Source organism: Triturus cristatus, chromosome 12, assembly GCF_964204655.1.
Source record: "Triturus cristatus chromosome 12, aTriCri1.1, whole genome shotgun sequence".
Lineage (NCBI taxonomy): Eukaryota > Metazoa > Chordata > Amphibia > Caudata > Salamandridae > Triturus > Triturus cristatus.
Genome location: NC_140595.1, coordinates 758,778,403 through 758,850,491, shown reverse-complemented (window position 1 = coordinate 758,850,491; position 72,089 = coordinate 758,778,403). Strand labels below are relative to the sequence as shown.

Genomic DNA, 72,089 nt, shown 5'->3' with positions numbered 1-72,089 from the left:
TTCTCCGTTATGTTGACCGAAGTTCGGACTCCATTTTGTATTGTTATGCTTCCACGTGTTCCCCACGAGAAGAGTCCAACCTCTGTGTTAGTTGCTCTTGTAATCTGCCTAGTAACAGTCTATAAATAGCTCCTTTGTCCATCTGGCACATGCCCAGACTTGACCACATCTGTTATCAGTTAGCCTTGCTTGACCATGTTTTCGCGGGCTCAAGGAGTGTGTTAGCTCCGCCCACATATTGATTCAGTATCGAAAGTGACCATAAATGGTAATGTTCTTCGGCCTCATGTTGTATCCACCCACTTATGAGCCCCTCTATTGTGTATAAAAGGGGACCATGTACGTAAGTTCTTTGTGCTACTCTATGCAATACTGAAGAGTGTTGTGTGGATTGTAGGACCACCCTTAAGGGTTAATAAATGCTGTCTTTGTACTTTGCAGTTTCCGTGCCAACTTCCTTATAGATTCCATTACAGGAGAGCGAACCCTTGTGTCCTGCGGGCCTAGCTGGGGCCTGTATTTATCAATTGGCGCCCGTCACGTGGGGCTCATCGGCGACTCGGATGCTCGAAGGAGTGGTCGCGACGAAGGTGAGGAATTTGGCCGGGGACGTGATCACTGCCAGCGGCGTCTTAGCCCTGGCATCCCGAGGTTTTTCTTCCTTCCCTTCCGAGCTGACCGTCTGGGTGGCGCCGGTCCTCGACTGAGACCTCTTCTGTCGGTCCTGCCGTGAAAGCCGTTTGGGCGATTGTGGAGCTTGGCAGTTGGAATCTGGACTCTTGATTGGTAAGAACCGGTGTACGGTACTTGCTCCGAGTTTTTGAAGCCTGGTCCGGCTATTTGAGTTTGATTTGTGATGACTAGTCATATTTTGTATTTGTCTTTGTGAAAATATATGCGTTGCAACACATATAGGCAGGTAGTGTGGAGAGATTTCTCCGGAGCTGTGTAACTTTGAACGGCGCAACGATTAAGTGCCATTTTCTCTATAATATTGCATATTTAGCATTATTCCTGAGCATGCCTGCTTTTAGCGCACTCCGTAAGTGGTGTTGCTGTTTTGGAAACCGGTTGAACCTCGAGGAATCTGCTCCAGCTCCCCCAGAGGGGACTCCTAATAGGGATATGTATGTGAAGCATGGTCTTTCTTCCATAATGTACAGCACAGTATGGAGGAAATATACTAAAAAAGATCCTGAGTTGCGATGGCCTTTGTATGGATCGTTTGATATACGTAAGATTGAGTATGTGGAACAGTGTATGTGTAAGCGGCGTGCTCGTCAGGATATGTTTGAGTGTGTGCGGTTGTGGGTGAAGGAGGTGCGTGAGCGAGAGAAGCGTGAGAAAGCGCTGTTCGATAAAGAACAACGGAAGAATGATCATGTGTGGGCACAGGAAGCGAGGCGTCGGGAGGACAAAGAGCAAACGGAGAGACAAGAGAAAGAGCGTAGGCTGCAAGTCTCGGGTCAATATGCTGTTCGGCAGCCACTTTATCCTGTCCTTAATAATCTTGATGATGATTTTTATTTACTAGATCGCTCTCCGCCCCCTTATGTTGGCGCATCTGCTCCGAGGCCACAAGATTCTGTCCCGGGTCCGGGTAAGGTAGATACGCGGTCCATGTTATCGGCTGAGCATATGGCTGAGCTTCGGCAAATTTCCTTCCGTGCACTTAAGGGCAAGGTGTCCGTGGATGAATTGTTCCATACTTGGGGGTCGTGGCAGGATAGAGAGAGATTGTATTTTTTGAGTCATTTCGCTGAGGAAGTGATTGCTGCTTTTCGGAAATATTCTAGTGTCTTTGAGCCTGAAGAAGTGACATCGGATGCTAAAGCATTGCATGATGGTGTTTTTTCTCCCTCTAAGGCTCCTGATACGGCTCGGCGGCTATTCGCCTTGCGGGACGCGGTGCTGGCCCATAAAGAAAAAACGCGCCAACGAGCAGGGGAGGAGACGCAGTCGGATTCGTGTACCGCAGAAGGCCACTCATCCACCTCTCAATCAGATAAGAGCGATCTAGTGCATGCTAAGCCAATGCGCGAGGCGGCGCCTTTGTATGTTCCTCCTAAAGGAGCGGGGACTAGCTCGGACATTACCTCCGCCGATGCTAAGGGATATTTTGTGTATAATTGGGTTTATACTCCGTGGCATAGAGCTGATGTTATGGCATTAAAGAATGTGCTGCCTGACCCCCGCAAGAATCCAGCGGCCTTCTACGAAGAAGTCGAGGGGGCCTTGAATTCTTGCGTTATGACTTTAGCAGATATAGACCTGTTCTTTGGCCTTATTCTACCACCGGATATGTGGCGATCTGTCCGAAAGGTAGATGATATAGTTGCCTTTAAGGCCCGGTGGTCTGACCTTGAGGATGAGGATAGGGAGTGGAAGCCCGCGCAGAAACCGCCCCAGAGTATTTTAGATCTCCCTGCTGCTATTGTGGCTAAGTTGAAGACAATTATTCCCCCTAAAAAGATTGACTGGAATATGTTAGCTGCATGTAAACAGAAAGTTGACGAGTCAGTTGCGGACTTCTTTACGCGCTTTGAGGAGACGTTTCATGATTTTAGTGGCCAGTCGCTTACTGACGATACGGGACGCCACCTTTTTGCGGATAAATATGTGGCTAATCTGCTGCCGGCAGTTGCGGCCCGTTTAAAAGCGAGTGAAAGTTCTTGGTCTTCCGCTACACCGACAGCCCTCCTGACTATCGCCCAGTATTATGAGCGTCAGGAGCAAGAAGCAAAGGGCCAGGAGGAAAAGAAATCGAAAGATTTGAAAACAAAGGTGATGTTGGCACAAGTCTATGGCCCGCCCCGACGGGGTAGTAATAGAGGTAGGGGAGGATCTTATGGTCCTCCCTCGGGCCGATCTGATTTGAATAGGAACCAATGTGCGTATTGTAAGCAATCGGGTCATTGGGCTAGGGACTGCCCGGTGTTGCATGCATCGCGTCAGGGGCATACCCACGGTGGCCCACGAGGTAGAGGGAGTTTCTCGAACTTTCGAGGGAATTCTAACGAACAGGCTCGTTTTGACTCTGCTGGGCAGCACCGAGACAGATCAAATGTTTTCGATCGCCAGCATCAGTATCAAGTGTCGGGGATTGACCGGTCGGGGTACCATGACTCTCAGCATGCATAGGGATGCGTTGGATGGGGGTTAGAATCAGTTGAGGTGCCGGTCGATCAGAAGGGCCCTTATGTATCGGCTGAGGTTTTGGGCTCTACTGATCAGTTCCTAGTGGATACAGGAGCGACACGTAGTGCACTGTCTAAGCAATTGGTTCCGGGGGCTCCCCCATCCGGCTTAATGGTCACATCGGTAGGATTTGACGGTACACTCTCCCAAAGCCCTCTTTCGCAGCCCCTCATTTTTAAGGTTGATTCTTTTTCTGCACCCTGTCCGTTTCTGCTTGCCCCGTACACACCGGACAACATTATGGGTCTTGATATGTTAAAGCATTTTAGGGCTACGATCCGCTGCTCCCCTGCTGGTGTGCGGGTAATATTGAATGACAATTACCCCCGATCTGAACGGATGTGTGCGATGTCAGAGGATGCGCTGTTAGCTACCCTCCCTTGTGCTTTGTGGGCAACTTCGGATACTGATGTGGGACAAATGGTGATTCCACCGGTCCACATTAGCGTCCAGGAGGGGGCGGTGTTACCACGCCTCCCACAGTACCGTATTTCCCAGGAGGGTGAGGAGGCTCTCATACAGATAGTGCAGGATTTGATGGCGGTAGGGGTAGTGGAGGAAGTCCCCTACAACATTTGTAACAGTCCGATTCTTCCCATATTGAAAAAGGATACGGATGCCAGAGTTTATCGGTTTATAATTGATTTGAGAGAAGTGAACAAGATCGTGATACCTCAATACCCAGTGGTTTCCGATATCACGACGTTGCTTACTTTGGTACCACCTACGGCGACTATGTTCTCCGTGATCGATTTGAAGAATGCCTTCTTTTCCATTCCCATTCACCCTGATAGCCGATATCTCTTTGGGTTTACATTAAATAATAGATCTTATCGTTTTTGTAGGATCCCCCAGGGCTACACAGAAAGCCCTAGCATTTACAGTCAGGCTTTGAAAAGACAATTGGATTCCTTTGTTCTGCTCGAGGGGGTCGCCCTCATTCAATATGTCGATGACATCTTGCTGGCGGCTGACACCTTGGAGTTGTGTGAAAAAAGTACGTTATCCTTACTTTCCTTTTTAGCATCCCACAATCATAAGGTATCTAGGAAGAAATTGCAATTCTGTAGACCAAAGGTGACTTATTTGGGTCACCTTTTGTCTAAGGAGGGACGTGCACTCACACCGGATCGTATCCAAGTAATTTTGGACACACCGAGACCGTCCTACACAGAAGGATGTGCGTGCATTTCTGGGCCTTGTTTCTTTTTGTAGACAGTGGATATTGGGGTTTTCGCACATAGCTAAGCCATTGTTAGCCCTCTTGACAAAGGACACGCCTATCCCAATCCCTTGGTCAGATGAGTGTGATATTGCTTTTCAGCAACTACGACAGGCCCTTTGTTCAGCACCAGTGTTAGGGACCCCTGATTATGCAAAACCCTTTTCGTTGTATGTGCATGAGAAAGATGGATGTGCATTGTCAGTTTTAGTGCAGATGCACAGCGATAAGCAGCGCCCTTGTGCATATTTTTCGGCTGTACTTGATCCTGTCGCCCGAGCATTACCAGGGTGTTTTCGCTCGGTTGCGGCGACAGCGGTGTCAATACGCCAAAGTGAGGGAATTGTGTTATCTCATAAGCTGTTGGTATTAGTCCCCCATGCTGTCGATGCCCTGCTTAATCAAACAAAGACGCAGCATTTGACCAGCGCCCGTTTAACGGGATATGAGTTGACGCTTTTGGCTCCTCATATTACGTTAAAAAGGTGCGTAACGTTAAACCCGGCAACATTGTTGTCATACCCCGAAACCCAGCCTGAGGCGCGGAAAGCGCATGATTGTATTCTCGTGACTGAGGAACAAACAAAGGGTCGTATTGATCTCCAGGATACGCCCTTTTCAGATGTAGATGGAGAACTGTGGGTGGATGGATCCTGCCTGAAGCTACCAGATGGTACGACTTCAGCAGCGTATGCGATTACCACATTGCAAACGATAGTGGAGACAGCACGCATACCACAGAAATCAGCTCAAGCAGCGGAACTGATAGCATTAACACGAGCATGTGAGCTCAGTACAGGACTATGTGTGAATGTTTATACAGATAGCCGCTATGCCTTCGGAGTAGCACATGACTTCGGCCTACTCTGGAAGGAGAGAGGGTTTTTAACGTCACATGGAGTACAGATAATGCATGGAGAGTTAGTTCATAATCTTTTAACTGCACTGACATACCCAAAGAAAATTGCCATCGTTAAGTGTAGCGCCCATAGGAAAGTAGTTGATAAAGTCGGAGAAGGGAATGCGTTAGCGGATCGAGTAGCACGGGAGACTGCGATGCAGCCCGGTACTACTGCCATGTATGTAGTAAAGTCACAGGTGGAAAGATGGCATGATGCGAAGGAGGAAGTGCGAGAAATGCAAAGGACCGCTTCTGACAAAGAGCGGGAACAATGGGCTAGCGAGGGAGAACTGGATGACGAGGGCTGCTGGAGAAATAAGCAGATGGATAGATGGAAATTACCCACGGCTTTTGTACAACCTATGGTTCAGATGGCACATGGGCTAGCACATGTTGGAGCTTCCGCAATTGTGAAATTGCTTACCCAAGTTTGGGAGCATCCAGAGATTGCTAGCACAGCGAAGAGGGTGGTGCAGACCTGTATGATCTGCCTGAGGTATAACCCAGGAAAGGGTACTCGAACTCCGGCAGGAGGATTTGTGACACCTACTGCACCCTTCGAGGTTTTGCAGATGGATTACATCCAGCTTGAGCGCTGTAATAATCTGAAGTATGTTCTAGTAGTGGTCTGCGCTTTCAGCAAATGGGTTGAAGCGTACCCTACGAAAGACAATACTGCAATGACTACTGCGAAGTTGCTGCTGAAAGAGTTCTTCCCTCGATATGGTGTCTGTAGACTTCTGTGGAGTGATAATGGGCCTCACTTTGTAGCGGATGTTATAAAGTACGTCTTGAAGGGCCTGGGCATCACCCAGAAGTTTCACGCGGTATTCCACCCTCAGTCTGCAGGACTAGTCGAGAAGTATAATGGTACACTGAAGCTCAAGATCGCCAAAATTCAAGCTTCGACGTCCTTGACTTGGCCAGACGCTCTGCCACTGGCGTTATTGTCAATTAGATCGGTACCGCACTCTCGAACTGGCCTTACACCGTACGAGATTGTCTTCGGACGCCCAATGAATATTTGGGGTCCACCAAAACCTAAGGCTGTGTATGATGTACCTTGTGTAATGATGAACGATTATCTGGCACAGTTAACGGATAACTTGGTTTCTATTCATCAACAGGTCCGAGAGGCGCTCCCTGATCGGTCTACCGGTGAAGGACATGGTCTCCGACCTGGTGACCACGTGATGGTGAAAATATTTGATAGAACAAACAGCTTGGAACCGAGATGGGTGGGTCCTGAGCAGGTCCTCCTCGCAACGAGGACGGCTGTGCGAGTCTCCAACAGAAAGAATTGGATCCATTCCCTGCACTGTAGGAAGGTGCCGCCCGGATTGGTGGAACCTGCCGTGCTGACCGATCAACGAGAAATCTTGGCTGCAGAGACAGGCCGTGCTGCGGAGCCAAACGCCACTGAGGAGCTCTTTCCGGACCACGCGACTCCTGGAGGAAGGCGATATCATCTTCGACCAAGGAAGTGAGTTTTCCAGTACCGGGACATACTGTCAGAACGGCCCTTGGGTTAGTGAAACGGAGAGCCGATGAGGCAAGGGGGGGGATCAGCCCTGCATTAGTGTAGCGACACCCGTCTTGGCCCGCTGGTGAAGAAATCAACCGCTGCCCAAGGGGAAGAGTTCTGACAGACTTTTAGTTTCAGGAAGATATTGGGTTTTATTTTTTTACTTTGACATGGAGAAAAAGAAAATCCTTTGTGCATTAGGGTTCATGTTGACAGTAGCCATTGTTGGGATAACCACATGGTTCGTGGAGGATGTAATTCCCGCTCGGAAGATTCTTGTGTTGACAACTCCGGTGCCTGAGGAGCACTACTTTTATACATTACCGTATCAAGAGTTGAAGCATCGACAGTCTTACTTGAACAACACTTTCATCCAGATGCTGCATCATACCCACGTTGCTACGAATGCTACGAACTGTTGGATATGTGGGATGATGCCAGCTCATCAGAAGAAAGGAGGAACGCCATTTATACCACTTCCTTTCTCTCATAATGGCTCTTATAGAGCATGGTATACTTTGCTTTTTGCCACTCGGAAACCGACAGTGGGACGATTGCTCTTCAGACTCAATAAAGAATGCCATCAAGACAAAAATGGGTATCCACAAGCGAATGGGACAATTTGGGAGTGGGAAGAGTACCGACCAGACAATGAATCCATTCCCTACATCTTCACGAACACAAGAGACACTGTGGGAAAGGACAAATTTGTGATTCAAGTAGCACAAGCTCAAGCGGACCTGTGTGTCCAGAGTGTGGGTTTTATCCCTGTTGGTGTTAGTGATTGTATTACTGTTCTGAACATTGATGGGTTGAACAATAGTACCTTTTTAGCCTCCCATAATACGTACTTTTTGTGTGGAAATAAAGGTTATTACCGTCTGCCGGCTGGGTGGTCTGGGGTATGCTATGTATCATTTCTATTACCTCCTGTATTCCTAGCTCCCGCATCTTATCATAAGGATCTGAAATTATTGAATAATGTGACTGTAAATAGGTATAAACGTACTTTATCAATTGACGATGTAGATCAGACTGATACCAGTCTGCAGCAGTATATTGATTTTAACTTAGGACTGTTTTTCTTTGTTGGAGCTGCCCTGAACAGTAGGAAGATCCGAAGATTAACAAGAGTGGTAGAAGCTGTGACAAATCAGACTGCTGCTGCTCTTGGGAATCTTACGGAGGAATTGCAAATTACTAGAATTGTTGCATTACAGAATCGTATGGTATTAGACGTTATGCTAGCTGACAGAGGAGGAGCATGTAAAATTATTGGAAGTAGCTGTTGTGTGTTTATCCCTGATCATACGCCATCAGTTTATAATGCCATCAATAAACTGCATAAAATTGCAGCTGAGATCCATACAGAAAACGGCACTTGGTCCTTTTCTGGATGGTTTTGGGCGTTAATTACTGCCTGGGGATGGAAGGTTCTAACTGGTCTCTGCATTATTGTAGCGGTTCTGTTTTCGTGCTGTATCTGTGTTCAATGTGGTCCCTTGCTCTGCTCATTATGTGTATCATTCTGTATCCCTGATAAGAAAGCTATTGCCGATGTTGCTCACCAGAAACGTTTAGCTAAAGAAGTTGAAGAAATGATGACAATTGACATATATGATGATTATCCTAACAAACCGGATGTCTTCAGTAAATGCTGAAAGGGTCGTCTGTTGTAAATTGAAACAACGATGTGATTAAGCATTTACTAAAGACATTAATTCCCTTCTCTAGATCATGTTTTCTCCGTTATGTTGACCGAAGTTCGGACTCCATTTTGTATTGTTATGCTTCCACGTGTTCCCCACGAGAAGAGTCCAACCTCTGTGTTAGTTGCTCTTGTAATCTGCCTAGTAACAGTCTATAAATAGCTCCTTTGTCCATCTGGCACATGCCCAGACTTGACCACATCTGTTATCAGTTAGCCTTGCTTGACCATGTTTTCGCGGGCTCAAGGAGTGTGTTAGCTCCGCCCACATATTGATTCAGTATCGAAAGTGACCATAAATGGTAATGTTCTTCGGCCTCATGTTGTATCCACCCACTTATGAGCCCCTCTATTGTGTATAAAAGGGGACCATGTACGTAAGTTCTTTGTGCTACTCTATGCAATACTGAAGAGTGTTGTGTGGATTGTAGGACCACCCTTAAGGGTTAATAAATGCTGTCTTTGTACTTTGCAGTTTCCGTGCCAACTTCCTTATAGATTCCATTACAGGAGAGCGAACCCTTGTGTCCTGCGGGCCTAGCTGGGGCCTGTATTTATCAGTGGTGTTTGTGTAGTGAAGGGGGTCATGCTGGGGGTAGTGTTTTAGGATATAGGGTATTGCAGTTGTGTTTGTGTAGCCTGGGGTGTTGTTCTGGGGTAGATTTAGGGTTTAGGGTAGTGCAGTTGTGGTTGGGTAGTGTAGGGGGTTGTGCTGGGGGCAGTGTTTTAGGGTGTAGGGTAGTGCAGTGGTGTTTGGGTAGTGTTGGTGGTCGTGCTGGAGGTAGGGTTTTAGGGTTTAGGGGGGCGCAGTATTGTTTGTGTAATGTACGGGGTTGTGCCGTGGGTATTTTTTTAGGGTTTAGGGCAGTGCAGTGGTGTTTGGGTATTGAATGGGGTTGTGATGGGGGTAGTGTTTTAATGTTTAGAGTAGTGCAGAAGGGTAGTGCAGTAGTGTTTGTGTAGTGTATTGGGTCATGCTGGGGGTAGTGTATTAGGGTTTAGGGTAGTGCAGTTGTGTTTGGGTAGTGAAGGGTTCGTGCTGGGGGTAGTGATTTAGGGTGTAGGGTAGTGCAGTGCTGTTTGGTAGTGTAGGGGGTCGTGCTGGGGTACTGTTATGGGTTTAGAGCAGCGCAGTGTTGTTTATGTAGCGTAGGGGGTCGTGCTGGGGGTAGTATTTTTGGGTTTTGGGCAGTGCAGTGGTATTTTGGTATTGTAGGGGGTTGTTCTGGGGGTAGTGTTTTAAGGTTTAGGGTAATGCAGTAGGGTAGTGCAGTCGTCTTTGTGTAGTGTAGGGGGTCATGCTGGGGGTAGTGTTTTAGGGTTTAGGGTAGTGCTGTTGTGTTTGTGCAGTGTAGAGGGTCGTGCTGGGGGTAGTGTTTTAGTGTTTAGGGTGGTGCAGTGGTAATTAGGTAGTGTAGGGGATAGTACTGGGGTAGTGTTTTAGTGTTTAGGGTAGTGCAGTTGTGTTGGTGTAGTGTAGGGGGTCGTGCTGGGGGTAGTATTTTAGGATTTAGGGTAGTGCTGTTGTGTTTCTGTAGTGTAGGGGGTCGTGTTTTAGGGTTTAGGGTAGTGCAGTGTTCTTTGGGTAGTGTAGGGGCCGTGCTGGGGGTAGTGTTTTAGGGTTTAGGGAAGTGCAGTGGTGTTTGGGTATTATAGGGGGTAGTGCTGGGGTAGTGTTTTAGGATTTAGGGTAGTGCAGTGATGTTTGGGTAGTGTAGGTGGTTTTGCTGGGGTAGTGTTTAAGGGTTTAAGGTAGTGCAGTGGTGTTTGTGTAGTGTAGGGGGTAGTGTTTTAGGGTTTAGGGTACTGCCGTGGTGTTTATGTAGTGTAGTCGGTCATGCTGGGGTAGTGTTTTAGGGTTTAGGGTAGTGCAGTGGTGTTTGAGTAGTGTCAGGGGTCGTGTTTTATGGTTTAGGGTAGTGCAGTGGTGTTAGGGTAGTGTAGGGGGTCATGCTGGGGGTAGTGTTTTTGGGTTTAGGGTAGTACAGTTGTGTTTGGGTAGTGAAGGGGATTGTGCTTGGGTAGTGTTTTCGGGTTTAGGGTAGTACAGTGGTGTTTGTGTAGTGGAGGGTGTCGTTCTTGGGATAGTGTTTTAGGGTTTAGGGTAGTGCAGTGGTGTTTGTGTAGTGAAGGGGTTCATGCTGAGGGTTATGTTTTAGGGTTTAGGGTAGTGCCCTGGTGTTTGTGTAGTGTAGGGGGTCGTGCTGGGGGTAGTGTTTTAGAGTTTAGGGTAGTGCAGTGGTGTTTGTGTAATGTAGGGTTTGTGTTTTAGGGTTTAGGGTAGTGCAGTGGTGTTTGGGTAGTGTAGGGGTCATGCTAGGGGTAGTGTTTTAGAGTTTAGGGTAGTGCAGTGGTGTTTGTGTAGTTTAGGGGGTCGTGCTGGGGGTAGTGTTTTAGGGTTTAGGGTAGTGCAGTTGTGTTTGTATAGTGTAGGGGTCGTACTGGGGGTAGTGTTGTAAGATTTAGGGTAGTGCATTGGTGTTTGGGTAGGGTAGGGGGTTGTGTAGTGGGTAGTGTTTAAGGCTTTAGGGTAGTGCAGTGGTGTTTGTGTAGTGTAGGTGGTCGTGCTGGGGTAGTGTTTTAGGGTTTAGGGTAGTACAGTGGTATTTGTGTAGTGTAGGGGGTCGTGCTGGGGGTTCTGGTTTTTGGTTTAGGGTAGTGCAGTGATGTTTGTGTAATGTAGGGGGTCGTGTTTTAGAGTTTAGAATAGTGCAGTGGTGTTTTGGTAGTGTAGGGGGTCGTGCTGGGGGTAGTGGTTTTGGGTTTAGGGTAGTGCAGTTATGTTTGGGTAGTGAAGTGGGTCGTGCTGGGGGTAGTGTTTTAGGGTAGAACAGTGGTGTTTGTGTAGTGTAGGGGGTCATGCTTGGGATAGTGTTTTAGGTTTTAGGGTAGTGCGGTGGTGTTTGTATAGTGCAGGGGTTCATGCTGGGGGTAGCGTTTTAGGGTTTTGGGTAGTGCAGTGGTGTTTGTGTAATATAGGGGTTCATGCTGGTGTAGTGTTTTAGAGTTTAGGGTAGTGCAGTGGTGTATGGGTAGTGAAGGGGGTCATGCTAGGGTAGTGTGTTAGGGTTTAGAGTAGTGCAGTGGTGTTTGTGTAGTGTAGGGGGTCATGCGGGGGTAGGTTTTTATGGTTTAGGGTAGTACAGTAGTGTTTGTGCAGTGTAGGATGATGCGCTGGGGTAGATGTTGGGATTAGGGTAGTGCAGGGTGTTTGGGTAGAGTAGGGGGTCATGCTAGGGGTAATGTTTTAGGGTTTAGGGTAGTGCAGTGGTGTTTGTGTAGTGTAGGGGTTGTGCTGGGGTAGTGTTTTAGGGTTTAGGGTAGTGCATTGGTGTTTGGGTATTGTAGGGGGTTGTGCAGGGGGTAGTGGTTTTGGGTTTAGGGTAGTACAGTGGTGTTTGTGTAGTGTGGGGGTCGTGCAGGGGTAGTGGTTTTGGGTTTAGGGTAGTGCAGTTGTGTTTGGGTAGTGAAGTGGGTCGTGCTGGGGGTAGTGTTTTAGAGTTTAGGGTAGTGCAGTGGTGTTTGTGTAGTGTAGGGGGTCGTGTTTTAGGGTTTAGGGTAGTGCAGTGTTGTTTGGGTAGTGTAGGGGGTCGTGCTGGGGGTAGTGGTTTTGGGTTTAGGGTAGTGCAGTTGGGTTTGGGTCATGTAGGGGGTCATGCTGGAGGTAGTGTTTTAGGGTTTAGGATAGTGCAGTGGTGTTTGGGTAGTGTTGGGGTAGTGTTTTAGGGTTTAGGGTAGTGCAGTGGTGTTTGTGTAGTGTAGGGAGTCGTGCTGGGGGTAGTGTTTTGGGGTTTTGGGTAGTGCAGTGATGTTTGTGTAGCATAGGGGGTCATGCTGGGGGTAGTGTTTTAGGGTTTAGGGCAGTGCAGTGGTGTTTGTGTAGTGTAGGGGTCATAATGGGGTAGTGTTTTAAGATTTAGGGTAGTGCATTTGTGTTTGGGTAGTGTTGGGGTAGTGTTTTAGGGTTTAGGGTAGTGCAGTGGTGTTTGTGTAGTGTAGGGAGTCATGCTGGGGGTAGTGTTTTGGGGTTTTGGGTAGTGCAGTGATGTTTCTGTAGTGTAGGGGGTATTGTTTTAGGATATAGGGTAGTGCAGTGGCGTTTGTGTAGCATAGGGGGTCGTGCTGGGGGTAGTGTTTTAGGATATAGGGTAGTACAGTGGTGTTTGTGTAGACTAGGGGGTTGTGCCGGGGGTAGATTTCGGGTTTAGTGTAGTGCAGTGGTGTTTGTGTAGTGTAGGGTTTGTGTTTTAGGGTTTAGGGTTGTGCAGTGGTGTTTGGGTCGTGTAGGGGGTTATGCTAGGGGTAGTGTTTTCTGGTTTAGGGTAGTGCAGTGGTGTTTGTGTAGTGTAGGGGGTCATGCTGAGGGTAGTGTTTTAGGGTTTAGGGTAGTGCAGTGGTGTTTGTGTAGTGTAGGGGGTAGTGTTTTAGTTTTTAGGGTAGTACAGTGGTGTTTGTGTAGTTTAGGGGTCGTGTTTTAGGGTTTAGGGTAGTGCAGTGGTGTTTGGGTATATTCTGCCAGAATGGCCTTATTATTGTCTCTTTCATGAGAATCATAGCATTTCCTGGAAATTACTTACAGTCATAAATCAGCAGACATATCGAAATAGGCTAAATAGCCTCTTGTGTAGAGAAGTCTTGAAGATCAGAGATGACCTTCAGACCAGAATGCCGATGAAAGAATCCACCCTGCTCTTGAAATACAAACTAATATAAACACACAAATTCTATGTTGCAACATTATTTTCGCTCATTTTCTTTATTCATCAATAGAAAATTAGCAACACCTGGGAATAAACAAACTCCCTGTTTTCTAATCACAACATAATAGTTATAACATTGTTTTCTTTTGGTCCTTAATTTCTTCTCATGTATCATTCTTCCTGTCTTTTCGTTTCTTTCCAGTGAGAACCTCACTATCAGTTGTCTAATACAAAATAAGTGTCAATTCAATAACTAACAGTAGTATTCCAAAGTTGCAACATCTACAGCAAAGAGAAGAAAAACATCTTGCATAAGCAACTATTCAATGAGAATAACAGGCTTTTCATTGCTATTGGGTTATTCTCCTTTTAACATGGTATAGACAGGTTAAGTTAATTAAGCACTTTAATTATGTGCTGGACTAAAACATTTAAGAATGGTTATCTACTGTAAATTTTGCATTTTATATATTTATTTATTTTTAAATATAAGCTTATGCACATTAATAAGTATTTCAACAGCAAGTAAAATTTGCTACATACATTCTCTCCCTCTGATGGTTGAAAAGCCATCACAATTTCATTACAAATGAATCTTCAAAGTGCAGTCATTTTCATTTGAGTCATTTCTTATATTTTTTACGTTTTTAATTTTATTAATCATATACTTCTATCCTTTCTCTCTTCCATTCTTAATCAATCTCTGATTTTTCGCTTCTTTTTTTTTTTTGAATACCATCTGAAACCTTCTAATAAAGCATACAAGGGTATTAAGGAAATACAATGATTAGTAAAGGTCTCAATATGACCCTAAGTATTCAAATTCACTAGTGGTTTCTAAAGATTCTAATTCGGATTTCATATCACAAATGTTCTTTTCATATTATTCTATCTTTTTATTCTCGTCTGATATATAAGAGCAGCAATGTTGAGCTTTCAGCATCTTGCAAGCTCTGGCTTTCTCTGTTAACAAAATATCTAAAGGTAATCCATCTTGTGAGACCAGTGATCCAATAGACTCTAATTCTGTGTTAACAGCTAATAAGGTATCAAATGTGCTAGTAGCTAGTGTATCCACTACTGTTGATAGGTTTCTATTTTTCTCATAGTTTAACACCACTCCTCAAGGTGGCATTATTGATAAAAAAAATATCTCCAACTAATTGTGTCCCATAATTTGCACTGCATGGATGTCTATGGGGTAGTGTCATTGTTAAAACATCCATGGTGTTTACATGATACATCCTGAAACAGTGAAGCTAAATAGCAAACACCATCCCAATCATCTTGCATCTTTCTAAATAAGCATCTTGTCCACAGCGAAATGAGCTCCAGGAATAACTGCCTGTTTCCCTTTTAATATTTGAACAGGTCCTCCTAAAACTTCAAAAGTGTGTTCACAATTACTAATCTCAATATGTCTTTTTTGGAAAAAGTTTCTTCTTTTGTAAACACACAATTTTCCTTTTTGTCTTATATGAAATTTAAATTTTTGATCAACTATTTTCTTTTTATATTCACCCTCTTCTTACTTTTAAACATTCTTTAAAACATCTTCTATAGTTTTGCCACAGAAAATGTCGGTTCTCCTCGCCTCTAATGTTAATATGGATGTCTTTTTCAATGGTCTGATTAGATAGTTTAAGTTCTTTTTGTATGCCTTAACAGTGTCTATGACTGTGGGTAATCTAAAGAAATATCATGCTGTTTCCATATCTTTTGCACGTGGATACGGGCTCATTCCTTTCTCAAGGAGAACCTTGGTAAGAATTTTAAGTGGAAAAATAATATTCAAAAGGCTCCTGTTTATAAAATAAACTGAGGGAAATTCTACATGTAATTGCATAGGATAATAGAATATGTTGTTATATCACTTGTTCTGCAAGAATGTAAGTGTGCTTAAAAATAGCAGTCCTTTGTATCTAAAGCTAAAGTGTATTCCTGAACTAATCTAGAGTAGATATTAGTTGAAAATTCTTCTTTTGAATAATCTACAAATGAAGCCCTTTAGTTTTGTCTCATATATTGTGTGTGCTGGCACTGTAGGTGCTGGTGTTGACCTAAGTGTTTCTATTTCTTTTTTAAAATTCAAGGCAAAAAAAGGAGGAACACAGCTAATAAAAAATCATTAGTTTGACAGTAAGGACTATTCTACTCTTAGCTTTGGTAAGGATACACATGTTTGTTTACAGTCCGACCCTAAGTAGAACAATAGCAACTGGCAGGTTAATATTCTGCGTTGACTTCTACTTGTGCAATCATGCAAAAAAGTCTTCATTTATTAATTGCAATTACTTCATTCAGGCTATATATAAGAATCTTCGCAAGACATCCCTATCCCTACTCCATCTTCTTCTAAGAGGTTATCCCTACTCTCCTGCTGCAAATAAGGCCCAAGCGAATTTGTCATAATTATTCTATTTATTTTTCAAGAATTGTTTATTTACTGTTTCATTCATTTCAGTCTTTCATGTCCTTGGTTTAAGCAAAGTTCATCAGGTGTCTTCTCAATTTGAATCAGTTTTTGTATTCACTAAATAATGTGTTACATGGTTCCGGCAAATTTAGTTGGACTGTGGATTGGATCAACAAAACCTCATAATACAAAGACTGAGTCTTCTATATCATCAATAAATATTGGTTTGGCTAGCTCACAGTATCACATCTAAATTCCCAAACCTCCAGAGTTTAAAATTCTGTATGCAACCTTAAACATAATCACTCTTATTCCCAAGGAATTAGTGGAGACAGATTTTGTTTATCATTTTTGTGTGTCCCAGGTTTGACAAAGAGAAGAGACAATAATACATTCTCAACTGTTTATTATAAAGATCTCATCCTTGCAAGTAAAACATGAACTGCGATTATTAGACAGATGAGGCACATTATTGTTATAAGCATTAATATAATGCTGAAAAACAAACAATTTAACCACGTTAATGGTTCCTAATATTAACCCTATCTATCACTAATATCCCTACATTAGTGAGAGAGTGGTGAGTGTACCCTTCTACCAGACCCAATTGGAAAGATCTAGCCACATACCTTGGTGTAATGTCTCAGGAAGCCAGCCTCAGTGCATTAACAAATGCCCTGCAGTTTAGTGTGCAAGCCTACACACATATGCTTGCACAGCTATCTTCTGTCATATGATGAATGTCGGGCATGCTGAGCTGCATCTCATTCAGAGCTCTACGCAGCTTTCATGATAACTCTGGTGTGAAGAGCCTCTTGCCTGAATTCAAAATGGACGCTGTTTAAATAATAAAACATCAACCTTATCTCCTTCTGCAGAAGATGCAGAATAACATCTTTACTTAGGCTGGATAAAAAAGTTGTCTCCTACGAGCACAAGACAAAGCAAGGACATTACGTTCTAGCACATGTCCCTGAAACAGTGTAGACTACAAAACAACCATGTCTAACAATAATAAATGCATTCATGGCATGTTGTCGATTTAGTGAAAAACATGTTCAAACCACCATCTTAAAAAGATGCTAAGTTAGAAGGGAAAACTAAAATGGAGAAAAATGTAATCCATATAACAGGTGCTTGTCAAATTTTTCAATTGTAATTTTTTGGTTTTGTTTCAGCAACCTTATTTAATCTATGCTGTTTCTCATTGTGGCATATCATGAAGGTTTTAATAACTCTGAGATCAGTTCATTAAGATTTTGACCTGATGCATTTGACACATTCCCTACATAGTTGGTCCATTCAGGGGCAGAATATCTTCAACAAGGCACTCTTGCTCTCTTTGATCTCCTTGTTTCCTGTTTCTCTTATATCACTAGACTCTGTTTCTTCAACTATGGTTTGTGGCATTCGTTCAACTGACACACTTGATCTCAATTGCCCCTTACCAATCAGCCATTCAGATCTACATGGGGTCTTTCTCTTCTCACATTCAATCCTTCATCTAGATAATTTGATTGCTCTTTTGGTGCTTATTAGATTCTTTTTTTTTCAATTCTTGTTTCTTCCCCTCATTGTGTGTTACAACACCACTTAAAGATATTTCAGGAACTTTCCCCCGGTGAAATATTAGACTGTACTTCAACTTCTCTGGTCCTTCTGGATGCACAGGTACAGTAGATCTCGGATTTGGCTCAAATAACACTACTTCTTTGTACTGGCACCTTACTCTTTGAGTGTGTGCACCCAATCTGCTATCCTGGCACATTTGGCAGCACTGTTTGTATTTATGATGACCAGATACGGTCCTTTCTATCTTGACTTCATGCAAGATTTTCACACATGCTTCGACACCAAAACCCAGTCACCTGGTTTAAGGTTGTGGCACTGCTCCTGAAGTGGACTGGCAGTGACAGCTCCAACCTGGTGAGAAACAAAATGCACCACATCAGCAAATCCTCTGCAGTAATCAAGCATCATGTCATATGTTATGTGTACATGTGCATTTACACGTACAGCAGGTAATCTCATGGCACGACCCATGAGAATTTCATGAGGTGATAATCCTGTTCTCCTGTCAGGAGTATTTGAGTACTCATCAAGATCAATGGTAAAACATCAGGCCATTTCAAATGAGTCAATGCACAGACTTAGGCCCATTTAGACTTCAAAGATTTGTTTACTTGCTTCACTATCCTTGAAGCCTCAGAATGATAACTAACGTGTAACCTGTTCCCCCTGAGGAGTCACACACAGCATTCTAAGGAGCTCATTATTTAAATGGGTCTTCCAGTCTTACTCCAAGAAACTGGAAATATAAACCGCGGTATGAGTTCTCTTAATGGAAGCTTAGCTACATTGATGCTGTTATTCCTCTGTGTTGGGTAGGCTTGCACCCATCAAGAAAAAATGCACACTGTAACAAGGATATATCTCAGCCCGTTAAAAATAGCCATCTTGATAAAATCCAACTGCATCCTGTTAAATGATCCTCCAATGTGGCTAAGTGTTACAGGGGTTCTCTTTCCTAAATTAATCTGCTGACATGTAACACACCTTTAACATAGCTCTTAAGCTCAAACTCTGAGTCTGGGATTGAGTCAATCATGCCTAACAGCCTAGCTATTGCCTCCCTTCCAATGTGTGCAGGATCATGGGAATGTCGTGTCAATGTAAGCAATAAACTCTCTGGCAACACTGTTCTTCCATCTGCTGACACCGAAAGGTCATTTACATTTTTAACGTAACCCTTCTCTGATCCATTCTTGTTGTTCTGCCTTAGAAATGTCTTCCTGTATTCTCTTCCTTTCTTCTCAAATGTAAGCAAATGACAACAACATTGAAAAAGTAGTGTCCTCTTCAGATTCATTTGCATGTTCACCATTAACTATGCATGCCACAAGTGCACTGTTCCTTGCAAGTTCATCACAATAGGGGTTTCCAACACTGGCATAATCATTGCCTCTTCTGTGAACTGCATAGCTACTGCAATCCCTTGGACAACTGCTGTTGCAGGGATTCTGCTGGTAAACAGAACTGTGTCTTGGGGTTGCAGGACGTCAGAATATAGGGACTGCATCTCTCTATCATGTTAGTTCCTGGCAGCCCAAATCTGGGCTAGTTCACAGTGCCTCCCCAGAACTACTAACCTTCCCAGAATAGCAGATGATTTTGGCAAACCTAGAACATGAACCTCTAGTCCCCAAGGGAACTATGAAAACATTTGATCACATTTCGAATCTCACACATGCATGCTCCTAGTAAACTAAGGAAAGACACAATGGAAGTTTACAATACATTTATTGAAACTCACGTAGTTCATTATGATGAAGATGTGCTGCGATTAGGAAACACATGCAACTAAGCTAAGTAATCAACATTACTAGCAGAATGTATACAATGAACAACCCTTCTATGGCAAAGTATCTGTTAGACCTGGCACCATTGGCGTGGGTCACCCTTCCATTTTTTCTGTGCCTCAATGTGTTTTGTGTTGGTGTTAGCTGCTCAGGGCACTGTGCCACTGCCATCCAGTGCCACAGTGCAAGTGCTCCCTATGGTAAAATGTATTATGTGAATTGACTTCCACGTTTGGTTTATTTGGTTTACTATCAGTCCCTAGTAGAGTGCACCAGGGGTGCCAAGGGCTTGTATATCCAAATGCTGCTAGTGGGCTTGCAGCACTGGTTGTGCCACCCACCGAAGCAGCGGGGTAAAATGTGTCTAGGGTCTGCCACTGCAGAACCTGCGCGCGGTCTGGTACCGTCGCGCTGACTGAGCAAGTGTCCCCACTTACCAGTGCCTAAACCTTCCCTTAACTACATGTTAGTCACCCCTCTGGTAGGCCTAAGCGCAGGGTGCATTGCAGGTATAAGGTAGGACATGCCCTGATGTGTGTGGCATGTCTTAGTAGTGAATTACAGCCATTTTCGTTTTTCACTATTGAAGGCTACCTGCTCTCCATAGGCCAGAATGGGCTGCTGGGATCGCTACACGCTGTGACCCCAGTGGACTCAGAGAGCATGGTAGAACGTCATGTTTAGTATGCCTGAACTCGGGATAATAAAATACATCTTTTAGTAAAGGTTATTTTAATATCCTGGGTTTGCAAATGCTACTTTTAGAAAGTTAGCCTTTGCGTGCCTAACCATCTCAGTCCGCCTCTGCTGTGCGTGTGTGTTCTGCCTAGCAACAGTACAGGAGCAGGGCTGGGGGATTCCAGGAGACAGGTTGGCTGCCAGGTGGTGGGTAGAGAGATTACACCAGGATGGGTGGGAGGATTGCACCCTGACTCTTGAATAGACCTGTGCTCTGCCACCACAAAGCCGGCGCTGCCCCCTGTGGAGCGGCTGATGTCTCTGCCCTGCTACTGAAAGGAACAAGCCGAGTCACCACAACAGAGTGCTCCAAAACTGGACTGAGCCAGGCCCAGGCCCCCTGGCGCTAAAGAACAAAAGAATCCCTGTATAAAAGTAGGAGCCTGGCTCCTAAGAAATCAGATCCAGATTGAACCACGAAGGAACTCTGCCCGACTAGAAGGACCTGGAAGAAGCTGAAGGAGGAGTAACTTTCCCTGACCTGAGGGACTGGCCTGCAGTAGGTGCCTTGCTGAGGAAGGAGAGGAAAAAGACTGAAAGAGACTTTTGCACTTTGTTCTTCAACTATCTCCAAGGGCTTGGAAGAAGAGCTTGCCCCCTGAACTGAACCCCAGGACCAGTGGGTTCACCGTGTCTCCGCTCGTCTGAGAACTCGAGCCGTGTGCTTTCTCCCGCCGGAGTGCTCTGCGCACCTTGCCACCCCTCCTAGGGCTGTGACACCCAGAAGCCTGGCCGCCTCCCCTCGCCGAGAGCCCCGCTCTACCTGAGTCGCTCTGGACCCATCGAGGCTGGCCGCCCCGCTTCCCTGTCACCTGCCTGCCACTGGAGCGTGCCTGGTGCCCTCTCGCCCTCCCGCCGGATTTCTAATTGGGAAGTGAAATCAAGCCTCGGACGGCCGCCCGTACGTCGTAACGTATCCGGCCGCCCCGCTTCACCTCCCAGCCTGAGTCTGACCGTGCCGCCCTCCGCAGTGACCTCCCGCACAGTCCGTGTCGGAGGCCCTGGGCCGCACCTGTCTACCGAGAGCCGCCCGCTGAATTCTTGATCCGGAAGACCCACGAGGTGCAGAACCTGCATCTCCCCTGAAGACTCGTCCAAGCACATCGCACGTTCCCAGGTACAGTGAACTCTCTATCGGACTCGGGGTCCGCAACGTTCTGATTTCCCCGTACCACTGTATCCCGGGTGCCCTGCGCATCATCATGACTGGACCGACTCAACCGAGCCCTGTGAAGCGCTCGTGATCGAATAAGTTACCAAAGACAAGAACAGTGCCTCATTATCATCTTGTGGCCTCCAGTTCGCAACCGTTATTGATGGTCTTGTACATGCCTGCGTAACAAAGAATCTTTTATATAAAGCATCCGTATTTTTGATACAACTTACGCCTGGTGTCCATTTGTGGGGGATCGTTGTGATTTACTGTGTGTGATCATAAATGCTTAACTGACTAGCGCCCTGAAGTTTAGCCCTGACTGCTCGCGCCACACTACCTATAGGGTGAGCAGGGGTTGTTCTGAAGGAGTAATTCTCTCGCCCTGAATAGAAGAAGGGACCACTGCTTGTCACAAGTACCTACCTGTGCCAACCAGAGGTTCCCCATTCTAACAGTATCCATCTGTCTAGGCCTATTCTTACTGCGTAGCAAACTGATATATTAGTGATCCCTGGGGTTAGCAATGGCCCCCATACCTGCTGTGCACTTGTTTCAGGACATGTCTCCCTGACATAATTCTCCTCCCTGCCCACAAAGGGACAACCCACAGTTTATGTGATAAAACTCTTGTGTTGGAAAGCTGCAGCTGGGTTACAGTGTTATGCCTAAGATGTTAGGAGCTGTTGCTGACTGAGCAGAAAACAGTACAACATGGTGTCACGCATTCTAAACATCTTTGTATGATTTGTGCAGACGAAAGCCCATGAAGAGTTACTGACTAACAAAACAACATGTACAGTGTATTTCTAAAATAATGTCACAAAAACAAAAGTGTTATGTGCACTGTGCTAGCAGAATCAGCCTAAAACATCTACCACGCTAAACTAAGGGAGAACCAACGTGGGCCCAGAAGGGATATCACTATACTGCACAGCTACAAGTAATCTCAATACATATTCTGAATTTCTTATCAGTGAACCTGATAATGTCATAATTCCCCTCTGTGACCATAATTGTCCAAATTCATGGACCACACTTAAGCCATATTGACGATTTGTAAAATGAGTTACTCTCAATTTAGCTGAAAGACAACAAGCACTTGCAAGTACAATTAATTTTGCCAGTTGTGCAGAGGTAACACCTTGAAGACATCTGCCACTTGAATTGTGCAAACTGCATAAGTGGCTCTCAAAGTTCCTTCATTGTCTCTTAGACATGAGAGTCAACAGAAATTACATAGTAGGACTCATCAAGACATTCATCCTTAATGTCCGGCTGTGGCTTGGTGCATAAATCTGTGAGATCTAGACAGTCATGTTCAATTTCAGGCCCATCAATTTCATTCTCAGGCAATGTTAATAATGAAGCTGTATTTAGCGTCTGACATCTTTTTAATGTAACAGTCTCAGAAGCAAGTATTTGTTGTTCATACTTTGGAAGTCTGCTGTTTGTCAGGTGATGAATTTTGGTACGGGTGAGCAAGATCTCAACCGAATGACGGACCATGACTGTAAGAGAATGTCCCATCACTATGCTCTTGCATCTCTCAATTTTGACAGCACCTACCACAACTGCTTTAAGGCAGCCAGGCAGCCATACAGTAACAGGGCCAAGTGTTGTAGAAAAATATGCCATAGGTCTTTGTTAGTCTCCATGCAACTGAGAAACAGAGACTATAAGGATTCTCTTGCAGGATTATAAAAAATCCCAGGGGCCATTATGCTTCCTTGGGTGAAATGTGTTTGTACATGAGGAAGCTGGGGCTACAAAGGCTTTGGGCTGACCCTAATGCCACATATAGACTGTTCCACTACCTAAATGCAAATGTAATAAGATCTACATTGGCAGCACTATCAGGAAGTTGAAAGATCGCATAGCAGAACACTTCAGGGCTCAGAAGAATGCTGACATTAGGAATACAATTGCTGTTCACTCATTGTATTGTATGGTATTTTTAATTTGTAAGGTGCATCTGCTAACCAAAAAGGGTTTCCCGGCGCCAGCTAGGAAGGACCAAAAGGAAGGGAACGATTATTGATCAATCATCCAAGTTTTTAGGCTTTTACGAAAATTCCCATATACAGTTTCATTGCGAAGCGGCACAGGGAGAGAGCGCCATAAAGTGGGGCCTAAGTAGGCAGATGATCGACCGCCCATACATGACAGTCTAATTTTAGGTACCGAGAACTTCGCCTGAGTGGCAGAACGGAGCGCACATCAGGGCAAGTAAGGGTGAACCAGAGCCTGCAGGTATTGAGGGGCCGCTCCAGATTTGATTTTAAACATGTAGCTCAGGGGTTTGAACTTAATTCTGCTCTCCACCCTGAGCCAATGTAGGTCACGCAGAGGGCCTGAGATTGAGGCAATTCTGGGAACCTGACAAATCAGTCGGCAGAGTTCTGGACTACCTGTAGCTTGCGGGTTACCTCCTTATTTGTCTCCAAATAGAGGATGTTGTTGTAGTCCAGTCGGGAGGTGACAAGAGCTTGGACCACGTTTCTCTGTGTAGAGCTGGGCAGCATCCTGATAATCTTTTTGAGCCATTTCAGTATGGTAAAACAAGTTGCAGCCCCCTTTACTGCTTGGTTTTTCATAGCTAGTGAGTCGTCTATGATAAAGCATAGATTGCGAATATGGCGACAAGTTTCAGGGACAGCACCCATTTCAATGGGCCAATGTTGGGGGCCCCAAAGATCTTTATTCTTCCCCAGGATCAGGACCTCCGTCTTCTCCCCATTAAGTTTAAGAAAATTAGCCTGCACCCAAGATGCAATATCACGCAGACTTAGCTGCAAAGCAGATGCCACAGATGCTTTCTCAGCAGAGAGGGAGAAGCATTGGATTGTGCAGCTCAAAATACTCATTTGACTTTTAAGTTCCACCGTGTGGAGACTGTTAAACCTGACATATGGGGTGGAAATCATGAACTAAAACTCTGACAGAGAGAAGCTCATTGGATCATGCAGCTACGAGCTGTTGACAAAGGCTTGAATATTGACAATGAGTTACAGTACGTTTTAGGTAATGGAGTAATACCTTTGGACTGCCCATGTTTTTGTTTACCTGTATCTTTGAACAATTGTTTTTTGTCTTCATTGCAAATGCATGATAACAACTATGATTATGCCTCGCCTTTGTGTGACATGTTCATTTTTCAGTGTTGATATCATAACAACAGGTTTGAGACATACACTGTTATTTAAACAAAATGTCTGTAAACTTCAACTGTGAGGGTACGTCCGTGCCATTTATGTGAAAGGAAACAATCCTTGTGATTGTAGATGTATTATGCTATAACATTTCAGTATGTGAGTCATGACGATTATAGGTTGCGACTTTTTGGTGTAATATGACACTGAGTTTGTCTCTGTGTTAATGGATGTAATGTTTTCATTATATACATCAATGCTAGAAGACATTGTGTGAAGTTAGCTAAGAGATGTGTTGAGACAAGGCCAATATGATATAGAAAAATTCCCGTTGCATGACATCTTGACTAAATCTCTTCCTTCTATTTTTTTTCTTATTTGTTACCTATACGTTCCTGCTATCCTCTATCAAGCATTGGACAATTTTAGTATTTCTACTAGGGACAGTCTTTCGAATATATGATATATAATCTTTTTTAGATCTTTCCCCGTTTGGGCTTGTTGTTCGTGTCAGGTTCTCGTGACAATTAAAGGTTTAGCTACGGCTACCCTTTGGTCCTTTCAGGTCTTCTTACACACTCCAAGATGGCTGCTTTTTCTCTTATTTTTTCGCTGGGTCTTGAGTGAGAGAATTATTTCACCATACTTGGATTGTGTATTGGTGAGAATATGATGGGTTTTCCCATTTTACACTATGTGACAAGATTTGTAACTACTCTAAGTTGGGTTGTCACTTGTTTATCCCCACTTTTATTACCACGTTTTTCTTTTACAATTTGTGGTAATAAGTCATTAACCTTTGGTGTCTAATTTTTAAATAAACTCTCATTTCATGATAATATGGGAAGGCTATCACCTTATACTGGTCGTGCTGTATTGTAGTTGAAGGACATGACCATTTTTTAAATATAATTGACGATTTGCAATGTTCCTTATATTACTTATGACAATTACAAGATGGCGCTTGTTTTCGATACACTGCTGGCTAAATTTTGACTGTCCCTTATTTATCTTGCCGCTATTTAAACCTTATGTCAATGATGGCGCTGGTGCTACACGCCGCGTTTTCTGAGAGTACTCTTCTCATGTTCGTAGGCTTATTACGAAGTAATTACACGGAACACTTGTTTGGAAATTGGGAATTGTACTGCAGCATTAAGTATTGTTGGTTCAGGGTTGTTTTAAACAGCATAAATGAGGCAGTACTCCATTGTGCCCTCTTATTTTAGTGTACTGATGCTATAATGGTATAATGGGCTTCTTGCTTTAGGGTCGTGTTCCTCTTACATTTTCTCTCTTTATTGTTCTCCTTGTTTAATATAGTTACAGGAGAATTTTTATTAAAATATACAATTTGGGTTACACGCCATTGTACCTTCTCTCGTTTTTGTTTGCTATTGTGTTAACTAGATAACGGGCTCAGTGACACAAGCTCGTTGTTTTCTTTTGTTTGCCTTGTGTAATACTGGCATACTCACCTAGTGTTTACTAATAGAGCTCTTCATCCACCGATTTCAGTAGGGGCTACATATAAATAATGCTGAGTATGTATGAAACCTTGAAACATAATATACATTTAGGATAAGGGTTGTCCTCTCAATTGCGTTTGAATTTTAACTTTTGTGACACATGATACCCTATTCTACTCGGCTGGCGAGTACCAATATACTTCAATGAGCGCTTGACTTTATGTATATGGTGAGCATTTTCATTGTTAGTTTAGTGTTCCTCACTTTTCTGCCTTAAGTTTCTTGCTTTTGTCACATTATTTTCAGATGTACCATTAGGGCACATTATCAAGGTGACTATTTAGGGTCGTCTGTTTATAACTTTATGTTTGTTACCTTGTTTTTAACACAGTGTCTTCTATTTCAGGAGTTTTTTCTGGTGTTTTTCTTGGTATTTGGTTCTCTGTTGTCTGTGGGTGACACATCTTTGGTAATTGATTTCATATTAGCTTTGTAGCTGTTATTACTACACATTAGTGTACAGATGTAACATTGGGTGTTTGTTGTTTGTTTTTGTTTACCAATGTTCTAGCCCTGAAGAAGTTTTGTGGTTGACACCATTATAAGACAGAACATGTGTTGGATAGAAGTCTGTTGAACCTTATCAAGAGGAAATAAAGAAGACAAACAAAAACCTGTCATGAATTTTGCTCTGGACATGAATCCATTGTTCTCACTGTTATATTTCATTGTATTAATATAAAGGCTTGTGTTCCTCAAAATGCTGAATTTGCCAATACTACTGTGCACCCCATGTCACCTCCCAATCTACCTGCTTGCACATGTACTGGAAATGGCCCCCGTAGTAATGCAAATGGTTCAACATCCTCTGCCAGTACTGTCAGCACACCAAATAATTATGTGCACCCTGTGTCCTCATCCTCTTCCCCTGTTGGAAGTAATAATGCAATAATGTAAATACTGCCCAAGCAGTCAGACAGCCTGCTGCTCATGACTCCCTTCACGACAACATGTGGCTCAGTATCAGACCGTAATGGCTCTTTGCCCCACACCCTACATTGCCCATGCTAAATAGAACTGCTTTATGCTTAGTTGCACAAATATACGTCCATGACAAATGGAGTGGTCCAGGTTACTTGAGTTATAGAGCAGCGTTCTTAGGGCCACATAGGGTAGACTAAGATTATGAAGATGGGATAGAATGGATGTCTACTTGGGGTGGGGAGAAAATGTCCAAAATTGTGAAAAGATTACAAACTAAAGTCACCTCTTCTCTGTTTTCTAGGACATGGCACGGTACCTGTTGGGCACAACTCTGGATGCAACAGCATCATCTATAATTTGGACATGCAATAGAGCACCTCCAGCCTAATGGACTTCTACTGGGCCTGCGGAGAACGTCTCTATCTCCAACAGCCTTCTCAATGGAGCAGCCTGTGCTCACTAGAATAATGCACAAAGTTTCCCTGATGGTTCCAGCAGCAATTATCTCCCACACCCATGCCCATCTGTGCCTGGTCTGTTACCTTGCTCCACAGACATTGGTGGTATGCTGAGTACTATGGGTGGACAGCTTTCAAAGACATACCAAAGGAGTTCTGCCTATTGAAAGATTTCGTCTTCCAACAAATTACATTCCGTTGTATGTGCATATTGATCTCTATTTCTCACCCAAAAACAAACTGTAACACAAAACTCTGCATATCTCTCTTTTCAGGATTTTCTTGTCTGTTGTATATACCTGCAACAATCGTTCATAATGAGCATGCACTGATTCTTTAGCTTCTTTTGTAGTTCTATTAATCTTTAACCAATCAATATCGCTTGCTGGAACTTTTTCTTTCAAAAAGGTAATCAGCTCATCATATTTAGTCATTGTCACAGGTGAAGGTGCATGAGTATAAGCATCCCTTGGAGGTTCAGAACTTGGCCATTGCACAGCTATCTTGGTTTTGTCCGACATATCACTCAGTACCACAATATCAAAGAAAGTATTCAAATCTGTTGACAAAAAATACAAACTTTTTATAAATCTGTCAACTTATCTATAACAATGTGCAGGATTCTCTCTCAACTTTTGGAAATTGTTCGTCAATGTTGCAAGATCTCCCCTACTCCATGGAAGACAAACCCTCTACTTGGTGGTTACCTCATTGAGAACGTTAAAGCTTGGTGTTCATCTGGGGGTAATGGTAGTGGCTTACCATTCATTTCAGTGTTTTTTTTCTTTCCCTCTTTCTTTGCCCGCTTACTCTTTCACCTGTCAAGATCACTTCATTTTTCTGGTGGTATTTGACTAATTGTGCACTGTGTGATCTCATCCCTGAAGACCTCATTGTCACACCAGCTTCATCATCTAGCTGTGTCCTAAAACTTTTCTGTATGGGGACACCTCATATTTTCTCTCCAATTCAGTTGATTTACCATGAGTGGCAGCCACATGTTTTGTAGTTTCTTTACTTAAATATATAAGTTCATTTTGTTGATGTTAATTAAGGTCTGGAATATCTAAGCACCCTCTAAAAATTTCTTCCAATTCAACCTTCAATTTAGGCACATCAATAGTCTCACGTTTTCCTGGATAGTAGACAGTCTCTGTGTTTCTCCTACCCTCTTATTCTCAAGGTCTTCTCAAACCATGGAGGTAAAATCCAATCATCAAATGATCCTGCTTCTCCCTGTGCAATGGGTGATTTGAAAAACAATTCTCCTTCCTTCTCTCAATGATTGGGCATTTTCTGATGGTGCCCAGGCAACAATCTGTGAATTTGAAGATGTTGGGATAAACCCTGTTGCAGTCACTCCTCCTACAGCACCTTGAGCAACAGTGTTAAGAACAATATTTACTGGTGCAGTAGCAACTGGAACTGCCAATGTCTGTGCTTTTACAACTTGTGATACTGGGGCAGGAACAGTCTTATTCAAAGCAGTGACACCTGGAGCAATTATAGTAAGAGCTGTAATTATACATATTAATATAATATTATTATAATAAGAGGTGTTTTACTAGGTGCAGGAACAGTCAGAAGTGCTGGAAGTGGTCTCTCAATCTGAATTGTACATAGAACAACAGAGGCTGTAGCCACCGTAGCACTAGTGGTTGTAACACCCTCTCTATTTGTTGTAGGAGCCACATTTGGAGGTGGACGATAGGACAACAAAGCTTATAACATGCCATCCCCTGAATGACTATCAGAGTCTGTTTTTTCCTTTGGCTTTCCTTCAGTTTATTCTGTTTATGATTCCGTACACATCAATACCTTCCTCCAAATCTGTTACAACCTTTCTATCACAAACCTATCACAGTTTACTTCTTGATGACTCATCAACCAATCTCAGCATGGCCCGTCACAAAAAGTGACCTATCTCAGCGTGGCACAATATCACATAACTCTCTACTCCACGCTCCTTTACAATTTTCTCATACACAAATTCTACAACTCTAAGCAAACAAATTATAACTTTTGTCTGCTCCACTAAAGAATTTAAAGTAAACCATTCAAATAAGAAAAAATCACAGATGAGTTGTAATACCTTCCAACTCTACAACAAACACATATGAAGGAAATCTCAACCAGCGGTGAATCACCCCTTTGCACAATTGGTTTCACTAACACCAATCAATATTAGTACAATCACAACAAATCATTATGGCCCCCATCTTAGTTGTGCAGTGAATATTACATCATTGATCTGCACCTCAAATCTTGTCCAGACAAATAACACCTTTTATTTTCACATTATCCATGGATCTTAGACTACTTCAAGTTGGATAACAACATACAAGCATACCCACCACAATTTAACAAGACACAAAACACATAATCTCAACATAAGGACGTAATAAAATAAAAGACAATGGTGAATCATAACCCTATTGATACTCACACCTCAACTACTGCAACCATCTTCAAAGCCACCGCTCTTTCCATCCTAGAGTTCGGGCGGCGGGCTTAAAGGACATGAACAAATTTAGACTGGGGTAACTAAATTCAGCTCCTCTATTGCGTGACACAATTGAAAGGACTTTGGCAATTTTAGATTGGGTAAGTAATTCATTTCCTGTCTCTCATGACACAAGCCATTCTCTGGCTACCACTTAAGGAAGCAGAGTTTTATATATGTGTCTCCATGTGTAATCATTGAATAACACTTGCGACTGGTTGTTTGGACCTTTGTTCGTCAACTATAAGAAATGAGGAACAATCATCTCCAAAATCAATGAATTGTTAAAGACTATATTTTTCAGTCAATAAAGTGAGTTAGCGTATGTTAAAAGGGCTTATTTTTAAATCTTGTAGCTTTTCATCTGTTTATTCATTAGCCATTAATCCATAGATTTCAGCACTAAAAAAATAGAACAACATGTTTGCTAAAATCATAATCAAAATAGTGATAATATAATATGCATATTCCATAACGGAAACTTCATATTCTAAATAAAATTGAGATTAAGAGAGAAAATGTGTCATTGCAGAAAACCAATGAACAGTTCTAATAATAGAGAGATCAATGCACAAGCATAAAGCTTTTGCAAATCAGACTGGGAATTTTTTGCAGTCATAAATCATCAGATATGTACAGAAGTCTAGAAGATCAGGGAAGAGTCTCCGGCCAGAAAGTTGGGAAAAAGAATCTGCCCTACTCTAGGAACACACACTAATATAAACACACAAATTCTATGTTGCAACATTTCTTCATCCACCAATTGAATATCAGCAAATCCTTGGAATAATCAAACTTCCAGGTGTCTCATCAGAATATAATAGTCTTTCAGACATGTTTCCTTGGAAAGTCACAGTGTGGTTTTCTTGTGGTCCATAACTTCTTCCCACGAATCATTCTTCCTGTCTTTTCATCTCCTCTCAGCGAGAGCCTTACTATTAGTTGCCTAATACAAAACAAGTGTCTATTCACTAACAGTAGGCTTCTGAAGTTGCAACATCTGCAGCAAAAAGAAAACATCTTGCACAAACAGCTATTCAATATGAAAAACAGGCATTATTGCATTATTTTCCATTCAACATAGCATCAATAGTTAGGGTAACTTAAAATAGCACTTTGGCTATGTGCAGGCTTATAACATTTAAGTATGGTTATCTACTACACATTTTGTATTTAGCATTTGTTTTATTTAAATGTAATCTTATTAACATTATTAATAAAGTTTTTTTTAAAGTAGATGCATTTCCTACAGCAATACTTAAAGAAAATACTTTTATTATTGATATGCTTTTGGCTTTTACATTCAATTTTTGATATTGTATATGATGTACCTTCTTATAAGATGGGTACTTCCATCTCTGATTGGAATGAAACCTGATAGTTTCTGAGAGCTGTAACACAATTCGTATTGATAGAATTATTCTGACTAACACTCTGAGCTATTATATGTTGTTTGCTAAAGAGAGTTACCTTTATTATTAAGTGAAAACATTCTGTGGTTCTGATGATTGTCAAGGTAACCAATAACTAATATGAAAAGCATTCTTCATTAATATCACATACTTTGTCTAACAATTAACAAGCACCTACTCATTGAAAACAATCCTTGAGTACCACATGTGTTGTAATAAAGATATAAAGTCTGTGCGAGATGAGGTGCCTTCAACACCGCTTGTAAAAACAAATTAGCTGCAATCAAGAATTTGTAATGTTAATGGGTGACTCCCTGAGTAAATTAAAAAGTAGTGTTTGTAATTCTGATAGATCACTCCTTTGAACAAACAAGTACCAAAATTCACAGGCTGAATGAAAAATTCCTGGACTAATGTTCAATTGCAAAGTCTATTCTGTTTTAAACGAGTGCTGGTGCAGTATTTTACGGACTCCTGGGTTTTCCTTTATTGACTTCCAAAGAGTAACAGACTGCAAGGATTGCAAACCTCTGAACAACAAGTCCTGGATGCAGCAACTATGTATCACGATTGCCTGGAGAGACCACTATGGAGCACATGGAACTTTTTCTCCATTCAAGATGACTATCACCATGTGTAAGCTTTGTGGCACTCCAGTGGCTCCATGGTATATGCATGTATTTAGCTTAATATGTCCATCTGAAAGTGAAGCCTCTTTCTAGGTGGGGTGACACTTTATGTACCTTTCCATTGTCTTCTTCTCCCGAAGAATCATATGTCGAGGAGATTCAGAGTAGTACATCTCTGCGAGCAACTGGCACACAGCGGTAGGCACATCCTGCACATCCTGACATAATCATAGTGGAAATATCACATTTTAACTAAGAGAGAGACCTCCTGGCTTTTAAGTGAGGAACACAAAAAGGTGTCAAAAGACAATTGCCAATTCACCCATCATAACCAGGGATGTGATACATTGAAGAACATTTGACAGCCAAACTAGTACAAATGAGCCCGGTAGTAAATAGTGATTCAAAGCCATGTTACCATTTTAACTTTAATTTACACAGTGGGCCTTTTCAAAATCATTGAGCATGTCTAAACCCAAATGTTAGAAACTAACATCAATGTAGATTTCTTCATTTTTTTAATGTTGTGGTTTACCAAGTTTAGCCTGCAAACCTTTAACAGTCATAGATTATCAGCTATAATCCTTGAAACCATTTGTGAATTTGTGATTGTGATTAATAAGAGGCATTTGCTCCTGTGCACTTATATAAAGAGAACAATAGAACGTGAGGACATACCATTGCATTTGGGCATTGCAATTTCTTTAATATTTGTTTTTTGCAATGGGAAAATTAGTTGTTCCTGTAAAGAAACCATTCATCCATGTATCCACTCATTTTTGGACTGTTTCAATCTCATTCCCATCTTAGACAGAAATATACACTTGCTTTTTACATGAGTAATTCTCCAATCTTTTACAGGGTGGAAATAGGTCTGATAGAATTTTGTGAAAACCCTCTAATGAGAATGTTGCTGGGTGTGCAGAACAAAAGCAAGCAAGGACCTGTGTACTCAGATGTGGGTGCCATGCTCACTGTGTCACAGGGAATAAGCTGTATTGGATTGGGATCCATCACTTTTTTGTATTCTATATTTTGTCACCGCAAGTGGAGCGAGTATATCCTGGCATTCGTCCTGTACACACTATGTCAATGGGGCCAAGCTGTACCCAGCTTATGAACCCATAACTAGGGCAAAACTGGCACCTTAGTTGTTTGTTATCCAGCTTAGGAAGGACCTGGCCTGGCAGCTCGGGCTGAACTGCTCCCATGAGAGCAGGGTCAAAACTGATTTGCATATGGCTGAGTCCAAACTGAAGTAGCATGGTTATCAAAAGATCGATGGGTTGGGATGATACCCAGAGCAATTGCCAGTGGTTAGACAAATTGCAAGTATTCTTTGAATCGCCTTTGTGTGTTTTTATATGCCCTGAATGCACCCAGGGCAGACTGGAACCAAACTCCAAACTGAGGTGGCATGGTGTGTGAAATAACAATGGATTGGGATGCGGCCCGAGTAATTACCAGTGGCTGAGATTAATTCAAGCATTCCATCCATCACTTTTTTGAATACTTTAGTGTGTCACCCTAAGTGGGATGAGTATACTTGGATGTGCATCCCGTGTGCACTGTGTCACTGGAGCCAAACTAGACACGGCTAATGAGCCCAAAACTAGGGGGAAAACAGTTCTGGGTTTTTTGTGTTCCGGTTTAGGAAGGACCTTGCTTGGCAGTTTGGGCTGGACTGTTCCAACTGGAGCAGGGTCAACACTGATTTGCATATAGCTGGGTCCAAACTGATGTGACATAGTATGCAAAATAACAATCGATTTAGAAGTGGCCTAAGTAATTACCAGTGACTGAGATTAATTCAAACATTCCATCCATCACTTTTCTGTATAATTCAGGGCATAGTCACACTGTGACAAGAAGGACCTGTGTGCCCCTTTGTTTATATGGCCACCTGTTTTCAGAATGGGATGTTGTGCAGCGGTCTTAGATATGTAAGCCATGTGTAAGAATAAAATGTAGAGCCTATATCTGAAGCAATTGAATATATGGTAACCAAATAAGGCTGATGCTGTGCCTTCCGTAATGAAAACAAATAGGTATTCTAAATCCCTATCAGATGGAATCTTGCTACAAAGTAACTTACTGTAATGCTATAGATGACCAAGAAGGAACAACATTTATTTGCTGGTATATTTGGAAGGGTAGCTCTTCAAATATTGTACAATATGGGAAGCTCATAAGGTATTTTACACCGTGTTCTCTTTTAAAGGTATTGATGATAATCTAAGGGAGTTTGCAAGTTTATTAGCATAGTATAATTTAGTTGTTGTTATTATGAATGGTGTTAGACAAGATGGATGTAAAACAGTACAAATGTAAAGAGAGAACATACATAATTGGTAAAAAGACCTATGCTGACCAATATGACCAAAATAGGGTAGGCTCTTTTTCAAAGTATTTTGTATCACCTGGAATCCCTTCCCATCAGGTAGTGTTTTGTATTCCTCTCTGACTTAACTAGGATCAAGTAACTCTTTGGTAGGAATAAGCAAGAAACCAATGCAGAACTAGAAATCAAGATGGCAAAACTCTCCAGTGCTGCAGTGTACTTGCCTCTTGTGCTGAGATAGGCTGGAATGAAAGAAAGCCAAACACAGAGGAAGGCAAACATACTGAAAGTGATGATTTGAGCCTCATTAAAGCTGTCTGGCAGTTTTCTGGCCAAAAATGCAACTATGAAACTGACAAAGGCTAGAAGCCCAAGATAACCCAACATGCACCAGAAAGCAAGCGATGATCCCTCATTGCATTCAATAATTAATTTTCCAGGCTGTGTGTGAGTATTGTATTCAGAAAATGGAGGAGAGAAAATTAGCCATAACACACAAAGCAACATCTGAAAAAATGTACAGAGACCAATAAATATGTATGAAAAATGAGGTCCAATCCATTTCTTTAAGTCACTATTAGGTTTGGTGGCCCTGAAGGCAATTACCACCATTAATGTTTTAGCCAAGATGCAGGAGACACAGAGAGTAAATGATATTCCAAAGGCAACCTGGCGGACAAGGCATTTCTCTGAAGTAGGGTAGCCAATGAAAGCCAATGCGGAAAGAAAAGTCAGTGCAAGAGACAGGAGCAGGAGGTAGCTGAGGCTGCGGTTGTTGGCTTTGACAATTGGTGTGTTCCTGTAATAGAGGAAGAGTCCTAGGATTCCAACAGGAATAAGTGATAGTAAAATGCTAGTTATGCCCAAGATGGCTCCTAGAGTTTCTTCATAAGCAAGGAACTCAATGGACTTCAGCATGCAGTGATCCTGTCTGGCATTAGGCCATTGATCAGAAGGGCACTTTAAACATTCTGTAGAACCTGAAAAAGGTAAATTGAGAAAATAAATATGTTGAACATTCTATTCAGGTAGTTTATGTATGCTGTTTTTAGGTAAGTTGTAAGACTACTCTTTGATTTACCAGATTGGTTAGAAATCTCCCCTGCTGGACACACAACACACTGGAAGCAACATGTGGGCTCTCCTTGTTTAGAAGACTTCCTAAATCCAAGTGGACAGCTGGAACTGCACACAGAAATTGGAACCTATGACAACAAAGGTAAATATCATGGAATACTCCCTTCATCCTCCTCCTGCAGGTGGTATGTATTACCTTATTATTTGCAGGAACTAAACCCAGGAAGAAGGCAGCATCTGCACAAATGTATATCAGTTTATATTGTAAACTAGGATGTTAAAGAAACATGAAAGGATGCAGTGATTCTAAGACTCTCTCCAAAGCAATGTTTAATGTGGGAAGAATATTTTATTGAGTTTCTTACCTCAGTCTTTCCTTTCCACTTAAGTGCACTGGTGTTGATATTGAGGCTCTCCTCTGATAGGGCTCTGTTAGTATAATGGCCCACCAGCCTGTGCTGCATTGTACCATCTTCTACTATCTGCCAGTGTACAATGTCATAATGTGGTAAGACATTGCCAGAAGCATCAAAAATAATGTGTCTTTCATCTGTATGCTTTAAGTTCTTGATATAGTGGAGAAGCTGGGAAAAGTTTATTGAAAACATTATTACATTAGTACTATCTGGGTAGGCAGTAATATGTGAGAAACAGAGTGATGAGTAATTCAACACATTCTATGCTCACATTTTCTGTGCAGATACGCAATTGAGATATCTCAGAGAAAGAATTAAAGTTTTAATTTGCAATGTTTAAGCATGGATACTCAGACACAGAGATATATATATTATATGTAAAGAATTGTATCTACACATGTGTTCTACAAATAATATACACACACAGACTCTCTCTCTCTTACTCTCTCTCTCTCTCTTTCTCTCTCCCACACACACACACACAAAACATGTGTGTTGATGTTACTTGTCACAGAATTAATAGACAGTGTGGAGAGACAAAACATGACATACAGTTATATACATCAAAGATCAGATAACACTGATTTCAAATAATACTTTCTGTTTAACCTACAAACACCAAAATCAAGTGTTATAACAAAATATTTTTTATGTTGCAAGAGAATGATAGTCAACAGCTTCTAAAGAGCTTCTCAAATGTGTTGTTGGGATACCCAGGAACATTGTGAGAACCATCTTGTTTGACGTTAGCAAAGGTTTTGCAGTGTGTTAACGCCACAAGGAGTAGTAAGTCTATAGACTGTACTTGTACATTTTAATAAATAAAATTACACTACAACAATAATAATCCAATCAGTAGAATGGGAGATATGCTTTAAAAAAAAAAAAATTATGAAAATAGTTCCTAAAAGCACAAAGTGCTACTTTCAGTCACCCAGTCGTGCTAGGCCAGGGCAAAGCCACACATTCAGGCCGACCATGATGGAGTGTGGGTCTAATACAGGGGCCATGTTTGTCCCACTGAAGAGTTACACTCTCATGTCTGCATGAGGAGGTGTTGGTTCCATTGGCAAGTGCCATGATTAGGTTGCACATCTCAGACGGTCGCTATTTTGGGTAGAGGAGACAGTCTCTAGAGCCTTACTTTCATGGTCCCCGCAGGTTGTCGCTGTCAATGTGACATGCGAGTCTCGCTGTAGCTTTGCATTGCCGGTCATTATTGGTGATCATTTTGTGGAGCGAAGAGACTGCTTCACAGTCAGAAGAAGCCCAAAACATCTGTATTTTCACCTTGAGTTCCAGAGGAGTATACTCTGATTTCAGCCAAGGGTCCAGAACCTAAGTTGCAACTTTTGCAGATCAGGATTCATCCAAGCAGAGGCCAGTAGCAGGGCTAAATTGGTGATCTCAATGGGGTAACCCAGTAATGTGCAGAACCTGGGGATAGGTATAGTATATGAACAGTGGTTCTACCACCTTAAACCATATCTTTTCTGTCCCCCTGAGGATGGGACTAGTCTCAACAAACAATAAGAGACACAGTGCTCATGCCTGGCAAGTTAAACTATGAATAAGGTTACTTGAACAATCCTGCACCCGGAGTATCATTGACTCCTTTAAGGACATAACAATTGTGGTTACATATTGTATATAGGTATGGAACGGTTTTCTTACAATAACATGTCACTTAAATAGGTTTGGATCAAATCTGCCTCTATTTAGACTTTTCCCAACTGTAAAATGACTGGGATGTAGCATGTTTATATGTCCTATAACATTTAAATTTATGGAGCAGTATGTTTATCCATACATCAATACACTGACACAGGACTCATGCCTGGTTAAGTACTCTAGGATTAGGGTCTCCTCGGTCCCAATAGATCAGATTTGTCCCGTAAGGCAAAATGTTTATCACTGTAGTCATTTTTAGATTTTTTATCTTTTTTCAATAATTCCTGATAGTTCTCGAGAGATGTTCCAACACCCTATTTTCCTCCAAGGAGGATCGTCTATCCCAAGTGGATTCAGATTGCCCCTACTAGAATTAATTTTCCTCTGTGGGCATTCACTGATTCCCGCTTTTATTCTCATGGGGTCTGATTAAATCAGTATTGTCCCCACTAGTCAAATATGATGCACGCTCAATCGGTGTTCCCTTCCTTTCGGCCAGGCTTTCATTCAATGCAGTGAGCTGTAAATCCAGCTCGGCTTTCCGCATTTCTCAGAAGCCTGCGTTTGGTTTCCCTCGCAATGCGTACCGGCTCAGCATTCCATACGTGACTGTGTGCACAAGGTTTCCCGGGAACGCGATGATCTCTATTTCAATGTGAGAGACACAGCTGCCAGCATGCTCTCATCTATGACTTCGAGCTGACATGCCATAGCTAAGTTTTCTTTGCCAGATTGTGGGGAGTGGAGCTTACGGGCAACACACTCCATGTGTTTATTTTTTTCAATCCATTTATTTCTGCATGTATACAGATTTGAACCGTATAACCTTGGAAATATTGGTATAATCAGACCTCGGGCAGGACCAGGTCTGTGTGATTGTGACAAATTACAAATTGTAAGCAGAATTAGCCATACCAGGTGCGCCGGTAGTGAGGGATTTTCTACAACTCAAAACCCACGTATTTGCACGGTGGTGGTTTGGTGACACAGGTTTTACCCCAATGTTCCTTCACAAATGAATTATCTTTTGAACACAGATTTACGGGGAGCTAGTGTGCATCTGAATATTGGAGAATTTATTAGAAAAACTTTACTGAATCCATGAGACTCTTCGCACTGCAGGTAGGATCCAAATCTCTATGATCATCATCCTTCTGGACCTGTTTATGTAACACATCACTAATAGGTGCTCATGATTGATGTTAGGAGCAAGATACCTCTGGCACATTTGGAATCCTTCCAAGCCCGGATGGGCTCCTTGACTGAGTAAACCGTGCATTCCATTGCGTTTCTTGAGTCACTTCTGAAGGTGAGTTCGTTCACTTGGCTCCATGTTTCTATTTTTATCACGCACACGCTGATTTCTAAAAATAGCTGTATTTCTTCTTTTTTCTGCATAGGGCATACACAAATGTTTCTTTGTTCTGAAGAAGACCCCACAGTGATATTATTGACATGCACACGTAAATAGGGGTTGAAACTTCGACGTTCCTGATCTGGTGCCCAACAAGACCCACACAATATAGGAGGTCTTGCTAGAGTTTTTTTGTTGCTAGGAATATAACGCAGTCATAAAGAAAAATAGATTTTTCATGTGTTTTGTATACATTTTGTAGTATTATGATGTGTACAGTCACAATCTGTCACCTTTGTATATCACTATTATAAATAATCACCTGTATTCGTTGTGTATGTTGAATATGTTCTCCGGTTATTGTCTCTAAATTTAAATAACTTTTTCAATGCATATATTTTTCAAATTGATTGTCACTTAGTTTCAGTTTTGTGCTGTTTAATCATATTTTGAGAGTCCCACCCTCAGGGGGACAGAAAAGATATGTTTTAAGGTGGCAGTAGCAGGGCTAAGGCAGTATCAGGTGGTGCTGGTCTGCAGGGCAGTTGTAGGGAGGCCTCTGGAAGATTGTTGGGTGAAGCTCCAACAGGAGATTTGAGCTCTGACCATGGAGTCACTTCTGAGGACCTGACAAGCAGGTTCAGTCTTCCTTTGTCAGGCAGCAGTGCAGTCCTTCTTCAGAATCTACCACAGGCCCAGGAGTGTTCTGATAAGAGGTTCTGAAGTTGCCACATTTATACCTGGTGCCAGCCTTTGTGTGGGGGGAAATCCCTAGCCTACTCCCAAACTAGTTCTTTTCAGTTCTTCCCCTTTCCTTGGGTCTTGCAATAAACTGTCTAAGGTGAAAAAGTCAAGGACAGGCCTGGTGTCAGTTTTTTTTGCTTGTGCTGCAGGCAGAGTCCTTCGAAGTACAATCAGGGCAGGCACAGCTCCTCCTCATCCATCCTGTCAGGAAGACCCTCTCTCTCCACACCTATGCCTCTTTTGTCCCCATGTCTGAAAGAAATATAAAAAAACAGAAGGAGAGCCATACACAGTCAAGCAACCCTGGACACCAGCAGAAAGGCCTGTTTGGCTTAGGGAGAAAAATGCAAACTTTCTAAAAGTAGCATTTTCAGAAATGTACCTTATAATCTGACATTGCCATTAAATAGGTTTTGAAATTACAATTCAAATGAGTGGCCGAAGTACTTCTCCATATATTCCCAAACATAAGTTATCATTTATTTAGTGTTATAATATAACCCATTGTTAATCTATAGGAGAGATAGCCTTACATCAGTGAAAAACGAATTTAGGAATTTTTCACAGTCAGGTCATGTACAAATTAAATACGAAGTCCTACTTTTTAGCCACCCTGCCCTCAGAGTGGTTATTAGCCTATCTTAGGGGTGAATTATAAGTATTAAAAATTAAATTTTAGGCCTGGCCAAAGGTTTATTATGCTAGGTCAAAAAGGCAGTTGAAAACTGCACTCCATGTTGCAGTGGCAGGCCTGAAACATGTTTTAAAATGCTACTTTAATGGGTGCTTCAGTGAGTGCTGCAGCCCACCAGTATATTTAGTTTACAGGTCATGAGCACATGTAGTATCATTTACTAGGACTTCACAATAAATTAAATATGCCAATCACGTATAGTCCAATTGTACCATGTGTTCAAGGGAAAGCACAAACAATTTAACACTGGTTAGTGAGCAAATGTGCACCGATTCCTAAAAGCTAACATGACAGAACCAAACATCAAACATACAACTTTTTATTTTTATTTTCAAGAACAAAATCACAAAGCAGGGTTTCCTTTATTGAAAAAAAATAAAATAACCCCTCTTGCTATCGGGGCATTCTCCTATTGTGTCAGGATCATTTAAATGTTTTCACTGCCCTTTACCGGTACAATTTTTGAGGCAGTGATAGGCAGTAAAGACTGGCCATGTGTCCGCCCAATATAAATAGGAGTGAGTAAGTAGCTTTTATATATTAATTACTAAAAATCATTACAGAGCCTTGTGGTTTTATCATATACTGCCTTTATTTAAGAACCAACCTTTTGAGCAAATGAAACCAGGCTTGGTCTACTTACTAATGTGAACAAGACCCCTCATGTTTTAACATAGCTAGTTTCCTTATAGGGACTTTTAGGATCAGGAAGATGCTGCTTGGTTGATTTGATGATTCTATGGTATGCACTCTGATTATGAATTTGCACTTCTTCTTAGCGAAATTCCTATCTGCATTTTTATCTGCTCTTATGTCTTGGGGCTTTTAAATATGCTCTGTTTTTTCCTAAACCCTATATGGCACATTGAACAGTTTTTATCCCTGGTTTATGTGCTTTTAGAGGGAAATTGCCCTTGTGCCCTAGGGTATATTGTTTGAATTTATGAATGTTTTTATTTGCTCTAGTTTTAATATATATTGTTATATTTCCATTGCTCACAGCTCTTTGAGCTGAATAAATATATGTATATACATACATATATATATATATATTATCTACTGGCGGTCGCCAGTAGATAGTTATAGTTAGGACCGTGTTTCCATAGGAAATCCGCAACATTCTATTTGGAATAACTTTGGCGCCAGTTGACGAATCCTCGCAAAATTTTCAAAATAGGTGGGGCGCTCTGCTCCGCTCGTACCCTAAAAGTCTTGGGGTGATTCGTCAAGCGGGGGCCGAGAAAAAAGGGGGTTCCAAAACGCGTTTTCCCCATGCATTTTTCCATAGGGACCTTTAGTCCAAGGTACAGCCCGAATGGCTGAACAGAATTATTTGAAATTTGGCAAAGAGAAAGTCCTCAGGTCAGGGATGTGCCTTTTGAATATCTGGAGTCAATCTGTTCAGTAGTTCCTGAGAAAATTGCAGTTAAAAGTACATACATATCTATAGCCTCGCACCATACGCGTACAGTACGCGCACTGTAAGCATACCGTACGCGTGCGGTGCCGTGCGCGAACGTAATTCTGATTGGTGGTTACATGACAGTAAACATTCCAGTCGGTCGAAATCAAGAAGTGTCGGCCGCCATTTTGTGTGTCTCGCACTGAAAAACAAAGGTGAAGAACGTGGAAAGGGGGCAAGGTAGAGAGTTGCAGACCCCCTAGCCTTTGTCAGGGGGTCCAAGAAGGACCCAGAAGTGTGAAAAATACATTTTTTTTTTTTTTTTAAATCGCGGGGTACGCGTACTGTGCGCGTACGGTACGCTTACGGCGGTAAAAAAAAATAGAATTAAAAATCAAAATTAAATGTTTAGATGTTAGGTGGCTCTAAAAAGAGCTGTTGTGTTTATGAAGTGTGTTTTTGGTACCTACAAGTAAGTACCGATGCAGAGTCTAAAGTTCAGGAGGAAGACTCTGTTCCCTTCATCATTGAAATGTACACCGTCTCCTCTATAAATGTCTTGCATGTTGTAACGCAAGTTGTTGTGGTATATAAAACCCATACCATAGTCTCTGAGGAAAGCAGAAACAGACTTATTGACGTGCTTTCTTGCTTTGTCAATCTGCGGACAAAATTGGTTGGACCAGTTCCACTTTTGCCTTTGGCATATATTAGAATATACAAAGGCAGTTTGTGGAAAAAGTTACATCAATTGCACAAAGGTGTCCTTAATAAGCATTTCCAGACCTACCCCAGTTAAAGTGCCTAGGTCATTTCCACCACAGTGCACAATAATAAGGTTAGGCTGTGGGAGATGTAGAAAGGTTTTCACCAAAGGCATTAATTGGTGCCACTTTAACCCTCTCTGACCAATCCATTTAATGTCTACATTTGGCAAAGCAAGGTCTTTCACAATACCTCTTTTTTCTGCAAACTTTTCACTCCAGAAGACATAGCTATGACCTACAATCTACACTGTGAACATCTTTCAAGGAGATCTGGATGCACTCAGAAGGTGTCTTTCAGTAGAATGGCAATATGAAAAGAAAGATAGTTGTAAAATGGAGGCTCACATACTTTTTTTTAAAAAAAAAGAACTGATTGGCTGATTCAAACCATTTTACAGTTAAAACTAGGCTGTATGTTTAGATTTTTACAAGCATGTTTTGTATTGGTTCAGAAAAATGTGTACCCACAGAACATTACTTTGGATTTGCTGTTAGGTTTGAAAAGTCAAGCACTCTTGCTCTAAGGATTAGAAACATTTTGTGTTAAACTTATGACCTCTCTGCTCACACCAGTGTTCCATGACCTGTTGCTATGGTAGCAGGCAGAAGTCATGTTGGTGGAAGGGATCATTTGGAAAGGGTTGAAATTTCCAACCAATAGAAAGGTGTGATTTGGAGTTAACATGTATATGTGTGAAAAAAGAGAGGGAAACATTGCCATTAACTGGTTCTGGTGAGAGGAGAGAGGTGTACAGCTCAGAGATTGTTGCTGTGATAATCTGCTGTTTGAGCGCCACATTTCTTTCTGAACTAACTACTTTTAAAGGTGAGTTATGAATATGAGAGGGGATGTATGTGGTGCATTTTGATATAAATAATAGATATGTGATTCTTCTTTTAAAGTTGTGTTTCACATTTTGTGTTTTGGGAGATATTTAACTGTCTTGAACTTGTAAGATATTATTGAGTATGTCTTCACCATAAGTTAAGGTGTACTGGTATCCCCCAGGAATACTGTTTTCTGCCTAGAATCACACCATGAGTCTGTGTGCACACAGGAATTGTTATCAGAGATTTAATTTGTGTTGCTCTTGCTCTGTTAGCCTTGCACTCGCAGGAAAGGGGCAGCTTGTTTTCTTGAACTGTGATGGTTAGCATTCAGCAGAAATCACTTTCTCACAAATGAGAGGCAAATGCTAACACATTTGAAATCAACATGGTACATTTTCCTTCCACTTTTAAAGTTGTGTTTTACATTTTATGTTAAGGAAGATAATTAAGTGCCTTGAACTTGTAAGATATTATGGAGTATGTCTTCTCTAGAAGTTAAGGTGTACTGGTATCACCCAGGAATACTGTTTTCTGCCTAGAATCACACCATGAGTCTGTGTGCACAAAGGAATTGTTGTCAGAGATTTAATTTGTGTTGGTCTGGTTCTGTAAGAATGGCATTTGTAGGAAAGGGGCAGCTTGTTTTTTAGAACTGTGATGGTTTGTATTCAGCATAAAACAGTATCTCACAAATGGGAGGCAAATGCTAACAGATTTGAAATTAATATGGTAGATTTTACTTTTAATCATGCAATGGGTAAGGTTGTTCCTACATGTACAAAACTCCAATCAACCCTTACCACACATGTACTTTTATATACATCACTCCAATGTTTATGCTGTTGTGGAAGCGTCCATGCACATGTCTATTGTAACTTAAAATACACAGTCTGCAGAAGCAGACTCTTACCACACACTCAGCTGCTTATCCTGTACTATCATGCTTAGTATTCACAACTGTGTGGTGTTTCAGATAGTAGTGAGTAACGCTAATACATTCAACATCACCAAGGCTCATTTCCTTTGCTGGAGTGTAGTCAGTCACCCAGGTTACACATGTTCATGGTCTCAAAAAGCTGTTTGGACATGTGCTCTTTTCTGTTTTTGAAAACTATAATGAAAATGTGTTAGACTGTTAGAGTAATTATCACTTGCTCTACCACAGTAGTAAGTGTGCTTTCAAATTGCAAATCAAATTTCGTTTTCTGCCTAGAATCACACCATGAGTCTGTGCGCACACAGTAATTGTTGTCAAAGATTTAATTTGTGTTACTATGGTTCTTTTAGAATTGCATTCGTAGGAAAGGGGAAGCTTTAATTTGTGTTGGTTTTATAGTGTTTTTCACTTGTAGGAAAGGGGTAGATAGTATTATAAGATTTGAAAAGCTCAAAAAAAATATAGTAATATATTTAAATTATATAAAGGTAGTTTTTTTTTTAGTTTCTTTCATGTATTGCTGAACAACAGTGAAATAAATTAAAGATGCCTATAAAATCAAGAAAGAGAAAAGAACAGAAAAAACATTTATATTTGAAGACAACTGGAGGACCCAAATTAGTTGAAGATCCTCATGTTGGAAAAAAGAAAAAGTCTTCTGGTAAGCAGACTAAGGATTTTTTTTTAAATATCTTCAAAAAAAGAAAACATTTGAAAAATGTCCCCACTGCAAATAGTGTTTCAAGTAGAAAACAACAGGACAAAAGTGAGAAATTACTAAATGCTAATGTACAATCAGAAGCAATAAAGATTAACTTAAAAAGAAAAACAGCATTTAAAGACATTCGTAGAAAAATGTTTCAGAGAAGAGTGATGTCCAATTTGCTAAAGGATGTGAAAAAATATCAGAAGAAAGCAAAATTTTATAGGAGAAAGAAAGAAATTGAATCAATTGTAGCTAAGGCTTTAGATTTGAAAAGAAAACTATTCATTTTAATTTTGAACAGGATCCGTACATTAGATAAAATGGTCAATGTAATGAAGTCACAAAGCAAAACGAAAAGAGTAGTGAAAAGAAATAACTTTTGTAAAGTGTTTTTAGGAGAATGGATGCATAGTTCAAGTACTGAACCAGTTTTTTAATGAAGAGAGTTATCTTCAAAGTAATAGTTTGCTGCATGCAGTTGACACCAGAGGTCGTGCTTATGAAGTGAAAGATGGTTGTGTAATGGAAAAGGAATAGCTAACGATAACTCGCGCGCCCACAATCCACTGCTGATGACGTCACATATTACATCACTCATGACATGGTCAGTGTCATCACTGATGACATCACTGAACTAACTATAACGGGGGAATTTCAATGGTTTTGTACGAGTGAAATGTCCAGCTAACTATAACGTGTGTGAAACCTCTGATTTTTTCAGTGAATTTGCAAGGTTTTTTAAATGCTAATTCCTAACTATAACGTGTGTGAAACCTATGTTTTTTTTTAGTGAATATATATATACACACACACATATTCATAAAAAACAAAGGTTACATGGACGTTATAGTTAGGCTGACATTTCAGTCGCACAAAATCTGAGATATTCAGCTGTTATAGTTAGCTGAGTTAATTATAACTTGCGCCCCTGCAATGCACTGCTGATGACGTCACATATTATATCACTCATGACATGGTCAGTGACATCACTGATGAAATCACTGAAGACATCTCAAATGACAGACATCACTGATGACATCACCGATGACATCATCCACATAATCTATGATGCACCAACTTACACACCAATATAACCTATCATAAAACCCACTCCAAATTTCAGACTACCATTCTTGAAACCATTGACACACTAATACCAGTACATACATACCCACTTACTGATTTATAGGTCTACAAACACATCCACTCACTCACCCATACAGGCACTCATACAGCTCTTGTTAGAGCCACCCTATAACCCAACATTGACAGTTATATATTTTTTAAGATACATACACTTTTTAAATATTTTCCGGACTCACCAACCCATCGCAAATTTGCAAAACAAAAGCCCAAATTCAATGTACTACAACACATTTGATTTTTCAAGTTTAACTTTTAATTTATATTTTTTATATTATTTCTAACTCTATCAATTTTAATGTGATGTTTAACTTAAATCTCACTAGCTCTATGAAAAAGTTCCCAAATACAACACTACCTTCTGAATTGTATACTATTTAATTATTTATGGTGGATCCGCAAATCCACTGCAACGTTACACTGGGGGCTGTACTGAGAGTCGCAATAGGATCACGACTCCGACCACGAGTTAAAAAAATATTTATTTAATGCCCCCCACTTGCATAGGCTGATTTCAGCCCCGGGGACCTCATCCACCTTGGCCCTGCCATTTTTTAAATTGTTTTTAGTTCTTTTTATAGAAGAGGGGTGTGTGGCCCTCCTTCCCTTGGCCACTTTTGCCCCAGGGACCACAGCCCCCGGGACATGGCCTTCTTTTACGGGACGTCGGGGGGAGCCAGAAGGCTGCTGACATGCAGTCCCCTGAATGTAAAAAGCAAAGTGCTCCACAGTGAACAAGTGGAGCACTTATTTGCTATGGGATGGCGAGAGCAATGCTCCCGCCATCCTATAGCAAACTGCAATGTCCCGAGGTGGGCACCCTGGGACATTGCTGGAGCTGACCCTACAGGGTGGTGGTCCCCAGGGCATTGAAGGGCTCCACAAGGGGGCCGCTCTGCCCCTTCCAACATATTTAAAGCCCCGGGGTGGTGGTGGTCCCCGGGGCAGTGTGGGGGAGCTGGACCCCACCACACTTCTTTTTTATAACATAGCCCAGGGATGTGGAGATCCCCGGAGCTGTGGGGGTACGCGTGCCCCCTCATTTAATACCTATAGCCCCGGGGTGGTGGAGGTCCCCGGGGCTGTGTGGGGAGGGACAGGAGCCTCCCCCATGTATTTTTAAAAAATAAAAACCTCAGGAGGTAGCAGTCCCTGGGGCAGCAGGGTCCCCTGCGGGTCCCCGAATGATAATTTGGGATTACCCCCGGGACCTGGCCCACCCTGGGGCTTAAAAGAAACAAAAAACATTCTTAAATTTAAAGAAAATGCTTTTTTTAGCCCTCGGGTTTCCTGTGGGACAGCCTGAGCAGGCCTAGGGGATCAGGGTGTTTCTCATTTTTTTATGTTGTTGAACCCTTTTCCTTGTGACTCGGTTCAACAGAGTCACAAGATGACTGCCAACACTTCCTGATTTGAAGTGTTGGCAGCCAATCAGTTTGCAGGCAGGAGATCGGGTGGGTTCATGGATCCTCCACAGCCACAGGTGTACAAAAAGAGTGCAGTCTGGACCAAGAGCTAACTTTCTGCCAAATGTGGTGTAATTACATTAAGCAGTTCGGGCTGTAGCTGCGCCAATATTTTCCTATGGAAATTAAGATGGAGAAAAAGCGTTTCGGGACCCCCCTTTTTCTTGGCCCCGCTTGATGAATCACCCCGAAACTTTCAACACAGCAGCTGAAGTGAGCGGGCCATTAGTTTAGAAAATTCCTAACTATAACTAGGTAATACATATATTTATATGTATATATTTTAGGGCCACAACTCTGTCAGGATGTCAGAGGCTTGTATAGGTGGCAGAGATGGAGTAGTCTCCACTGTTCATATATATAGCGCCAGGAGACTCAGTTAGGAGTGGCAGTTGCGATTTAAAAGCATTACTTTTTATTTCATTTCATTTCATACACTGAAGGTCCGCCCGACTCTAAATGAGGTGAACTGAGTTTCAGGTTGGCGAGAATGGTACTCTGTCACGGTTGCGATGGAGTACTCTTTTCTGCCAATTTCTAAATAAGGCACTTTTTGGACCTCGGTTTCCTCTATTGCGGCAAGGTTCAAAGCTGTAGTTGAACAGGGCTCCACGAGGCTGGATAGCCTCTCTATGAGGTCTGTCATGACTGCCTCTTGCGCCCTCTCTGTAGTGACCCTCTCCTGCACCCTCTCTTTCACAACCCATTTCTGCACCCCCTGCGTTGTGGTCTAGCATGGAGGGCTCATGTTCTATTACCCTTGTGGCACTTTATGGCACACTATGATACTGTTACTGATGTTCCCCAAGACCCATAATTCCACTGCACTTGAACCCTTAGAAAAGCATCCCCCAGAACCCATGAACAAACAGATTATCTGCACCTGCTGGTATTTGGGCCTTCGGGTTTGTTTTCCATTGAATCCCTGTAACCCTCCCCCAGAATCCATTCTGTGAGCCATTTGCAAGTTTGCTCCAGCTGTTACTGGGGTCAACGTTCATCAAGTTGTACCTGCCCATTATGTGAGGTCAAAGCGAGTGTACTAACACATATTTTCTTCGAGGTTCAAGAAAATTCCAAATGGCCATGTGCCTCAGATGCCACAGGTGATCTAGCGACATCCATTGAACGTTGTAGAGGTTATTTAAACCCCACCCAACCCAGAGTCATGGCTTAGCCTCACTCCCTGTGGATCAATCTTCACCCTTCCTACTCACCTGAAAAATCCAGTTGGAACCAAGAAATGCTCCACTCTCCGTCAAGTCCAAGTGAACCAGTGGTTCCTGTGACTCCAGCTCCCTTGACCTCTTCCTCCTATCTCCCTCCTGCACAGCTACTCTGGGGTCCCTGCGACTCCCTGAGTCAAAGCCTCAATATCTTCTTTGAACTTCAGTCAAGTGGAAGAACTAGGCTACTTGATACCAGGTTAGTGCGCACTAATCCTCCTATAGTAGTAAGCAGGACCAACTATCAGTATCATCAAAGACTATAAACTTTTTCTTCATGCCCTCTCTGTGATTTACTCCAGCCCTTCCTCTGTTTTTATACTCCTGACCCTTCCTGCAAACCTTGGTGCTAACACTGTTACTGCACAAGGATTAAAAATGTTAGCCCCTTGTTTCTCTGATGAACTGTAGTAAAAAGAGAAAGTGCTTCAGAGCAGTGGTGGCTAAAACGAAACTCAAGTTGGGGTGCGGGGGCGGGGGAACAGGGGATTTGGGAAATAATAATTAAAAACGTACCTGTCCTGCTGCCAACACTTCCGGGCACCTCGGTGCTCCTCTTCTCTCCTGCTCCTAATGATGTTCTAGCAGTCCCTGGGACACCAGCACAGGCTTCACATCCAATCCTGGTCCTGCTCTCATGCTATACCTAGCATGAGAGCAGCGCCAGGATTGGTCTGAGTTGCCTAGTTTGCCACTCAGACAGTGACTGCTTTTCGTCCAACCTGGCTGTGCAGCACAGCTGGGTTGGAGAAACCTATGAGTACATGTCTGTTTGACCAGCCTAAGAAACAGCAGCCAAACCAACATGAGCACTTTACAGTGCACCTACCCCTCCTACTCTCTGTCATGGCCAGACCCTGCCCCACCCAAGATTCCCTGGCTCAGTCAGTCAGCGGAAAAAAAATAATAATATTTTATTATCATTTTGTTTTTCTCTGACTGAATCAGTCGGGCAGCATTTCTCTGCCAATACAAAGGAGATGCCCCTGCTTTAGAGTCTTTGATATATGAATGAATCTTGTACCCCAGCCTGTGTTCCGAGTATATACTTGGGAGTGCAAGTAACTCCAACCTTTGTTCTGAGTTAATACTTGGGAGTGCAAGTAACTCCATCCTGTGCTCTGAGTGTATCCTTGGCAGCACAATTAACTCCAACCTTTTATCTGAGTTTATACTTGGGAGTGCAAGTAACTCCAACCTTTGTTCTGAGTTTATCCTTGAGAGTGCAAGCAACTCCAACCTGTGCTCCGAGTTTAACCTTGGGAGTGCAATTATCTCCAAGCTGTGTTCCGGGTTTATCCATGGGTGTGACACACTCCAATCTGTGATTTTGGTTATTCTGTTCTCATGTCATGCTGCTGATGAAACCTGTAAATGTATGTCACTGAAGTTAGTGCATGGATTGTATGCAGAGACCTGTTAGTGTGCTGATGATAACTGCCTCCTCTTGTTATTTCCCGTGCACCTCATAATGGCAAAACCAGAGGTTCTTGTCAAGTGCACATCTACCTCCCACATGCAGAAGTTCTCAAAAGTGACAAATCCTGTAATGCAGTATTGCACCAGCACTGAACAGATCCAATACCACAAGTCTCATTTATTATTTTATTCCTATCCTCACTACCCCCGGAGACAGTGTGAGATCAATGGTTTCGGCTCCTTGACATGTGCTGTGCTTGGGAGGGATAGGTGGTCCAGCATTAGCTCCAGTCTCATCTCCGCCGTTGGGACTAGGTGAGTGCATGACAATATCCAGCTGAAACAGGTTTGATGCTGTGGAGAAGCTCCAAGTGGGAGCAGCCTGAATCCTTTGCCCAGCAGAAATTCTCCTTTGTCAGAACGACTTGACAGGTTTGACCCAGTCCTCCGGAAGCCTTTGAAGCCAAAAAAGTTTCAAAGTTCCAGGTTTCCAGGATGTTAGGAGGAGTACATATTGGCACAGTCAAGGGTCCCAGGACCTCAGGAACAAAATTTCAAACTCACTCCATCAGAAGCCACCAACAGGGCAGGTCCAATTAGAAACCGTTCTGCTGGTCACTTCAGGAAAAAGATCTTCTTGCAGAGATGTGGCCAAGCAAATTAGCAAATCTTCCCCTGCCGTCACTTAAAAATGATTCTGGGGAACTCCTCTCCCACAAGGAATGGTGGTTGTCTGGCTCGAAAGAACAATAAAGGGGGCAGGTCCACGAGTGAACTACATCTACCTGTGACAGTTCAGGCCCCTTTGAAGATAATTATTTCTTGGGGGCTGCCCAGATGGTCATCCTGTCAGAGGAACAGGACACCTCCCCACACCGTTGTCCCAGTTGTATGATCAAATTCACACCTCAGTAAGGAGCTATTCTATACTTGGCTGAAGGTTAGAAATCTATGCAAAAGGGCTTTTAGATTCTTTAGGCAAGTAAAAGGTGACCTTTTGTAAAATGACGTTATCAATTAATTGGATTTATAATAAATGTTTTAATTAGATGAAAATTTTACTTTTTATCTATTATTATGCTGAGATAAAAATGTTTAATTTCAATGCTAACTCACAATGCTTCCCTATGAAACAACTACCTGTGCTACAGTGAAAATAGTTTTTAGGACTTTATTTCTGTAACGACATGTTTAACATTTAAAATGTACATGTCCTTCTTTCAAATACTGTGCACCCTGCCTTACGGGCATTTAAGGCCTATTTAGGGGCACCTATTCATATTTTAAAGGAGGGTATAGGCCTGTCCAAAGGGACTTTTTTGGCAAGTCAAATTTGCAGTTTAAATCTGCACATTAGGTTTGCTGGTGGCAGGCCTGCAGTCATAGTTTGCATTGTCACTATAGTGGTGGCACAAAGTGTGCTGCCGTCCACTTGTGACATTTAACTTACAGACACTGGGTACACTTTGTCACATATACTAGGGACTTATAGGTAAGTAACATATGCCAATTAGGTGTATACCAATTCAACATGTTTTAGGGATCAGAGCACATACGCTGGGCACTGGACAGTTGTATACCAATGTGCAGAACCCAAAGACCAACAGAAACATTTGCAAAAACTGAGAGTGACCATGCAGAAAGGGCCATGTTCCTACAAATATAATATAATATAATATAATATAATATAATATAATATAATATAATATAATATAATATAATATAATATAGGATAGTATAATATAATATAATATAACATAATATAATATAATATAACATAATATAATACAATATAATATTGAGGGAAAAAAGTTGCATCTTTGTTGAGGTGGAGTGGGGTAGAGGTCATTCATGTAGTTAGTAACGGAAATGGGAGGAGTTGGACTGAGATGCATCAGGGTTCTACAAACAAAAAGAGTTGTTCAAATGCAGGCACACCAAAGTCAAGCTGCCAGGCATATTTAAGTGTACTTGTTTTTAATAAGGTAAGATCAGCTTTAATAACAGTGATGGATGTGTTTGCACAGCTTAAAAATAACATATCTGGCCATGTTAGACATGGAAATAGCCTCTGGAGTTAGTGGGAACATGACTGTGAAGCTTATGCTATCATATTGAAATTGCTAGCTTTTGGCCCGCTTTGTGATTTTCCATACATGGTCAAAACAGCTGATGAGGTTATTTGAGGTGTTCCATATTTGTATGTAGTCCTGAGAAGAGTGCCAAATCCTAGCCACATTAAAAGTAGTTTCTGTTCACTCATACCAGAATGTGGTGGTGTTTCTGACTGGTGGCTATGTGTTCTAGTGTATGACTTTGTTCCTTGCATCTGTATTATGCCTGGAGAGGCCGTCTATTGGTTAATCCTGACAAAATTCAATCACTCCCCATTTAATGGGACCCTTATTTTCGTCTACAGTGTGAGCTTTAGGTGCTCTGTGGGTAGTAGGTTATTTGTGCAGTAAACAAACATTATGTGCAGGGTCAATGATGTTCTAACAAGGACCAGTGAGCAATAGTCAAACTGTGTACTCTCCTTCAGGATGTGCATGTTGCAGCATATATATTGATATCTGTGCTTCCCTCCCTCCATCAGAGGTCCTAAAGATGTGTGGGCATAGGGAATACACACTACATCCTGCCACACATCATCTAACATTCACGAGCTACCATTCCCTCTTTTAAAATTGTGCTGGGCAATTCCCACCAACCCAAAACCATTTTGTAGTTTTTTCCAGTTGATACCAAGATCCTCACTACTGTTCCAGAAGCCTAAGAAGAAAGAGAATGGAGATACATTTGCCAGGGATGGGAGGAGCACTTATATTTACAAGAAAGATTGAACGGTGATTGGCCCTGGTTTCCTCTCAGTGTGCCCAAAGCAGAATAAAGATTTCCCAAATCAAACGAGCAGTTGTACCTTTTTCTGACAGAAAAGACGACTTTCCTACATCAGAAAGGATAGGTTCTTACGTACGACTGGGTGCAAGCCTTGATTTTGAAGAAGGACCTGGCAGGGAAGGAAACATCATTGCAGTTTTGTGGAGTGGAGCAGGACCCTAACAAGGAAGACCCAGGACAAGAAGATTAAGCTGAGCCCTAAATGGACCTTATCTCAAAAAATTGAAGCATGGAGTGGCAACAAAATCCTTGTTTCCTAGTAGGCGTTACATGACACAAGACAATTTTTCAAGAGCTTGGAGATCTGCATTGAGCATTCCAGGACTGATGATGTAGACGCTTGCAGGATCATTCACTGCCTAAATTGTTTTTGACTCTGTGGAAGTCAATATCTGCCTGCTTCAATCTTGAGAGAGACACATTGGTTACTTCTCTTCATCATAGGCCTTACTGTATGCCATTGGCTCAGCCCCATAACCCTACCTCTTAGGGGAAGGGGCGATATATAATTTGTCATGTATTAGTTTGAATTTCTGGGATGTTTTTTCAATCTGTAATACCTGGGATTGCTGATATGGTTTGTGAGTTCAAATCTGTCTCAGGCCAAAAGCAACTTTTAACTGCTATACCTATAGTGAAGGAAGTTTGTTTAACATTGGTTAAGGTTATTTGTTTTTCCAAATTCTAATATTGATGGTTTGAAAGGTTGGTAAAGTTGGGCAGTAAAGACGTAGTTCAGTGATTGAGTAGGCTTGCCAGAGGACCGCAGATCCAAGTTTAGAAGAATGATAGGTCATTTAAACATTACGTTTGCCTGGATTTGTGGCTGAGTGGAATGTCCCAGTAAATGAGGAGGAGTGACAAGGCTAAGTACAGTGATTCTGAGGCAGGGAAAAAGAGCCTTACACCAATATAAGATTATCCAAACAGCCTTCCTACTTGTATCTAGCTCCTTTTTGTACACATTTTGTCTCATTAAGACTGTGTCAGAATTTTAGGTAGCAATAGCTTACCCCGTAAGCAAGAATGATTCAAGGGTGCATTATTTGCCAAGTATGATATTATCCACCTGTTTCTGAGTTCAGTAAATTCAAATGAAGCATATAATGCAGTATTGGAATGTGCACATCCAATTATGTATTTTTTGTCTCTTTCCAAAGTTTTAGTAGGGCAGAATTCGTCAGGTTTTGTCATGTCGAATGTGTCTGGGAAAACTGATTATGTGCAATAATTGCCACTAAACTAGCTCCTTCTTGTGCCTGAACCGGGATTCTTCTGGGCCTCGATATTAGTCTCTTGATGCAACACAAGATAGCAAAAAAGATTGCTGCTCAGCATTGCATGAACTGAAGAGAGGAGAACTGTGCCATATCTACAAAGAAGTGTCACATTTCTGCTGTCTCACTTTCAGCAGCTATACACCAATGCAAGCACTCTTGTACCATAGTACCAGGGTGTCTGCATTGTGATCAGCATAGTTGCTGTGCAGGAAGGAGTACCTTCCTGTGCAAAAACTATGCTTGAAGGACATTTTCTATTTGAATGTGTGCTGCAGAATGCAGCATGCATGCAAAGAGGTAAATATATTTCTCCTCATTACACTAGCTGCAGGGCTGCATAGAATTTTGGCACAAATCCATGTCTACATTTCGTTGTGGAAATATATTGCATAATATGCATGGATGGATGCAAAACTCATGGAATGCCCCTTTGACACAAAGTAACACAAGGCAACCCATTGTGCTGAGTTGCAATACTTTTGGTTACAAACCAACACAAATCTCCATTTGCGTTAGTTTGTAAATGCCAACCGGGATTTTGCATTGAGCCTGTATCAAAAAAGGAATTCTTTTTATAAATCTAGGCCCACGTGTGTAAAAATGTGAACCATTAAAACTCTTACACCATGCAAGAATTTACCAGTCTATCTAAAATTTTCCATAGTCTTTTTCCACCGAACCGTGCCTTCCTTGTCCCTTATATTTCGCTTTCCCTTTTGAGTACTCTGGGTGCCACAACCCATTGTCTATACTCTACACAATTGCTAGTTTCTCCCAGTGTTTATCTCTCATGTATGTATAGGCTGAATGCAAATGATCATTGAGTTCATATAAACATATTACAACCACCAGGATGTGCTAGAAGTTTAATAGATTGTACAGCACTGTTGACTTTGGCATGTGCCCTTCCTGTACAATTGAAAAATGATACAGAAAACAGTAAGGGGAATATGGACTATTGATAAATTTTACTTTGGCATAACACTTTTCTACAATTATCAAACAAGCATTGACTTAAAGATCTTATCTTACTTGCCAGCTTTGAAAATGTGAGATGTTGGCACAGGTTCCATGGTGGAAGGGGCCTCTTCCATGCATGCAGGACTGGAGATCCTGTAAAGCCAGGGCAATGGCATAAACTGCCCTGTAGACATTGTATGTGATTCTTGGACTGGTGACATCATTGTAGAAGCCAAAGAGATTGTCCAGCCTCTCCGCCCCTGTGCATAGATTTGTGGTAGTGTTCCCTGTGCCTTGCTTTGCTTCATAATCTTGCCACTCACAGCCAAAAGCTGCTTCCCAGAATTCCTTGATGAAAATATCACTGGGGAAATTTAAATGACGGACACTGTTGAGATGTTCTTTGAAGCCTGCCATTTCTCCACTCTGGATTGCAAAACCAATTGTGCCAGAGAGGACTTCAATATACTTTTTCACAGACAAAAGTACTGATGTTGACCAGGCTTCACTGGCAATGAATACCTTCCCAGTTATGTTCTGTCTCACCAGTTCATTCAGCAAAGGTACCAGGTGTGAATCAAGAGAGATGATGACTATTGCATTCGCTGTTGAGTTTCTGATCACTTGGGCAATATGGGGTGCATTCCTGTCTGGTCGAGTGAGGATAACAATTTCAGAGAAGGCCACACAAGCACCAGCCTTCTTAAGCTCTGCTTTTAATATCTGAGCTCCATTTTGGGCATAATCATTCTCTGTTGCTAGAAGGCCCACCCAGTTCCAATCAAAGTGCCTCAACAGTTGGGCCAGCCCACGGAACTGAGAGTCATCACTAGGGATTGTCCGGAAGAAGGAGGGGAACTGGCTGCGGTCACTAAGGAGTGGAATTGTTGAAAAATAACTGATCTGTAGTAAATATAAATGTCATAATTATTTAAGGACTATGCATAGAAACCACAATAATTTTCATTGTATACACACTTAATATACATGTATTGCTCTTGATCGTAAGGTTTAGTCAGGTCATTATGCATTGCTCACATCAAGCTCAGAAAAAAAACTTCTCCAGATTATAACAACAAGAGGTTTGTTGTTAAAAACCAAACCCTGCTAGAAGGGAATGCTCACAAATGTACGTTTATGGATGTTCCCAATTTTTCTACGAAACTCATGCATTAGCCGCCTGACTTAGCAACTATCAGCAAGATTTATCATTATGCATTTCCCCACATTTGTGGCAGAGAAATCTGCACTATTAAATGCATTTGGGCCACCACTCAGCAATCTCTTTGTAATTTCTGACATGGGTATTAAAGGTAAGTGTGGCAGTAAAGGTACATTTTAGACCAAAGTTACCATTGTTTTTTTTTTTTTTTTTTTTTTTTTAAAAACCTTTATTCGTGCATATGAAAAGGACAAATACGGGCCTACAACCATCAGGCCGGCCACAAAACGGTTAAGCACTGAAACACACATTACAACCCCTGTGCGTCAATGGTCAAGATTAGCAACGATTCAGGAGTTATACACTGGAGAGATCCTTGACACCAGGGGAAGGAGAAGTAAAGGTTAATTTTAAGGTTTTCAAAATAATTTTATCGAGGAAAAGATCAGTAGAGGATAGAACCAAGGAGATTCGAGTCCGCAAGATGGCTCCATCATACGGGAGAGCAGCAGCATCATTAAAACGGCCATAGAAAATCTCAGACAGTGAGGCGATGCAGTTATATAACAGGATAGTCACATGAGTAAATACGCACCCCTCCAAAGCCGCCCCCACTCAATCCACCCCACACCCGGACCCCGAATCGGAAACAAGTATAGCGCAGAGACATAGAAGAAAGAGGCCCATAGAACTAAAAAGAAAAGGTAAATTACCCCCCCACCCTACACCAATGCGGAGGCTACGGCCTGCCCCCCCCCCCTGGCATAGTGCCTGTCGCCCAATGAACCCGAAATATAGACAAGAGAGAAAGTAGGAATAGAGTAAGAAAATAAGAAAAACAAAGAAGAAAGCGGGGAGGAGCCCACGTAACCTCGGAGCGCCCGAAACCACCGGCCGACTACGTCTCCACACACTGAGAACCCACTACACCCAAAGGCGGTCGTGTGAAGATAACGTGTCACAACAATATAAATGAAGGCAGACAAATCGCGACGAGTGCGCACAACATATGCAGACAGTTCCAGTCCCAGTCCAGCCCATCCGTGACACCATGGTGATAGAAATCAATCTAGCCCTGGCCCGATCGCGGGCGTAAGATTAGACTAGCCCCCACATGAAGGCCCCGCAGCCCGTGCAGACAAAGACAATATGGCCGCTTGGGAGAAGATGGAGAAGTAGAGTCACAAAATGGCCGCCGATCATCTATTGAGGTCCCCTTGTGCACCATATAAAATCCAGACCTGGCCTGTAAAGTACAGAAGTTCCACATAAAAGAAGCCGTAGGCCACCGTGAACGGTTCCTCGAGGACGTCAGGTGTCGCTCAGCTGGATACTCTTGCGGACGCGGTGAGGCAGGCAACAACAAAGCAGGCAGCAATGAACGGGGAAACAAAGTGTCCACAATTGAGCAGGAGATCGATTGATCCTGGGTGCCGGGAAAGCCAGATGCAGACACCAGTGTAGCACGGTTATACACAGTCGTTGCGTCCCCGCAAGAGGACAGAAGCACTGGCAGACCCACGTCTTGTTGAGAACAAACGGGGCGCTCACGACCCGCAGCCGACAGTATGGAGTCGAACCGCTCACTCAGCGTTTGCAAGCCAACACACAATTGCAGACGAAGGTCCCGCAGGGCAGCCAGAACGGAGCCGCATGTCAGCGGAAGCTGCGCCCCCACATCGGCAGCAATCCGGGACGGCACTGTGGAGCTGGAGTCTGGTAGAGGGAGGGCGAAGCGGGCAGCGGGCGAGACCGGAGCATCTCCCCCCAGCAGCGAGCAGGCAATCAACGCCATGTTTTACCGCTGAACGGTACAGTGGCCAGGGGGGGGGTCGTAACAAGGAGGCAATTCCACGCAGGTCTGCGCCGCAACAGGTGAAAGCCAACAGTCGCTTCCCCTCCCTCGGACTCTCTTTGCAGCCGACTAGGCAATAGAAGAAGGGGGTCCGCAGCCTTCCACAGCGCGGGCCACAGAGCGAAGCAGGAGACCCGCCACACCGGGGCTTACCCTAGAGCTCCAGCCCGTCAGGTGAAAGGTGAAGGAGGTGTCCGGGCGTCTCTCCCCCGGCTCATCTGGCGACAATCCGTGGTGTGAGGCGGGATCGGGGCCGCGGGGCTCAGATTTGCGCCGGGGGTCCAGTGACTGCGGAGCTGCCAGGGGGCCGGTCAAGGCCACAATAGAGCAGGGGTCCAGCGCGGAGAACAAAGGCACCAAGAACTCCGGCATCCGGGCGGGCTCAGACTCCGGGAAAGCGGCGGCGCGGTCAGCGCGTCGTCGCGCACGTTGCACCTCGAAAATCATCGAGGATAGGAATCAGGATGATAGTCCGAGGCCAAGGGCCGGCGGAGCCGGGCACTCAAGCGTCTGCTCCGGTCGCCATCTTGGCTCCTCCCAAAGTTACCATTGTTAATAGACCCCAAACATTTTTAACACTCTCAGGGACCTGGCTTAGGAAGAAGGTGTTGCAGATCGAATTTCTTTTGCCTAGATAAGGGTTCTCCAATGTCGGTCCTGGATGGTGCCAGATTTTTATGGTAGCTACATTTATCTAAATGTGGATATGCTAAAAATCTGGCATGGATCTGGCCCTCCAGGACCAAGTTTGGAGAACCCAGGCCTAGATGAATACCTGCATATTGATAGATGTGCCATCTTTCTCAGTCATGTGCATGTATTTAGAGGTTCTAGTAGAGCCAGGTGCTAGCTCTCACATAGCAGCTTGGGTAAAATCCTCTGAAGAGTATAGGCAGGGTGATAACTATTTTCTGATTATATGCACATATATATATATATTCTGCTCCAAAGGTTGTCCACCAGGTGAGTAGCACTTGATCAGCAACCTTATTTATGCTAGGCAGGGATGAGGATCCGCTTGTAGAAGCCGCTCCGTAATGGAATTGCCTGATGGGTTTCAAAGCTCCATATGCTTCTCTTCAGAGGCTTAAACGGAGACGGTGTGTTCAAACGCTGAACCCACTTCGCCAATGGTAACTATCATGTCGGCAATGTGGGCCAGCAGCGACAAACAGGATTGAGGACGAGTCCACATGCAGGGTCCATACAGGACAAGATTTGGGTGCTATCCGGACCACATTTCCCACAATACACAGTATCATTCAAGCTTCCCATTGGTGGGTGTGCAATATGAAAATGGCAAAGTGGGTTCAGCGTTTGCACACACCATCTTCGTTCAAGCCTATGAAAAGAAGCATATGAAGCTTCGAAACGTGTCAGGCAATTCCATTACGGAGCGGCTTCTACAAGCGGATCCTCGTCCCTGCCTATCATAAAATAAAGCTGCTGATCGAGTTCTACTTACCAGGAGGATAACCTTTGGAGCGCAATGTAATACGCGGCTGTCCTGCCACGGAGTGTGCACCACCCCGTAATGTTATAGGGGCCACCCGATATGGTAACTATCATGTCGGCAATGTGAGCCAGCAGCGGCAAACAGGATTGAAAACGAGTCCACTTGCCGGTCCATACAGGACAAGATTTGTGTGCTATCCAGACCACATTTCCCACAATACACAGTCTCATTTGAGCTTCCCATTGGTGGGTGTGCAATATGAAAATGGTGAAGTGGGTTCAGCGTTTGCACACACCATCTCCATTCAAGCCTCTGAAGAGAAGCACATGGAGCTTCGAAATGCGTCAGGCAATTCCATTACAGAGCAGCTTCTACAAGCGGATCCTCGTCCCTGCCTATCATAAATAAAGCTGCTGATATATATATATATGAAAAACGAAAACACTGAGGTGGTTAGAAATTCATTTTTCTCAACTATGCTTAACTAGTCCTCCAAAGGGCCCATGTCCATCTGAAAAATATAGCTGCTGTCTCCAAATAGTCATGGTGTGTTTATTTTTCTCATAGCAACTCCGCATGCAGCAAAATATGCACTTTCTGTTTTGTAATGTAATTTTGTTTGCTACTTTCAATGCCCTTCCTGCTTGTATGTACCCTGTAAACAATACATCTATGACACTTTCCATTGTTTGTTGTTACACATTTACTTTTCCACCTCCAATTACATTAGGTCAGAAAGTGTTTAATATAGCCATTTTAGGGGATAGTGCTAAATTGGTGGGTTGATAAGACATTTATTATAATACTGAATTGTGATTTGTCAATGAAAATATATATTTGTTCGTCTTATGCTGACTGTGCAGTTCTTCATTGCTTTCTTTGGACAAATTAATTATATAAGACCCTCAAATTTGGGGTGGAGCCTGACTGTTTTTTACCCATGAGTTCCCTCTTTCCAACCATGCACGGTGTGGCAGGCACCATGGGGTGCTCGCCACAAGGTGCATGGTTTACCGCAAGCACCCCGTTTTGCAAGGGGAGCCAGTGTTGTCTGTCGGAACACAGGGTCCCATTGAAGTCAAAGGAAGTCCGACCAAACGGTGTTCGGAAACATTGTAATCGGACAGTCACACTCCCCTGCGATTACGACACCGAGTCGGTTGGAATGCTTTCTGACTGACATCTTAATGAGGCCCTTAGTCGTGTTTTTCTAATTTTGTTCATTTTTGCAGGCAATTGTATTACTGAGAGCCTTCATCCAATTGATTTTCTATATCCTATGATTGATTTGTTGAACTGAACTATATTTTATCATTGTGTATTGTACTTTAACACTTCAATACACCTTCATATTTTTCTCTAAATTACTGACTTGAACTCCCTTTTGAGGCATTTTTTTATTTTCTCATTGTATTTTTGCAATGCTTGTTTTAATCTTGTCCCTAGGGACACAATGCCTCATCTATTCTTGAGCTTAACACCGTCCCCAACTCTGAAACTGGGTGCCACTATCATGCAGATTATTTAAGTGAAACACACTCATAACAGCTTTAAATTTATTTTACCATGTTTATATCTTGCATTTGTAGCATTTAGTTTGCATTTCAAATGTAAAATGACCAGATTTCATTGACTGTCCTCATTAAATTCCACTTGTTGGCATGAAAATACCAATCAGGACAGTGTTTTGAGTCTCGATTAGGGGTGGTAGGAATGTTTCGTTCTGCTCGCAGGATTAGCGGAATTTCTGTCACTCTAAGTTACTATTTAAAGCAGAGTTCCGACCAAATTCTGGTCACATGGTGGACTTTTTCTCCCGCAAGGATTAAGAAAATATTTGCTGGAGAGCATGAGGGAGATTTGGTGTCACTTAGTGTGATTTTCTGATGAGGGGCCGTGGTCAGAGGGCTACCTGTTAAATAGATTTGATGCCGCTGAAGTAGATTTTTACTCGAATGGTAGCAAAATCAACTCTTGCTCAAGACATGGTACCATTAGTGCTGATTTTTTAGTGCTGCTCGCACCACTGCCACTAAATTGTAGCATGAGCAGTGCAGGCTGCATATTTTCTGCCCATTGGTGGAATTCCATTGAAATTCGCTGAGTTTTTGTAACTCCCCAAAAAGTGGCACTCAGAGAAATTCCGTGGAGTGAAACTCTGCGAGCTCCACACACCCTTAGCCTCGATCTGAACTGCATATTTTTTTCTTGCATGACAGTCAGCTAGACCATCACATTTTTGATGGCTTTACAGTTGTAATGACATTCAAATATTGGTTGAGAGATGGGGGCTTACAGCAGACAAGCTTTCTGTTCACTGTGGTGTGCACAGAAGACTCTTTGAGAGGAGACAAAGGGAAGAGTTTTCAATCAATCAATCAATCAATAATAGTATGTGTCTCAAGGCACTGGGGGGGAATGCTGCTACTGCTCAAAAAGCCAGGTTTTGAGGAGTCTTCTGAAGGTCAGCAGGTCTTGGGTCTGCGGTAGGTGGATGGGGAGGGTGTTCCAGGACTTGGCGACGAGGTGGGAGAACGATCTACCGCCGGAGGTCGCTCTTTGGATGTGGGGGACTGTGGCGAGGGCGTGGTCGGCAGAGCAAAGCTAGCAGGTGGGGGTGTAGAAGCTGAGTTGTCTGTTGAGGTATGTTGGTCTGGTGTTGTGGAGTGCCTTATGTGCGTGGGTGAGGAGCTTGAAGGTCATCCTCTTGCTGACGGGGAGCCAGTGCAGGTCTCTCAGGTGAGGTGTAATGTGGCTGCGGCAAGGGGTGTCGAGGATCAGGCGTGCAGAGGCATTCTAAATGCACTGAAGTTGTTTCAGGAGTTTGGCCAGGGCTCCTGTGTAGAGGGCATTTCTGTAGTCCAACCTGCTGCTGACGAGAGCCTGGGTGACCGTTCTTCTCGTTTCTGTGGGGATCCACTTGTAGATCTTGCGGAGCATGCAAAGGGTGTTGAAGCAGGAGGAGGAGACGGCGTTGACCTGCTTTGTCATGGAGAGGGTGGAGTCGAGGATGACCCCTAGGTTGCGTGCGTGGTCGGTGAGTGTTGGAGCTGTTCCTAGTGTAGTCGGCCACCAGGAGTCGTCCCAGGCAGAGGGGGTGGATCCGAGGATGAGGACCTCCGTCTTGTCTGAGTTCAGCTTCAGTCGGCTGTTCTTCATCTAATCGGCGACGGCTTTCATTCCTTCATGGAGGTTGGTTTTGGCAGTGTGGGGGTCCTTGGTGAGGGAGAGGATCAGCTGGGTGTCATCGGCATAGGAGATGATGTTGAGGTCGTGCAGTCGGGCGACGTGGGCGAACAGTGCCATGTAGATGTTAAACAGCGTTCAGCATTACTTATAAATGTATTCTTTTTCTACACTATGTAAACAAGTTTGGCTCAGAAGAATGGAACAATAGCCGCATGTATATTGCGACTGTTGTGAGTTTTTTATTAAATTAGTAGCATCCATTGAGTGTGTCTTTCACTCAGCTTAAGATACGTTTAGCGGAATTTAGCAGACAGATTCAATGTAGAAAAAAGAACTGATTAAATGAATGGCCATGGGGCTAGTCATTGATAAAACCCAGTAGACAGACATCAACATTTGTAGTAAATGTCCAGTCTGTCGGAATTCATGGTGAATTCTGTGAGTGTTTAGGAGACAATTGCAGATTTCACGAGTACTTACATGCATAGATCTTTAGGTATGAGCAAATGTAACTTGTGTGCATTTACGCAAGCCTAAGTGCATTGCATATTACAACTTTTTGCTTCTCTATGTGTAACATACTTTTTATCAGGGAATAACCTTTTGCACTATACCCCAACCAGTTTAGGGGGGGGGGGGTACCTCAACATTTCTGCCCTGGAAAACCATTGCTCTTTACCAATTTCAGAGTGCTAATGTGCCTATCGACAATGTGTGAGTGCCCATAAACTTGCACAATTACCTAATTACTGAGGGGTTCGCACTTTGGAATGCTAACATCTTACACTTTTGAGCAGATTTTAATGAAATTATATGCACTAAGTAATTGGACATGTGATAAAATGCCCTCACAATTATACATTCATGTTTTTGCTTTAGAAGTGAGTGTTTACTTTTCTAAATGAAGGTATTTCCACACATATGTTCAACTTAAGAGCTCAAATCTGGAGTTAAGTCAACATGAATATGCACATTTTGACGAGGTGCATACCTGAGGGTATCGGTAGAGGCCCAGGACATGAGCCACAAGGATTGAACAGGAGGAGCCAGCATCCCCAACAATTCCAGCAAGGTGACCGTCCCTCTGGCACTGATAGTTCGGAATATGCCTTTGCTTTCCAGTTAACATCCATAGGGTACCCTGGAGGGCCTCTGTTGGCTCTACACAAGAATCATAGATCTGGAGGCCTAGGGTGACATTGGGTAAGAAGTCATGGCTTCCATTAATCTCCTCAATGGCGAACATCATGGCCTGAAACCATTGGTAATTCTGAAAGACAAACCTAGAACAAGCAATTCAAATAAAGGTCAGTAACAGACAATGGCCTGCGTTTGTTTGTAGCCACTGAAAAATGTAAAGTGCCAGTATAGGCTATATATTTTTAATGATCTTTTCCTCAGTAAATTTACATCTTCGTGCATCTTTTTCATGTATAGTCTGTGTTTTCTGATTGGATTATAAATAACCCACCTTGTAAATGTATACTTCAACCACACTAAAACAATGGATACCAGCATTTAAAGGAGCAGGCCAGGAACATGGTTGATTACAGTTGCAAAGAGTGTCAGATGTACACTTAAGGGGGACATTAAATAATGTTTTGCATCGAGTTGTGTCACTTATATGGGGCAGTCCCATTGTAAAATCCTTTTCAGCACCTGCTAAGCCAATGAAAGCCAGGGTGCGAGCTTTGCATGGTTTAGTGAATACAAAGCAATGCAAGGTAGTGCAATGAGCTGCCTTGCATTACTTTTGCATTGATGAGGCATCACATGGGAGGAGCATGGGGATTTCCATGCATCACCCCCATGGATTTAGGCGAATTCCCAGATTTACAAAGAGGTGTTAACCTGGGAATGCCACAAAAAGCTTTGCCTCCCTGAACCAGTCATATCGAGGAGAAATATCTCTATTTCTCCTTGTTACTTCTTCTTTCCATGTGTGCTGAATTCTGTAGTCCACTTTGAAAGAGGAAAATGTCTTTACAGATTGTTTTTGTGCAGGAATCACTAAAGCAAACTTGTCAATAACTTTGGCACTGTTGCACTATCATGCAAGGGTGCCTGCATTGGCACTAGGCAGCCACAAGTGTGCCAGCACAGGAAGAGAGCTGAAGAGTCATATCTTAGTAAATAGGATGCTTTTCAGCTCTCTCCCATTCATGCAATGCAGCACTGCAACTTATCTTGCTCCACTGCGTTGCGTGAATTGTAAGTAAATAAGCCCCTTAGTGCCCCTCCTCCCACCAGAATATATAAGTTGCATTATCTTCTGGAGCCATATTTTTAATAATATTTGTGATAAATTGACTGGATCCATTGTATCTCCTGATACAATAGTATTGTTGTGGTGGTATTATCCTCATGTTAATGCATGCTTTGTTAATCCTAATCCTAATTGCAACTGGAACTGTATTCTGGGGATAATTCCCATGCAACTGTAACATAAGCAAAATATTCTTCAGTGCATTTGAATATGAAATATTCCTCCTGACATATCATTTGAGGGTTAATATACGTCAGGCCTATGGTAAAATGTCTTCAGTTGCACTCATCCTTGGAAGTATTATTACTCCTAGGCAGAGAAGAAGGAAATTGAATCTACCTGTTTGGACAGGAGTATCCCCTGCATGGTGTACAATTGTGTTCCCATGCTCCGAGTACCTGACTACGTGCATCTGGTGAAACCTGATTTTAAATATTTGCCTTGGGCTCATGCTAATCAGGCCTATGTACAGAGGCCTAGGCCTGTCCTCAAACTTGAGTGAGTCAATAGACCTGTTCATGACCTGAAGAGGTGCACCAATCCTGCCATCATTGAAATAAGAGTGAGGTACTGTCATTGTTATTGCTTTAGAGCCTAGAGCAGTGGTGGCAGCATGGTGTGTTTTGAGAATCCATAGTTGTGGAGACATTTTTATCTGTGTCCCTGGAGCAAATGCTGGCTGGCCCACAGATGTAAAGTTCTGCTTCTGTATGCTTGCCCAGATAACAGAGGTAACATCCCAAGTACATGTTGTGCATGTTTGTGGCCTGCACATTACATGTGTGAGTGAACCATAATAAACAAGGCCTTTGGAACCCTTTTTGGATGCCACTGACTTGGCCCTAATACAAAGTGGAGGTGTTTTTGTGTTCTTAGAGAGGAGACGTGCATTGCTGACTTCCTGAGCCTGGAAGGAGGAGAATTAGCCACTGAAGTGAGAGGAGAAGAAACTAGGCTCCTTTAGAAATTGGATTAGGTGTTTTGTGGACAAGTAGTTGCTGATTAGTCTTACTGACTTTTGACTGCCATTTAGAAGATTGTGGGGTGAAAGATAGGACTGTAGGCTCTGGTATGCAAGGTCAAAGCGAGAGAGGAGGCACTGCCTTCTGTCTTTTCCTGATCTCTCTTTCAGTCTGGCCTGGCTAATGACAGCGAGGTGCAGAAACTCTCACCACTTTGTGCCTCTACTATGGGTGATCCAGCCTGAAAAAACTCCTGCAGTAAGAAGCATCCCCCTACTCGAAGGCTGTATCTGGAGAACAGTCTGGAATGTAAGCTTGAAATAAGAACTGACCCAAACCGGTTCTGACAGTGGATCCTCATCTCCTGTTCCTACTTTGCAGTATTAAAGTGGGATCAATTGACCCACTTGTTGTTTCAGATCCATGCTTTCTATGACCAATTAAGGGAGTATGCCACAGAGTAGTCCAATCACTAATGTGCAATTAATACTGAGGTCTGCTTGACAACTAGTTCCCCAGGGATGAGAGAAGATCAATGGAGTCTATCCTTTGCAGAAAAAACTGTTTATCTGACTGAAAAACCTAGAAGCCAAATTGCCTGCTGAGACATAAATGAATCCTGGCAGCCCTGTAGCAGGCATGATTTTCTTGGAAAAGAGAGGTGCAGCATGACCCCAGTGTGGTGGGGTGTTCTAGGAGAAGATGGCTGCTGAGGCCAATCTTTGCACCCTGGGGTCAGTGGGCAGCAGCCTCTATACATAATGCTCCTGGCAGCAACTGTGCAATGTAACCAAATGTCTGTGAAGCAAAGTCATGTCTCTGATCCTAGGCAGCATGATTGAGCTGTAGTGCCCAAGAAGAAACTGTGGTATAACCTGAGCTGCTGTGCCAATAAAAAAGTTGGTGCATTACCTCAGCGACTGAGTTAAAGAAGAAACTGTAGTGTGCCCTGAGGCACAGTGCCAATAAACCCACAGCCTACTCACGTTGCATTGCCAGAGAGTGAAGCCAATGAGGGGCCTTAGCATCGTTCTGTGATCATTCTGTACTTGGCTGCACCAACCCAGGAATGGCCTTCGTGTGGCCACTGACAAGAACCTGATTGGTCCATTAGGTTACCAACAATCCTAGAGCACCTCCCACCTGCTCTGTGTGTGATCCAGATCCTTCCAGAGGCTGGCATCCCAATCCTAAAGTAGCAACCCAGCCTTCAGAAGATGTGACAGAGCTGCGTTTTCAAATTCATGACTGCAGAAGAGGCCCTGTCAGAACTGCAGGGTCATTCTGGGACATGAAAGTTGGCTTCCAAGTGTGTTGATCCCCCATCCCAAACTGATCAAGTCCCATTCAGTGAGAAAATGTGAACTCTGATAGACTGATGTAGAGTCATGGGGGTATTATTCACCTAAGCCTAATCACATTTTAACTTTGACCCTATGAGGGCACCGCTTGCACCATAAGTACATTCAAGGGGATGGTTTAGGAATATATAATATACTCACCAAGCACTTATACGCTTCCTGCATATCCCGACATATGATGTGGCGGGCTCAATGACTCCAACTTAAATACATGGACGAAGACTGGGAAGAGCTCTTGGTAGGATATGATAATGCACTGAGAAATTCATGCCTGAAAATGAGTTACAACAACATTTTTCACAAGTGCATTGGTCCTCAAAATGATTACACAACATGGGACCATGAAGTGAGGTGCACTGTCTCTAACTGTGACACAGTTCATATTCAGTGGGATAGTCCCTCCATAACAATCTACTGGGGGGGCGTGGCTTCGGCGTCTTCGGTGATGGCCGCCGATTTCGGGAGCTCCGCGGTGCCGTGACACAGTGCACCCTCTCCAGGATATTTTCGCTCCTTTTCGGAGCGCGGAAAGTGCATTTATCAGCATTGGAAGTGTATCCTGATGCAACGCAATATCTTTCCCACCGTTTGGTGAGCTTCTAACAGCTTTTTCTCCTCAAAACGGCCGAAATGCACTCGCGGCCGCCATTTTGTTTTCATTTTTCAGGCGTTTCTCGCATTCCCTGCTATTTTACCTCAGAAGTTGCGTATTTTCGCCTGAAATGACTGCCTAACCAGAATCTTTCTATTTTTCTATGGTCTCATTGATTTCCTGTGTTATGATGCGCTTGGGTCTTCATATTTGAACATTGCAGCTGTGCTATTTATTTACTTCAAGTTATTTGGCTTCACGTCTGGATCTGGATTTGTGGGTAAAAAACTGATTTGTCAAGGCTCCATATTTCTGCCAGCTTGCTTTGCTTTGCGTAACAATACTCCCCGGGTCAGAATCTTTTGGAGCCGTCACCAGCATTTCTGCGTCTAGAGTGGTATTGTGTTGGTTCTCAATTTGGAAGCTTTCTACAGTGATTTTGTTTTCTGGAACTTTGCTGAGAATCTCCCTCCTTCAATTCTAAACTATGGCGACATCTCGGACCAGCCGTAAAGAAGTGCCGCAATCCGCTGGTGCCTCTTTAGAGGACTTCAACCCTTTTACTATTTTACCAGAAAATACAGATGAAACTCTCAGTGACTCTATGGCCATAAAAGGCTCCTCTTCTTCTACTACTCGTTTGGGTTCCAAACAGGGGTCTAAAATTCCATCTTCAGCTCCCTTCACACCTAGAAAAAGAGGGAAAACGAATCCTCCATCTCCCACTAACTCCTCTACGCCTCTTTCAATGAAACTTCTTCTTGAGGAGATCCGTGCCCTCAAACCCTATATGGAGGAAACCAACACCCGTTTGCTGAGCTTAGAGGATAACTGGTCTCAAACTGAGCAGCGGGTTGATGTTCTGGAGAAACGTGTTGACGCTGTTCAGGAGTTCGCTGACAAGGTTCCTCTTATTCATAAAGATGTTGAACGTCTTCAGCAACAGGTTGAACAGTTGGAAAATCGTAATAGGCGTAATAACTTACGCATTTATGGTTTGGCTGAAGGTCTTGAAGGTTCTAACGCCATATCCTATTTTCAGTCATTTCTTCCGACTCTTCTTGGTCTTCAGGAATCTCCTCCATTAAATATCCAGCGTGCACACCGTTTGGGCCAGAGTCCCCGTTCTCCATCTTCATCAACAAAACCCAGAGGAGTCATTTTGTACTTTCTGGAGTATACGGATCTACTTAAGGTCTTACAAGCAGCCAAACAAAGAGGAAACATTTCCTGGAACGGTTCCAACCTCTTCTTCACTCAGGATTATGCCAAAATAACTGCTGACCGTCGTAAAAGGTTTTTAGATATGAGACCAGCTCTACGCAGTTTGAACGCACGTTATTCCACCCCTGCCTTTTTAAAGTGACTCACAACAACAGAACCACCAACTATGAAGACCCAGCTGTCCTGCAACAATTTTTGGACTCTTGTAAAGGAATTTCCATGGATATCTCTAAACCATGATATGTCGTGTAGTGTTTGTTGCGTATCTACCCGTAAATGTACACTTCGTGTGTATCAGTCATTTTCGTAAGTTTTTGGTGTCGTTATCACTTCTCACATTAATTGTTATCTTATTTTATTTATTTTTTACCAGGTTGTGGTTTCCGTGCTCCCCTACTTAATATTCTACGTTTCGCCTGGATGGTGTTTCTCTGTGTACTTCACGTCCTGCGTCCTCCCGTCTGACGTGTGGCTCTCCCCATATGGCTCCACCTACCCCGTTATTCTTGTTCTTTTGTGGTACGTTTTTCTGTTATTGTACTGTTTTATCAATTGTTAGCTTTAATTTGTCCTTTTGTTCCCTATTTCTTTCTCTCTTTCCCTCCTTTTTCCTCACTCCTCTGTTCTTCTTTATCTCTGGTTTTTCCTTTATATTTCTCATTTGTCTAATACTTTTCTCTTATCCTCATTCCCATTTTTCTATACTGTTTCCTGATCTTCTCTGTTTCTCACTGCTATTTTTCCACAATAAGAAGTTGTTTTCATGTTTTGCTGTGTTCTTTGATTGCTTCTGCCTTTATGCACAATATATTCTTTTACGAACAGTTTTGAATATGTTTAAATAAGATCTAATATGTCGTTAAACATTATATCTTGGAATGTTAAAGGTTTGGGTTCTCCTATCAAACGTCAACGAGTTTTGTCTCATATTGCAAACTTAAAAGGAGATATTGTTCTTCTACAAGAAATTCATATACCAGACACTGAAATAACTAAATTGAGATGATGTTGGGTGGGCCATGTTTTCGCATCACCAGGTTCCGGTAAACGCAATGGCGTTGCTATTCTCTGTCACAAACGCTTAGATGTTCAACTCATAAGTCAAGATAATGATTCTGAGGGTAGATGGGTTGTGATCTCCTTACTAATTAACAAGATTCCTCTTACTATTTTTAATGTTTATGCCCCCACTTCGCCGGATAAATTGTTTTGGCCTCAAATTCTCTCCCGTTTAATGCAATGTACTTAATTTTTGGGGAGGATTGCAATATGATTGTGGATCCCTTTATTGATAGGAATTCCAGCTCCAGGTTTGTCCCGTCTTCTATGCATTCTCAAATCATGTCTACTATTTCTCAAAGAGCTCTTGTGGACTCTTGGAGGCTTTGCCATCCCACACTACAAGAGTATACTTATTATTCACCTGCTCACTCCTCCCAATCCCGAATAGATTACCTTTTTATTTCCAAGGCTCTTCTTCAGCACATTTCTCATTCGGACATAGGTTCTATTCTACTCTCTGATCATGCCCCGGTTTCCTTGAGTTTAGATTTACTTCCTCCCATTAAAGGAAATAGACGCTGGAGATTCAATAACTCTCTTCTTTTAGACCCTAAGTTCACGCCAGCCTTTCTCGAATTCGCTTCCCTATTCTTTGTAGAAAATGAATCCCCCCAATTATCTCCTCAACTTGTATGGGATTCCTTTAAAGCTGCTTCTAGAGATTTTGTTATATCCTTTGTTGCCCGAAAACGACGTGCAGCTTTTCTTTCTTCTCAAGCACTTACTTTACAAATTAAAAAACTGGAACATCTTTATTATTTATCGAAAAGTCAATCTACCTTGAAAGAATTAATTAGTGCTAAACTCTCTTTCAATAAGCTTTCTACTGATTCTGCAAATTTATATTTACTCAAGTCTAGTGCTAAATTTTATAGTGCGCAGAACAAATCTGGCAATCTTCTTGCTAAATATCTCAAGATCAAAAAGGAACGTACTAAAATTGATTCTATCGTATCCTCTGCTAATGCTGTGCTTCATAAAGATGAAGACATTCTTTTGGAGTTTTCTAATTTTTATAAATCCCTATATACTCCTGAATTTACTCCTCTTTTATCTGACATTGATCAGTATTTAGCTTCCATCCCTCCGCCTCCTTCTTTAGATGTTGACTTCTCTGCTTTAGAGTCTGATATTCATACTAAAGATATTCTTACTGCTATTCAGTCACTTAAAAAGGGGAAAGCTCCAGGCCCTGACGGTTTTACCATAGAATTTTATACCCACTTTTCCAAATTACTTATCCCCAAACTACCTAAGTTATTCCTGTTTTTTATATCTTCCCGAAAATCTGAAGGTTCTTTTCAAGAGGCTTTGATTTGTCTTCTTCCAAAAGAGGGTAAAGATCATACACTATGTAAAAACTACAGACCTATTTCTTTAATCAATCTGGACTATAAAATTTTTGCAAAGATTCTTGCGCTGCATTTGGATAATATTTTACCTCATTTAATTGGCAAAGAACAATGTGGTTTCATTAAAGGTCGTCATCTCTCAGATAACACTCGCCTCTTTTTCAATGTCCTTAGTAAATCTCACTCCCATAAGTCTTCGTTAGCAGCCGTAGCTTTGGATGCTGAAAAAGCTTTTGACAGGGTTAATTGGCAGTTTATGTTTTCCACTCTTACTTGGTTTGGTTTTGGCCCTAGATTTCTTTCCTATATTTCTCTACTCTACTCTTTTCCGAGGTCGTTTATTTTAGCTAATGGTCTTGTTTCTTCTTCTTTCCCACTTCTCCGCGGTGTCAGACAAGGTTGTCCTCTTTCTCCTCTTTTATTTATTTTGACTTTAGAACCCTTTTTATCTAAAATCCGGATGAACGACAATATTACTGGTTTCCCTTATGGCGATAAACACTTAAAGATCTCGGCATATGCTGATGATATTCTTTTATTTCTATCTAATCCTCAGACCTCTCTACCGGCTTTTCTTTCAGAAGTTTCTTCTTTTTCTTCTGTTTCAGGATACAAACTTAATGTAGATAAATGTGAAATTCTTCCATTAAATAAATATTGTTTCCATGCTGATTTTGTATCTTCTTCTTTCCACTGGAACCCTACCAAAATTAAATACTTAGGTTTATGGTTCACTCCTTCTATTA

The 72,089-nt window shown here is 42.5% G+C and overlaps 1 protein-coding gene across 1 annotated transcript; it reads right to left on the bottom strand.

Annotated features, from left to right (window-relative positions):
- Positions 1 to 33,943: 33,943 nt before the first annotated feature.
- LOC146782728 (extracellular calcium-sensing receptor-like) lies at positions 33,944 to 63,773 on the bottom strand. The gene is made up of 5 exons (XM_085637211.1): positions 63,516 to 63,773; positions 54,935 to 55,765; positions 35,311 to 35,529; positions 34,950 to 35,073; positions 33,944 to 34,848 (listed from the first exon to the last, which is right to left on the bottom strand). The coding sequence occupies exons 1-5, from the start codon at positions 63,771 to 63,773 to the stop codon at positions 33,944 to 33,946; spliced, it is 2,337 nt and encodes a 778-aa protein (XP_085493337.1).
- Between the last annotated feature and the right edge of the window lie 8,316 nt (positions 63,774 to 72,089).

Coding starts and splice junctions, on each gene's coding strand:
- LOC146782728 (XM_085637211.1), bottom strand. CDS start 63,773: ATGATGTTCGCCATTGAGGAGATTAATGGAAGCCATGACTTCTTACCC. Junction 35,530..54,934: donor CACATTTTCAAAGCTGGCAA/GTAAGATAAGAT, acceptor AACTTTTCCCAG/CTTCTCCACTATATCAAGAA. Junction 34,849..34,949: donor GGAGATTTCTAACCAATCTG/GTAAATCAAAGA, acceptor TACCTTTTTCAG/GTTCTACAGAATGTTTAAAG.